At 52.0% G+C, this 70,132-nt stretch overlaps 1 protein-coding gene across 1 annotated transcript; it reads right to left on the bottom strand.

The window, feature by feature from the left end:
• Positions 1 to 24,402: 24,402 nt before the first annotated feature.
• On the bottom strand, positions 24,403 to 54,497 carry RND3 (Rho family GTPase 3). Its single transcript, XM_068158674.1, has 5 exons — positions 54,113 to 54,497; positions 53,909 to 53,996; positions 38,329 to 38,438; positions 34,551 to 34,685; positions 24,403 to 27,842 (listed from the first exon to the last, which is right to left on the bottom strand). Exons 1-5 carry the CDS (start codon positions 54,260 to 54,262, stop codon positions 27,591 to 27,593), a joined length of 735 nt encoding a protein of 244 aa, XP_068014775.1. The 5' UTR covers positions 54,263 to 54,497; the 3' UTR covers positions 24,403 to 27,590.
• Positions 54,498 to 70,132: the final 15,635 nt, after the last annotated feature.

Genomic DNA, 70,132 nt, shown 5'->3' with positions numbered 1-70,132 from the left:
TCAAGGTCTGAGTCACCCATGAGTCACAGATCAAACACTCCAGGTCGCTTTTGGGGTAAGCTGAGGGGATGAAGGCAGTCCGTGACACCTCAGAGCAGGCTGTCTGCCCAAAGAGTGAGGAACCCCTCCTGGCATGAAGCAAACTGCCTCCCACCAGCCCATTTCATGAGCTGCCAGAGGATCAGCCCCACTTTGCATCTGCTCATCCTCTGTGCTGATCCTCTGACCAAGTGCAAGGTCCTGCAGCTGGCTCAGGGCAATCCCAAGCACTGATACAGGCTGGGCAGGGACTGGCTTGAGAGCAGCCCTGAAGAAAAGGACTTGGGGGTGCTGGTGGATGAGAAGCTCAACAGGAGCCAGCAGTGAGCACTTGCAGCCCAGAAAGCCAACCAGAGCCTGGGCTGCAGCAAGAGAAGCAGAGCCAGCAGGGTGAGGGAGGTGATTCTGCCCCTCTGCTCCACTCTGCTGAGACCCCACCTGGAGTACTGTGGCAGGGTTGGAAGGGACCTCAAGGATCAGCCAGGTCCAACCCCACTGCCATGCCCAGGGACACCTCACACTACAGCAGGTTGCTCACAGTCACATCCAACCTGGCCTTAAAAACCACCAGGGATGAGGCTTCATCCCCTTGGGCAACCTGTGCCAGGCTCTCACCACCCTCATGGGGAAGAATTTCTTCCTAATCTCAATCTACCCATTTCTAGTTTTGTTCCATTCCCCCCACTCCTATCACTCCCTAAAAAGTCCCTCCCCAGCTTTCTTGTAGCTCCCTTCAGATTCTGGAAGGCCACAATTAGGTCTTCTTGGAGCCTTCTCTTCTCCAAACTGCACAGCCCCAACTCCCTCAGTCTGTCCTCACAGCAGAGCAGCTCCAGCCCTCTGCTCGTCCTCGTGGCCCTTCTCTTTCAAGAAGATCCTTGTCAAGCCATTGTGTGTCCTCAGGACCTTCTCCAGTAGGTCCATGTCATTTCACATCTCAATGTTTTGGGTTCTCCTCCCCACAAACACCCTCTAAGGGTTTCAATAACTTCATCTCCAGCACCCCAGAAGATTCCCTGCAGGTTCAAGACTGGTTTTGCTCCCTTGGTCCCAGCAAGGCACACCCTGGGCTGTCCCCAGGGTGGCCACAGAGACAGCCCAGTGGAAAGGAGGGGATTCAGCTGGGGTCAAGGCTGATTTTTTCCATGAAGACAGCCAAAGTCCCTGGTGAGTCACACACAGCTCCTGCCACCCTGTGCATGCAGAATCAGAGAATGGTTGGGGTTGGAAGGGACCTCAAGGATCATAGAATCAACCAGGTTGGAAAAGCACTTCAGAGATCATCAAGTCCAACCTATTACCTAATACCTTACACCTCATGACAACTAAACCATGGCTCCAAGTGCCACATCCAAGCCTTTCTTGAGCACCTCCAGTGATGGTGACTCCACCACCTCCCTGGGCAGCACATTCCAATGGCCAATCCTCTCTTGCTGGGAAGAGCTTCTTCCTAACATCCAGCCTTGGGCCTCCCCGGCATAGCTTGAGATTGTGTCTTCTTGTTCAGGTGCTGGTTGCCTGGGAGAAGAGACCAACCCCCACCTGGAATCTTGGATTGGGATGGCTCTGGATGCAAGATGGTCACATCCTTTGCTGGAAGGAGAGAGTTTAAAAAGAGGAGGAGAAAGGGAGGGGTTTTTCCCCCCTCCAAGGAGGGAGACTCGAGACCTAAGGGATCACCTGGGAGTCCTTAGCCCTGAGATAGTGCAGGATTCCCCCCTGTAATGTTTCCACCAATGTTTTTTGTCTAGTCTAGTTTGCAAAGTCTGAAGTGGGGAGGATTTTCTCAAGGTCTGGCATTGCTCACCTGCCTCTCTGGTTTATGTTGAAGCCTCCTTGCCAAGATGGCTTCAATCTCCATCTCTGTGAGGGGATTAGTAGAGTTAAGGCAGAAGGGAAATAAGGAATGAAGACAAATCATCCACAGCCAGGGTGGGGAGAAGACAAAACAGCTCTTGGCTCTCTTCTTGCTCAAAGTGAAACAGGTTTTGGTGGGACCCAGAGGTGATGTGAGCCACACTGGGGTTGTGCTTCCCTGGGATCCCACTGCTTGGAGGTTCTGCAGAACAGAATAGAAATAACCAGGTTGGAAAAGAGATCAAGTCCAACCTATCACCCAGCACCATCTCATCAACTAAACCATGGCACCAAGCAACCCATCCAGGCTCTTCCTAAACACCTCCAGGGATGGTGACTCCACCACCTCCCTGGGCAGCACATTCCAATGGCCAATCTCTCTTGCTGGGAAGAACTTCTTCCTAACATCCAGCCTAAACCTCCCCTGGCACAGCTTGAGACTGTGTCCTCTTGTTCTGGTGCTGCTTGCCTGGGAGAAGAGACCAACCCCCACCCGGCTACAGCCTCCCTTCAGGCAGTTGCAGACAGCAAGAAGGTCTCCCCTGAGCCTCCTCTTCTCCAGGCTAAGCAACCCCAGCTCCCTCAGCCTCTCCTCACAGGGCTGTGCTCCAGACCCCTCCCCAGCTTTGTTGCCCTTGGATTGATGAACACAAAGGTCTTTTCCAACCAAAAAAGACCCCAAGATTCTATGGCTCTAGTTTGTGCTGTGTGGTCCCTTGGGATGGGGTTTGTGCTGGATGTTAGGAAGAAGTTCTTCATAGAAAGAGAGATTGCCCATTGGAATGTGCTGCCCAGGGAGGTGGTGGAGTCCCCATCCCTGGAGGTGTTCAGGAGGAGACTTGATAGGGTGCTTGGCTGCATGGTTTAGTTGATTAGGTGGTGTTGGGTAATAGGTTGGACTTGATGATCTCAGAGGACTTTTCCTAGCTGGTTCATTCTGTATAATGGTGGAGGTGGGAAGGGTCTCTTCCTAAACACCTCCAGGGATGGTGACTCCACCACCTCCCTGGGCAGCACATTCCCATGGCCAGCCTCTCTTGCTGGGAAGAATTATGCACCATGATGTGTGTGCCCTCACTCATACAGGGAATAACTCTCACTCAAGAGCACCCAAAATATACACTCACCAAAGAAAGGCTGAGAACTCTCTCCTTCTGCAGAAGTATCCTGAGGCAGCCTTTTGAAAGGGAAAGGTCATTTGTTTCAAGAGTAGAGTAGACCAGACCTTACCTTCAAGATCATGGAGTCCATTTGTTGACTGATGAGAGCAGACTCCAGGAGCCTCCAGGTAAAAATAGTGTCAGCAGCATAACATCAAAAGACTAAACAGCTCCTGCTGCCTCTAGGCCACTTTTGCACCCATCCCAGAGCCAGGGGTGAGACTCTCAGCCAGCCAAGACACCACCCAGAGAGACTCAGCCCCAGCCAGCACCCATGGGTGAGAGTGGAGCAGCAATCAATATTGGAGCAGCAATCAATGTTGGCCCTAACAACCGGGGGGCCACCAGGCCCCCCGGCCTTTGCAGTCACCACCACCATCACCCAGTGTGCTCCATGGGCACTCACCAGTGAGGAGAGGAGGATCCTCAGCCCAGATGGGCTCAGCTTAGGGCTGCTGCCCTGCCTGGCTGGGATTAAATAGGGGAGTGGGAGGGGAGGGCAAAGTGGCCACAGGTGGGGTGGGAGGAGACTCCAAGAGAGCCCAGGTGCTCTGGGTTTGAGGGGAAAAAGGGATGGGTGAGGGACTTTGAAGTGTCAGATGGTGACAGGAGTGGGGGGAATGGAACAAAACTAGCAATGGGTAGATTGAGATTGGCTGTGAGGATGAAGTTCTTCCCCATGAGAGACTGGCACAGGTTGCCCAGGGAGGTGGTGGAAGCCTCATCCCTGGAGGTTTTGAAGGCCAGGCTGGATGTGGCTGTGAGCAACCTGCTGTAGTGTGAGGTGTCCCTGGCCATGGCAGGGGGGTTGGAACTGGCTGATCCTTGAGGTCCCTTCCAACCCTGACATTTCTATGGTTCTATTCTGTGGAACTTCTTCCTCACCTCCAGCCTAAACTTCCCCTGGCACAGCTTGAGACTGTGTCCTCTTCTTCTGGTGCTGCTTGCCTGGGAGAAGAGACCAACCCCCACCTGGCTACAACCTCCCTTCAGGGAGTTGGAGAGAGCAAGAAGGTCTCCCCTGAGCCTCCTCTTCTCCAGGCTAAGCAACCCCAGCTCCCTCAGCCTCTCCTCACAGGGCTGTGCTCCAGACCCCTCCCCAGCTTCATTGCCCTTCTCTGGTCACATTCCAGCATCTCAACATCTTCCTGTGTTGGGTAGAAGGTTGGGGAGGTTGCTCTTGGAGGTCTTTTCCAACCTTAAATGATTCTATGGCAAACACATCAGATGCCACCAACCCCCTCCACCATCCCAGGTGAGCATGAGCTGTTTGCTCCTTTGCTTGCACAATTCAATGGAATGAAGCCATCTGGGGGCAATAATTCCCAACTCTTCTCTTTGGAAAAGCTTCTCAAACATCTGACTGGGGGAGGGGGGGCAATGCCACTGAGGTCAGCTGGTGGCCAGTCACAAGGGGTGTGCCTCAGGGCTCAGTGTTGGGGCCACTTCTGTTTAACACCTTTTTTGGTGACCTTGATGAAGACACAGAGTGTGCCAGCAGTAGGTTTGCAGGTGACACCAAGCTGGGTGGCAGTATTGATCTTCATGAGGGTAGGGAGGCTCTACAGAGGACTTGGATAGATTGGATCCATGGCCAAGGTTAACAGGATGAGCTTCAACAAGGCCAAGGGCCAGGTCCTGCACTTGGGGCACAACAACCCCAAGCAGTGCTCCAGGCTTGGGGCAGTGTGGCTGGAAAGCTGATGGCTGAAAGGGACCTGGGGGCTCTAAGGGACAAGCAGCTGAACAGGAGCCAGCAGTGTGCCCAGGTGGCCAAGGAAGCCAAAGGCCTCCTGGCTGGGATCAGCAAGGCTGTGTCCAGCAGGAGCAGGGAGGGGATTGTCCCCTGGCACTCAGCTCTGGGCAGGCCACACCTGCAGTATTGTGTCCAGCTTTGGGCATCTCAGTGCAGGAGAGATGTGGAGGTGCTGCAGCCAGGGCAGAGGAGGGCAAGGAAGCTGGGAAGGGCCTGGAGAAGAAATCTGATGAAGAGTGACTGAAGGAGCTGGGGATGGTTAGTGTGGAAAGGAGGAGGCTGAGGGGAGACCTCCTGGCTGTCTACAACTACCTGAAAGGAGGTTGTGGAGAGGCTGCTGCTGGTCTCTTCTCACAGGTAGAACAAGATGGGATAGAACAAGAGGGAATGGCCTCAAGCTGCCACTGGGTAGGTTTAGACTGGACAGCAGGAAACATTTTCTCATGGCAAGAGTGGTCAGGGATTGGAAATGTGCTGCCCAGGGAGGTGGTGGAGTCCCCAAGCCTGGCTGTGTTTGAAGGTGTTTTGGCTGTGGTGCTTGGGGCTATGGTTTAGGGGTGAGCCTTGTAGAGCAGGGCTCTGAGTTGGACTTGGTGATCCTGAGGGGCTTTCCCAACCTGAGTGTTTCTGTGGCTCTGTGATCTGATGGAAGGCAAAGCCTTCTTGCCTTTGCCTCTGCCCTTGCTGGGTGATTTCTGCTTCATTAGCACAATATTAATGAGGCTGGGTGTTAGAGCAGGTGTTAAAGGCAATCAGAGCAGCTTTATTAGGCTACAAATTGTCTGGCTCTGACACAGGCAGGGGGATGATCCCACTCTCAGTTAACCTTTGCCTGCCTGCCTGACTTGGCTGATTAAACAGCCATTGATGACGACCTTCAGCCCAGGGAGCCTCCAAAGGTGATGCAGCACAGACTCTGCAGAATGTAAATCTTCGGGGGATGATCACCTTTGCAATTTAGGAAGCCATAAAGTCATTTGGCAATGATGCAATAGCCTGCAAGGGCCAGCAGCTAACTGTCTGGGGCTAAATTGGTGTTTACAGTGCAGGCTGGGAGAGGGAGGCTGGACATGATTGCATTTAAGGCGGTTGCAGTGTTAGATAATGGTTGGACTTGATGACCTGAGAGGTCTTTTCCAGCTGAAATGAATCTCTGGTTCTGTAATTCTGATTCCCTGATTCTAGAGCATAAACAAATGCTGAGAATGATGGGGGGCTGGAAGGGACCTCTGGAGATCACAGACTCCCAGCAGGGTAGGGGGTTGGAAAGGACCTCTGGAGATCATCCTTCTGCTAAAGCAGGGCACCCACAGCAGCTTGCCCAGCAGCACAATGATCAGGTGGCTTTGGAAGCTCTCCAGGGAAGGAGACTCCACAACCTCTCTGGGCAGCCTGCTCCAGGCCTCCAGCACCCTCACACCAAACAACTTCATCCTCATCTTTAGACAGAAGCTTCTGGGTTTCAGTTTGTGCCCAGTGCCCCTTGTCCTGTCACTGAGCAGAGTCTGGCCCCAGCCTCTTGCCCCCCACAGCTCCTTTAGCTCTTGCTGAGCACTGATCAGATCCCCTCTGGGGCTGCTCTTCTCCAGGCTCCACAGCCCCAGGGCTCTCAGCCTTTCCTCCTCACAGAGATGCTCCAGGACCCTCAGCATCCTTGCAGCATCTGCTGGACTCTCTCCAGCAGTTCTCTGTCTCACTTGAACTGAGGAGCCCAGAACCGGACCCAATATTCCAGCTGTGGCCTCACTGGGGTGGAGTAGAGGGGAAGGAGACTCTCCCCTGGGCTGGCTGGTTGGAGAAGGTTTCCAAGACCCCCCTTCCAAAGCTCCTCTGGCAGCACTGCCCCTCTGCTCTCCAGCCCATGCTTTATTGCTTCCTTCCAGAGCCATACATTTGCTGTGACTGTGTAATTCCTCACATGTCACACTGTCTGACAGGGCAGATTTATGTTTCCTGGTGGAGAAAGCCCCACCTAGGGCATCCCCCAAGCCTCAGCCCTTTCACAGACCAGCCACCCACCAACCCCACTCCAATAGGGCTGGGAGAGGCTGAAGCAACCCCACAACCTGCCCTTCAGCTGGGGAAATGTGGGACGTGTTTGTAGCACTTCATAAAGCCCAACCCCTCCTTGGCCTTGTGCAGGGTAGGGAGCGTGACTGAGGGGGCTGTGCAGCACCCCACACCTCTAGGTCACCAGTTCAGAGCTAGACAAGCTTCCAACATCCCCATCCAGTTGTATTTCATGTCTTTTGATGGCTTGCAGCAGGTCCTGGAGTCTGCTGCAGAGAGGGCTCAGGATAGGATAGAATAGAATGAACCAGGTTGGAAGATAACTCAGAAATCATTGAGTCCAACCTATCACCCAGCACCATCTCATCAACTAAACCATGGCACCAAGTGCTTCATCCAGGCTCTTCCTAAACACCTCCAGGGATGGGGACTCCACCACCTCCCTGGGCAGCACATCCCAATGGCCAGTCTCTCTTGATGGGAAGAACTTCTTCCTCACCTCCAGCCACCTCCCCTGGCACAGCTTGAGACTGTGTCCTCTTGTTCTGGTGCTGCTTGCCTGGGAGAAGAGACCAACCCCCACCTGGCTCCAACCTCCCTTCAGGGAGTTGTAGAGAGCAAGAAGGTCTCCCCTGAGCCTCCTCTTCTCCAGGCTAAGCAACCCCAGCTCCCTCAGCCTCTCCTCACAGGGCTGTGCTCCAGACCTCTCCCCAGCCTTGTTGCCCTTCTCTGGACACATTCAAGTGTCTCAAGTCTTTCCTAAACTGAAGAGCCCAGAACTGGACACAGGGCTCAAGGTGTGGCCTAACCAGTGCTGAGCACAGAGCAGAATGAGCTCCCTGCTCCTGCTGGCCACACTGCTCCTGATGCAGGGCAGGATGCCATTGGCCTTCTTGGCAACTTGGGCACACTGCTGGCTCCTGTTCAGCTGCTGTCAACCACTACCCCCAGGTCTGGGAATGTAAGGGGTGGGGAGAGTAAGGGGTGGGGAAAGTAAGGGGTGGGGAGAGTAAGGGATGGGGAGGGTAAGGGATGGGGAGAGCAGGGGATGGGGAGAGTAAGGGGTGGGGAGAGTAAGGGATGGGGAGAATAAGGTATGAGGAGAGTAAGGGGTGGGGAGAGTAAGGGGTAGGGAGAGTAAGGGGTGGGGAGAGTAAGGGATGGAGAGAGCAGGGGATGGGGAGAGTAAGGGGTGGGGAGAGTAAGGGATGGAGAGAGCAGGGGATGGGGAGAGTAAGGGGTGGGGAGAGTAAGGGATGGGAAGAGTAATGGGAGGGCTGCTGGGAGGTGCATGTGTTCCCTTCCCCGTGTCAGTGCTCTGCAGAGCACAGGCAGGGTGGGAATCTCCAAGATAAGGTCTGTTTCCAAAGAAAGGCTTTTAAAACATCCCAGTGGAATTTCCTGAGCCACTCAGACACATAAACATCGGTGCTGGCCCAGGGCAGGGCCTGTCCGTGCAGACGGAGCAGGCTTTCGGAGGGCGTCTGGTGGGGGTCGAGCCAGCCCTGGGACCTCCTCGTGACAGCTTTGTGCTGTCCAGGAATTGCCCAATTTCATACAGCCACAGATTCATAGAATGGGGTGAGTGGGAGGGGATCATTAAAAGTGATCCAGTCCAATCCCCCTGCTCTCAGCAGGGACATCTGCAACTGAAGCAGGTTGCTCAGAGCCCCAAACAACCTGACCTGCAGTGGTTCCGAGGATGGAGCAGCTCCCACCTCTCTGGGCAACCTGAACAGGCTCTCATCACCCTCAAGGGGAAAAATTCCTTCCTTTTCCCCAGTCTGAATCTGCCTCTTTCAGTTCAAACCATCACCCCTTGTCCTGTCACAACAGGTCCTGCTCAAAAGTCTGTCTCCTGGTTTATTCTCAGCCCCTTGAAGCACTGCAAGGCCACCAGAAGGTCTCCCTGCAGCCTTCTCTTCTCCAGGCTGAACAAGCCCAACTCTCTCAGCCTGGCCTCACAGCAGAGGGCTTCCAGCCCTGCCTGCATTGCTGTGGCCTCCTCTGGCCCTGCTCCAACAGCTCCCTGTCTGTGCTGAGGACTCCAGAGCTGGTCCCAGCCCTGCAGGTGGGGTCTCAGCAGAGCAGAGGGGCAGAATCCCCTCCCTTGATCTGCTGGCCACAGATAAACTGAGGATCCTTTGCAAAGGCAAAAGTCACACTGCCAGACAGAGAAGCATTGATCACTTGTTAAGTTCAGGTGTATCAGTGGTTCATTAGTTCCTTTATTACAGGCTCACAGGGTGTCAGGGGTTGGAAGGGACCTCTGGAGATCATCGAGTCCAACCCCCCTGCCAGAGCAGGAGCAGAGAATCCAGCACAGGTCACACAGGAACACATCCAGATGGGGCTGAAAGGGCTCCAGAGAAGGAGACTCCACAGTCTCTTAGGTCCTTTGTTAGTTCATTGGTTGCACCTGCTCACTCCTCACCACCATGTAGGTGTAAATGGATGTCCCTGCTAAGAGGCTGTGCTGCCCAGCTTAGCAAAGCTTGCTCCAGACTCATGTGGGCATCACCTCCTGCAGCAGTGAGGAGAATGCTGTTGCTCTGCTGTAGCACTCAGGTAAGTTCTTCAGAGAAAGAGAGACTGGGCCAGGGAGGTGGTGGAGTCCCCATCCCTGGAGGTGTTTAGGAAGAGCCTGGCTGAGGCACTTGGTGCCATGGTTTAGTTGATGAGATGGTGTTGGGTGATAGGTTGGACTTGATGATCTCAAAGGTCTCTTCCAACCTGGTTCATTCCATTCCATTCCATTCCATTCCATTCCATTCCATTCCATTCTATTCTATTCTATTCTATTCTATTCTATTCTATTCTATTCTATTCTATTCTATTCTGTTATGTTCTATTCTATTCTGTTATGTTCTATTTTGTTGCATCCTATCCTATCCTATCCTATCCTATCCTATCCTATCCTATCCTATCCTATCCTATCCTATCCTATCCTATTCCATTCCATTCCACAGAGGCCATTTTGCAGCCTCCAGAGCCAGCTGCATCCTGGCCATGGCCATGCACCAGCCCTTCCCCTGCCTGATATCTGCCTGTTCAAACTGGTGCAGTGATGCTGCCCTGCAGAGGTAATTATGCAGCTGAGTTCTCATTTAAACCTCTCGTTTAACAACTGACTTAGCAGCAGCAGCAGCAGCCAGGCAGTTTAAGCCACGTGGCTAATTTGTGAAGGCACACAACTCAAAAGAAAAAATCAACACCAAGCCCTCAGAGGCTCCTCTGTGATGTCAGATGGTTGAAGAAGAAAAGCCCTCAAAGCAAGGAGGCAGTGAGGAGATGCTGGTCCAGAGGTTCAGTCTACTTTAGGGCTGCTCTTCCCAGGGAAGACCTGTTCTGCTGGACAGCCACTGGGGAGTGAGGGGACATTGGTGCAGAGGGTAAGCTTGGCTTAGGGCTGCTCTTCCCAGCAAAGATCCATTTCACTGGAAGGGTTAAGTCTACCTCAGGGCTTCTTTTCCCAGCAAAGATCTGTTCTGATGGAAAGCCATTAGGGAGTGAGGGGACACTGGTCCAGAGGCTAAGCCTGGCTTAGGGCTGCTCTTCCCAGCAAAGATCTATTTCATTGGAAGGGTTAAGTTTACCTCAGGGCTTCTTTTCTCAGCAAAGATCTGTTCTGATGGAAAGAAATTAGGGAGTGAGGGGATACTGGTCCAGAGGCTAAGTCTGGCTTAGGGCTGCTCTTCCCACTAGAGATCCATTTCACTGGAAAGGTTAAGTCTACCTTAGTTGATTAGATGGTGTTGGGCTGGCAGGTTGGACTTGATGATCTCTGAGGTCTTTTCCAACCTGGTTCATTCTATTCTATTCTGCCTGGGCTGGTGGCAGCTTGGCTTCACATTTAAGCAAATCCTTTCTTCTCCTGTAGCCTCGGGCCAGCCAGACTTTGTGACCCATCCCTGGAGGTGTTCAAAAAGGGATTGGATGTGGCACTTGGAGACATGTTTTAGTTAGTCATGAGGTGTTGGGAGACAGGTTGGACTTGATCATAGAATCAACAAGGTTGGAAAAGACCTCAAAGATCATCAAGTCCAACCTGTCACCCAACACCTCATGACTACTAAACCATGGCACCAAGTGCCACATCCAATCTCCTTTTGAACACCTCCAGGGATGGTGACTCCACCACCTCCCTGGGCAGCACATTCCAATGGCTGACAACTCTCTCTGGGAAGAACTTTCTCCTCACCTCCAGCCTAAACTGTGTCCTCTTGTTCTGGTGCTGCTTGCCTGGGAGAAGAGACCAACCCCCACCTGGCTACAACCTCCCTTCAGGGAGTTGTAGAGAATGATAAGGTCTTCCCTGAGCCTCCTCTTCTCCAGGCTAAGCAACCCCAGCTCCCTCAGCCTCTCCTCACAGGGCTGTGCTCCAAACCCCTCCCCAGCCTTGTTGCCCTTCTCTGGACACGTTCAAGAGTCTCAGTGTCCTTCTTAAACTGAGGGGCTCAGTCCTGGACATAGGACTCAAGGTGTGGCCTAACCAGTGCTGAGCAATTCCCTGCTCCTGCTGGCCACACTGTTCCTGATGCAGGCCAGGATGCCACCGGCCTTCTTGGCCACTTGGGCACACTGTTGGCTCATGTTCAGCCTACTATCAACCAATACTCCCAGGTCTCTTGATAATCTTGAAGGTCTTTTCCAACCTGGTTCATTCTATTCTATTCTATTCTATTCTATTCTATTCTATTCTATTCTATTCTATTCTATTCTATTCTATTCTATTCTATTCTATTCTGGCTGGTGGCAGCTTGGCTTCACTTTTAAGCAAATCAAACAACAACAAATAAAGGCCAAATCTTTCTTCTGTAGCCTCAGGTCAGCCAGACTTTGTGACCCATCCCTGGAGGTGTTCAAGAAAGGATTGTATGTGGCACTTGAAGCCATGAGGATGAGCAGAGGGCTGGAGCACCTCTCCTATGAGGACAGACTGAAGGAGTTGGGGCTGTTCAGTCTGCAGAAGAGAAGGCTCTGAGGTGACCTCATTGTGGCCTTCCAGCATCTGAAGGGGGCTACAGGAAGGCTGGGGAGGGACTGCTCAGGATCTCAGGGAGTGATAGGACTAGGGGGAATGGAATGAAGCTGGAGGTGGGGAGATTCAGGCTGGAGGTGAGGAGGAAGTTCTTCCCCATGAGAGTGGTGAAGCCCTGGAATGGGTTGTCCAGGGAGGTGGTTGGGGCCCTGTCCCTGGAGGTGTTTAAGCCCAGGCTGGATGAGGCTCTGGGCAGCCTGATGTAGTGTGGGGTGTCCCTGCCCATGGCAGGGGGCTTGGAACTAGATGATCCTTGTGGTCCCTTCCAACCCTGACTGATACTATGATACTATGAGGTGTTGGGTGATAGGTTGGACTGGATGATCTCTGGAGGTCCCTTCCAACCTCTAATGCACTGTGATAAACCCAGAGAGGCTTCCCCTCCAGCCCCTGCTGCCCTGGGCATCCCTGCTACGAAGCAGCAGCAGCAGCAGCAGGCAGCCAGCCTCCTGCCTTTGGCTTCTCTCCGTCCCTGCAGGGGGACCGGCAGCAGCCCACCCGCGGCTGCTGGCGCTGCAGCCTCCCTCCCGTGCCGGCGGCTGGTGTTTAATCCTTGGGAGGATGACTCATGGGGAAATGCCAGCCTCATCCGCCAGGAATTTTAAACAGAGCCTTCTTTAAAACAAAGAAAAGGGAGAGAGAGAGGGGGGAGAGAAAAAAAAAGAGAGAGAAGGAATTGAAGAAAGCAACCATCTGTCTGCAGGGCGAACGTGCTGTTTGCTTCTCTTTCTGCCGGCGAAGGGACAGAGGGAGGCAGGCAGAGCCGTGCCAGGGGGCTGGGGCTTGCCCATCCAATCTGCTTCACCTCCTTTCGGCCACCAAAGCCACTCGGGCTCCGGCTGGCTGCGTGCTGATGGCACAGCTTGGCGTGACAATATCCCCTTAACAAAGCACGGCCGGGAATGGAGAGGGGATTAAAGCACCAGGAGAGCATGGAAGTGAGCCAAGAGCTGGAGCACCTCTCCTGTGAGGACAGGCTGAGGGAGTTGGGGCTGCTCAGTCTGGAGAAGAGAAGGCTCCCAGGAGACCTCATTGTGGCCTCCCAGGATCTGAAGGGGGCTCCAAGAAAGCTGGGGAGGGACTTTTGAGGGTGTCAGGGAGTGATAGGACTGGGGGGAATGGAACAAAACTAGAAATGGGTAGACTGAGATTGGATGTTAGGAAGAAGTTGTTCCCCATGAGGGTGGTGAGAGCCTGGCACAGGCTGCCCAGGGAGGTGGTGGAAGCCTCATGCCTGGAGGTGTTTGCAGCCAGGCTGGATGTGGCTGTGAGCAACCTGCTGTAGTGTGAGGTGTCCCTGGCCATGGCAGGGGGGTTGGAACTGGCTGAGCCTTGTGGTCCCTTCCAACCCTAACAATTCTATGGTTCTGTCTGCTGGGGGACTTGCTGGCACCTCTGTGAGGGTTCTCTTGCAACAGACCTTCGTGACAAGGATGATGTTTGGGGTTGTCCAAGGGGGAGTTTTGTGGCTTTCACACAGAATCACAGAAACACAGTTGGAAGGGGCCTCTGGAGATCATGCAGCCCAAGCCCACTGCTAAAGCAGGGGTAGCCACAGCAGCTTGTTCAGCATCACCATGGCCAGGTGGGGTTGGAAGCTCTCCAGGGAAGGAGACTCCACAACCTCTCTGGGCAGCCTGCTCCAGGCCTCCAGCACCCTCACACCAAACAACTTTCTCCTCACCTTCAGGTGGAACCTCCTGGCTTCCAGTTTGTGCCCATTGCCCCTTGTCCTGTCCCTGGGCACCACTGAGAAGAGTCTGGCCCCAGCCTCTTGCCCCCCACAGGTCCTTTACCTATTGACTCTTTCCAGTAATTTCCTGTCCCTCTTGAACTGGGGAGCCCAGAACTGGACCCAGTACTCCAGATGTGGCCTCATCAGGGCAGAGTAGATGGAGAGCAGACCCTCCCTTGACCTGCTGCCCACACTCTTCTTCAGGCACCCCAGGACACCTCTGGTCTTCTTGGCCACAAGGGCACATTGCTGGCTCCTGGGGAAGCTGTTGTCCACCAGCACTCCCAGATCCTTCTCCATGGAGCTGCTTTCCAGCAGGTCACCCCTCACCTGTACTGGTGCAGGGGGCTGTTCCTCCCCAGGGGCAGGGCCCTACACTTGCCCTTGTTGAACTTCCTGAGGTTGCCCTCCACGCAACTCTTCAGCCTGTCCAGGTTCCACTGAAGGGCAGCACTCCCTCCATCCCAGCTCTGCTCACCACTGGGTCAGGGTGAGGATTTGCCAAAGCAGGAGGAAGGCTGAAGCCACACTCCTGATGCTCACAAAGCTTCCTGGGCTAAAGCTGGGTGCAGCTTTCCCCTTTTTTTTTGTGCTCCTGCAGCAGAAATGTGAACTGGGGAGAGCTGCTGGGAACCTGCAGATGATTAATGGGGGAACTGCTGTTGCACAGCATCAGCTTTTATCTGGCTGCTTGAAATTAGGGTCTGAGGAAAAGGGCCACCTCAGCAGCTCCTGAAAACAAATTGTGGAGAGGAGGAGGCCTGGCTCTGGTTGAGCTCAGTGCTCACTCAAACCACAGAGTCATAGAAGTGTCGAGGTGGAGAGAGAGCTTGAAGGTCAGCAAGTCCAAGAGCTCAGCTGGAGCTCAGAATCCCACCAGGGCTGCTGAGCCACTACCTCTGAAACCACAGCCCTCAGCACCACCTCAGCTTTTCAATCTCTCCTGGCATGGGGACTCCAGCACCTCCCTGGCCAGCCTGGACCAGTGCCTGGTTACCTTCTCTGTGAAGAAATTGCTCTCCATATCCAACCTAAACCTCCCCTGGTGTAACTTGAGGCCATTTCCTCCTGTCCTGTCACTTGCTCCTTGGGAGAAGAGACCCCAACCTGACTCCAACCTCCTTTCAGGGAGTTGTGGAGAGCCAGAAGGTCTCCCCTCAGCCTCCTCTTCTCCAGGCTGAGCACCCTCAGTTCCCTCAGCTGCTCCTCACCAGCCCTGTGCTCCAGCCCCCTCCTCAGCTTTGTTGCCCTTCTCTAGACCTGCTCCAGACCCCTCAATGTCCTTCTTGGAGTGAGAGGCCCAAAACTCAATTCAGCATCCAAGGAGTGGCCTCACCAGTGCTGAGCAAGCACCACATGCTCCTGCTTTCTGTGCACAGGGAAGAGATTTTCAGGACACCTCACTTTCTGCTGGGGCTGGTCCCACTGCCTTGCACCCTTCCTCATCCATGAAGTGGCCATTGGATGGAGGAGGGCAGCCAAAGCCACTCAGCAGTGACACCAACCACGTTTGATCCACTCATCACAGCCACATGCCAAGCAGGAACTCTTCAGAGCAATTATTTCATCCTTCAAATAACAACATCTTTTGGGGGGCACAGGGGGGAAATGGCAATTAGTTTATCAGAAACATCAGGGAGGAGAGGTTGAGGCCATGTTTATGAAGGGATGCAGTAGCTGCCCCCAGTTTTGGTGAGATGGGATGTGCTGGCTGATCCTCTTGCACCAGAACAAGAGGACACAGTCTCAAGTTGCACCAGGGGAAGCTTAGGCTGGAGGTGAGGAGAAAGTTCTTCCCAGAGAGAGCTGTTAGCCATTGGAATGTGCTGCCCAGGGAGGTGGTGGAGTCACCATCCCTGGAGGTGTTCAAAAAGGGATTGGATGTGGCTCTTGGAGCCCTGGTTTAGTTGTCAGGAGGTGTTAGGTATTAGGTTGGACTTGATGATCTCTGAGATCTGTTCTAGCCTGGTTGATTCTATGAGCCCTCAGCAGCAGACTAAGTCATTCATGGGACCTCCTCAGGTGTATTCTGTGCACCACAGTCTGGGCAGCTGTTTTTCTCTTCTGCCTATCCAATGGGTCCAGAGGAGGCCACAAAGATGATCACAGGGCTGAGACAGCTGAGGTTGATCAGCCTGCAGAAGAGAAGGCTCCAGGGAGAGCTTAGAGCAGCCTTCCAGTATTTGAAGGGGACTACAGGAGAGCTGGAGAGAGACTTCTGACACAGGCTTGTAGTGATAGGCTGAGGGCAATGGCTTTGAGCTGGAAGTGGGAAGATTGAGACTGAAAATGAGGAAGAAAGTTCTTCCCAGGGAGAGCTGTTAGCCATTGGAATGTGCTGCCCAGGGAGGTGGTGGAGTCACCATCCCTGGAGGTGTTCAAAAAGGGATTGGATGTGGCACTTGGAGCCATGGTTTAGTCATGAGGTCTGTGGTGACAGGTTGGATTGGATGACCTTTGAGGTCTCTTCCAACCTTGGTGATTCTGTGATACTGTGATCCCTCTGAGCAAACTGCTCTGGGGAAGATCATAGAATCATAGAACTGTTAAGAGTTGGACAGGAACTCAAGGATCAGCCAGCTCCAACCCCCCTGCCATGGTTCCATGATTCTATGGAGGTGAGGGGAGGACCATGCTCGACCATCCCCTTCTGCCTCCATACAGGAGGTGCCTGCTGGAGAGCAGAAGAGATACCCCTAGGGCATCACTGGCTGGAGCTGAGCTGCTGCTGTGAATTCAGTGCCTCTGCTCCCAGGGAAAGGGGCTGGAAAAAGCATCCTGAGTTCAGTTGCTGAAGTTGATCTTTTTTTTTTGGGGGGGAGGGGGAGGAGGAGATTAATTCCTCTTTTCCTCTCCATTTCTCCCTAGAATCCCAGGATTTTCTGTGGCTTAATTCCTCCCACAGGCCTGAGTCACTGTCAGCTGCTGCTTTTGCCCCGTGGTCACTCAGCTGGTGGCTCCAGGGCCACTCAGCAGTCTGTGGGATCAAAATGAAACGGAGATGATGCTTAAAAGCATGAAAGGCTTCCAAAGCACCACGCAGCTCTTCCCATCTGTGCCAGAGCTGCGAGGGATGGCCTTCATTTCACTGCTTCTGAGGGTTTAGCACAATTACCTCACTCCCTGCCATCAAAAGTCTCTGCTCAAGTGCTCACCAGAGCTGCTGTGGGGCTGGTAGGATCATCAGGCGGCGGAGGGGCAACTCCTCAGCCCTCCTGGGTGGTCCACCTGGAAACTTCCCAGCACTCCATGGCTTGCCCATCCCACCACTTGGGGGAAAAAAAAGCAAAACACCCAAGGAGCTCTGAGGAATCATCATGGCTTTTTGACAGCCTTGAGCTTTATCCTACTTAAGCCTTCTTGGCCCCCACTTAGCTTCACAGGCTCACAGGATGCTGAGGGTTGGAAAGGACCTCCAGAGTTCATTGAGTCCAACACACCTGCCAGAGCAGAACACAGAACACAGAATTAACCAGGTTGGAAAAGACCAACCCCCACCTGGCTACAACCTCCCTTCAGGAAGTTGTAGAGAGCAAGAAGGTCTGCCCTGAGCCTCCTCTTCTCCAGGCTGGTTGGGGATGTCCCTGCTGAGTGCAGGGAAGTTGGACTGGATGGCATTTAAATCTCTCTTCCAACCCATACCAGGCTCTGATTCCATTAACCCAGAGTTGTGTGGGTTTAGGTGGCTTTATCCTTTTAATGCTCCAAAATGCCTAATGAACCACTAGGCAAATTTATGCTGAGTCCTTTCTCTCCCATTTCTGCTATTGAAAGCCCTTACAAGCCCTGTGAGGAGAGGCTGAGGGAGCTGGGGTTGCTTAGCCTGGAGAAGAGGAGGCTCTGGGGAGACCTTCTTGCTGTCTACAACTGCCTGAAGGGAGGTTGTAGCCAGGTGGGGGTTGGTCTCTTCTCCCAGGCAACCAGCACCAGAACAAGAGGACACAGACTCAAGCTGTGCCAGGGGAGGTTTAGGCTGGATGTTAGGAAGAAGTTCTTCCCAGCAAGAGAGATTGGCCATTGGAATGTGCTGCCCATGGAGGTGGTGGAGTCACCATCCCTGGAGGTGTTTAGGAAGAGCCTGGCTGAGGCACTTGGTGCCATGGTTTAGTTGATGAGATGGTGCTGGGTGAGAGGTTGGACTCGATGATCTCTGAGGTCTTTTCCAACCTGGTTCATTCTGTATTCTGTAAATACAGTTGGGGAAGGGGTGTGTGTGTGTGGGGGGGGGTGTGGAAATTTACTTTTAATATCCTCAAGTGCTGGGAATGTGAACATCTTGAAAATGCCTTGAAAAGGTTGGAAAGGATCCAGCCGGGGAGCAGAGAAATCTCACGCTCGGACCTGCACCAAGGGTTTCACGGAGCCACAGCTCAGAGCTGTAGCCATGGTGAGTGGTTTGATAAACCAAAATATATGGGAGGGAGGGAGGAAAAACACTCCAGAAAGTAGGGGGGAAAAAAAGTGGATTATGGGCAGCTCAGTGGGAATGGGGGGAGGCTGCTGTGGAAATCTGGCAGTGGGGACAAGTCACCAGCACGGAGGATGATGGAAAGACAGTGTGTGAGTGACCTGAGGAGCTGAAAGGGGAGGAAATGAATGATGTGGGAATGTGCTCTGTGTGGGGGTGAGGAAGGGAGGTCTGGGAGGAACTGGCCTCAAGTTGCAACCAGGGGTGGTTTAAGTTGGAGATGAGGAGCAGTTTCTTTGCTGCAGGAGTGGTCAGGCACCGGAACAGGCTGCCCAGGGAGGTGGTGGAGTCACCATGCCTGGAGGTGTTCAGGAAACCTGTGGTCATGTCACTTTGGGACATGGTTTGATGCCCATGGTTGGGTTGGCAGCTGGACTTGATGATCTTAGAGGTGTTTTCCAACCCAAACAATTCTGTAATTCTATGATATGTTCCTGGGGAGCACTGAGGGATGAGAGGGGGAAGGCAGCTGAGGGCCACTGCCCAAAACTTTCACACAATCCCAGCATGCTGGAGGTTGGAAGGGACCTCTGCACATCATCCACTCCAACCTCCCTGCTAAAGCAGGGGCACCCACAGCAGCTTGCCCAGCAGCACAATGGCCAGCGGGGGTTGGAAGCTCTCCAGAGAAGGAGATTCCACAACCTCTCTGGGCAGCCTGCTCCAGGCCTCCAGCACCCTCACACCAAACAACTTTCTCCTCACCTTCAGATGGAGCCTCCTGGCTTCCAGCTTGTGCTTATTGCTCCTTGTGCTGTCCCTGGGCACCACTGACAAGAGTCTGGCCCCAGCCTCTTGCCCCCCACAGCTCCTTTAGCTCTTGCTGAGCACTGATCAGATCCCCTCTGGGGCTGCTCTTCTCCAGGCTCCACAGCCCCAGGGCTCTCAGCCTTTCCTCCTCACAGGGATGCCACAAAGCTATTTTCCATGGCCAAGTGGTCCAGACAGTCAAGAATTCCAGTACCTGAAGTGGCACTCAGGAAAGCTGTGGAGGGACTGCTCATAAGGGCTTGAATGGTTTGAATCCAGAGCAGGGAAGGTTTAGATTGGATGTCAGGAAGAAGTTCTTTACTATGAGGGTGGTGAGACACCAAGAATGGGTTGCTCAGAGAAGTTATAGATGCTTCATTCCTGGAAGTGTTTAAGACCAGGCTGGATGAGGCTTTGAGCAACCTGGTCTAGGGGAAAGTGTCCCTCCCCTTGCAGGGGTTTAGAACTGGATGCTCTCTAAGATCCTTTCCAAGCCACAACATTCTCTGAAGAGGATTAAAAATACCCAGAGCTTGTCAGGGGTTGAAAACTGTGAATTAGAAGCTAGAGGGATTTTGGGGTTGGACCAGAAAAGGATGTCCTGAGGCTGCTGGCTGAGCATCATCCTTAGGTTGGCATGGAGAAGATGCTCATCAGCTTCTGCAGGTACCCTCTGCCAACAGTTAGCTCTTGCCTGGAAGGGAGAAACTTCTGTGTGGAAGGGAGAAATTCAGGTCTGGAAGGGAGAAATTCAGGTGTGGAAGGGAGAGATTTGTGGTGGAATGGAGAAATTTGGGTCTGGGAGGGAGAAATCTGGCTCTGGAAAGGAGAAATTTGGGGGTGGAAAGGAGAGATTTGGGTCTGGAAAGGAGAAATTTGGGTCTGGAAGGGTGAAAGTCGGGTGCAGAAGGGTGAAATTCAGGTGTGGAAGGGAGAAGTATGGGTCTGGAAGGGAGAAATTGGGGTGTGGAAGGGAGAAATTCAGTTATGGAAGGAAGAATTATGGGTCTGGGAGGGAGACATTCAGGTGTGGAAGGGAGAAATTTGGGTGTGGAAGGGAGACATTCATGGTGGAATGGTGGAATTTGGGTCAAGAAGGGAGAAATTCAGGTGTGGAAGGGAGAGATTTGGATCTGGAAGGGAGAAATTTGAGGGTGGAAAGGAGAGATTTGGGTCTGGAAGGGCAAAAGTCAGGTGCAGGAGGGTGCAATTCAGGTGTGGAATGGAGAAGTATGGGTCTGGAAGGGAGAAATTCAGGCATGGAAGGGAGAAATTCAGGCATGGAAGGGAGATATTTGTGGTGGAAGGGAGAAAATTTGGACTGGGAGGGAGAAATCTGGCTCTGGAAAGGAGAAATTCAGGTGTGGAAGTGAGAGATTTGGGTCTAGAAGGGAGACATTTGAGGGTGGAAAGGAGAGATTTGGTTCTGGAAGGGCAAAAGTCAGGTGCAGGAGGGTGCAATTCAGATGTGGAAGGGAGAAGTATGGGTCTGGAAGGGAGAAATTCAGGTATGGAAGGGAGACATTTGTGGTGGAATGGAGAAATTTGGGTCTGGGAGGGAGAAATCTGGCTCTGGAAAGGAGAAATTCGGGGGTGGAGAGATTTGGGTCTGGAAGGGAGACATTTGAGGGTGGAAAGGAGAGATTTGGGTCTGGAAGGGTGAAAGTCAGGTGCAGGAAGGTGCAATTCAGGTGTGGAGGGGAGGCATTTGGGTCTGGAAGGGCGATGCTGGGCACCACAGGGAGTGGCTGGTATTTTTCCCCTGCCTGTGCCATATGCAGGAAAAGGGGGGGAAAAAGGGGAGGGATAATGACCTTTAACACTCAGATTACAACACCACCACCACAAAAGGGAGGGGGAAGGGGGGAGGAGGAGAAGAAGAAGAAGAAGAAGGGGCGGGGGGGGGGGGGGGGGAAGAAGCCAAAGAAACCAACCCAAGCCATTACCATGATCATTGTAGCATGAAACACAAAACCTTCCTGCCGGAGCCACACAAAAAGCTGTGCCGAGCACACCAGAGTAATTAATGAAATGAAAGCCCCAGCTCCTTGCAGATGGAGATGTGGGGAATAAAGGAGCTCCACTGGGCTGAGCTGTCATGCATCACATGCTACATCTGTTATGGAAATCAGTGGGACTGGGGGCCTTTTGTTTGGGCTAAAGCCCTCCCAACAGGGATTTGGCTGCCGTAGATGGTTGTTGGTTGTGGGCTTGGGGTTTTCTTTTTTGCCTCCCTTGTTATTAAACATGATTTCGAGCTAGTTGAGAGCAGATGCTCCTCCTGCAGCATTTGGAACTAATAAACCCAAACCTTCCAGTCTGCAGCATCCCTGGATAAGGAGAAAAAAAAAAGGGAAGACTGGGATGGCCTTGCCAGAGCGATTCCAGCGCTGTCCTGGGTCCCTGCTTTGCACATGAATGCTGCTGACACCAGCTGAGCCTTCTGGCTTCCCCTCTGCCAGCTTCTCCATCACCCCCTCCCAGCCTTTTCATCACCAGGGAGCAGAGTGAGCTGCACACACACACACACACACACACACACACACACACACACACACACACACACACACACACACACACACACAGAGCCCAGTGCCCTCCTGCAGCCACACAATGCCCTCCTCGGCTTGGAAAGGCACCAAAGCCCCCCCTGCTCCCCCTTCCCCCAGTGCTGGGTTACTGGTTGGACCTGGTCACTGCTTAGCCTGGAGAAGAGGAGGCTCAGGGGAGAACTTCTTGCTCTCTACAGCTCCCTGAAGGGAGGTTGTAGCCAGGTGGGGGTTGGTCTCTTCTCCCAGGCAAGCAGCACCAGAAGAAGAGGACACAGTCTCAAGCTGTGCCAGGGGAGGTTTAGGCTCAAGGTGAGGGGAAAGTCCTTCCTAGAAAGAGAGATTAGCCATTGGAATGTGCTGCCCCAGGAGGTGGTGGAGTCACCATCCCTGGAGGTGTTCAGAAAGGGATTGGATGTGGCCCTTGCAGCCATGGTTTAGTTGTCAGGAGGTGTTAGGTATTAGGTTGGACTTGATGACCTCTGAGGTCTTTTCCAGCCTGGTTGATTCTATGAGCCCTCAGCAGCAGACTAAGTCATTCATGGGAGCTCCTCAGGTGTATTCTGTGCACCACAGTCTGGGCAGCTGTTTTTCTCTTCTGCCTATCCAATGGGTCCAGAGGAGGCCACAAAGATGATCACAGGACTGGAACACCTTCAGGCTGAGACAGCTGAGGTTGGTCAGCCTGCAGAAGAGAAGGCTCCAGGGAGAGCTTAGAGCAGCCTTCCATTATCTGAAGGGGACTACAGGAGAGCTGGGGAGGGACTTCTGACACAGGCTTGTAGTGATAGGCTGAGGGCAATGGCTTTGAGCTGGAAGTGGGAAGATTGAGACTGAAGATGAGGAAGAAACTCTTCCCAGTGAGGGTGGTGAGACTCTGGAACCGGTTGCCCAGGGAGGCTGTGGATGCTCTCTCCCTGGAGGTGTTCAAGGCCAGGCTGGATGAGGCCTTGAGCAATCTGGGCTTAGTGGGAGGTGTCCCTGGCTATGGCTGGGGGTGTTGGAACTGGATCATTTTGAAGGTCCCTTCCAACCCAAACCATTCTGTGATTCTCCCAGGTGCTATTCGCCATGCAACACTGCCCATCCACCTCACCCCCTGTCCCACAGCCCCCCACCATGAATCACCACTGAAGAGCAAGATGAAGGGCAGTAAAACACCTCCAAAGCAGACAAAAGCAAGGCAGCATAGTGCTGTGGTGGCAAGGAGAAGGTGAGATCACGGCACTGCTGTGGCTAAGGTCAATGCCTGGTGCTCTGCTTCCATCCAGCACCGGCCACAGGAGCCAACAGCCAAGGGAAGAGATTTCTCTTCCCACCAGACATGCTCTAGAAGAAATGACTCACTGTCTGCTTGGAGGAAAGCCTGGGATCTAATTTGCAGCTCTAACACTCAGGAGGAGGTTAATGGCTCTGCTCAGAGTAACTCAGAAGTAGCAAAGTCACCTACAACCAAAAGTCCACCCCTGACTTTGGAAGGTCCACTCAGGGGTGGGGGGGAAAAGGGGAGCAGAAGATAGCAGGCAGAGCCAGCAGGGCAAGGAGGTGATTCTCCCCCTCTGCTCTGCTCTGCTGAGACCCCACCTGGAGTACTGTGCCCAGTTCTGGAGCCCCTAGCACAGGAAGGATCTGGAGGGGCTGGAAGGTGTCCAGAGAAGGGCCACAAGGATGAGCAGAGGGCTGGAGCTGCTCTGCTGTGAGGACAGACTGAGAGAGTTGGGGCTGTTCAGTCTGGAGAAGAGAAGGCTCCAAGGAGACCTCATTGTGGCCTTCCAGTATCTGAAGGGGGCTCCAAGAAAGCTGGGGAGGGACTTTTGAAGGTGCCAGGGAGTGATAAGACTGGGGGGATGGAACAAAACTAGCAATGGGTAGATTGAGATTGGATGTGAGGAAGAAGTTCTTCCCCATGAGGGTGGTGAGAGATTGGCACAGGTTGCCCAGGGAGGTGGTGGAAGCCTCACCCCTGGAGGTGTTTGCAGCCAGGCTGGATGTGGCTGTGAGCAACCTGCTGTAGTGTGAGGTGTCCCTGGCCATGGCAGGGGGTTGGAACTGGCTGCTCATTGAGGTCCCTTCCAACCCTGACAATTCTGTGATTCTATGTCCTGCAGCCCCAGGAATTGCTTTTGTTCTCCTCTGACCACTGCACTTTGGTCACACCAACCCTATGCAGTGCTACAGTCTGGGGCAGAGTGGCTGGAGAGCAGCCAGGCAGAAGGGGACCTGGGAGTGCTGGTTGATGGTAGGCTGAACATGAGCCTGCAGTGTGCCCAGGTGGCCAAGAAGGCCAATGGCATCCTGGCCTGCATCAGGAACAGTGTGGCCAGCAGGAGCAGGGAGGTCATTCTGCCCCTGTACACTGCACTGGTTAGGCCACACCTTGAGTCCTGTGTCCAGTTCTGGGCTCTTCAGTTTAGGAAAGATGTTGAGCTGCTGGAAGGTGTCCAGAGAAGGGCAACAAAGCTGGGGAGGGGTCTGGAGCACAGCCCTGTGAGGAGAGGCTGAGGGAGCTGGGGTTGCTTAGCCTGGAGAAGAGGAGGCTCAGGGGAGACCTTCTTGCTCTCTACAACTACCTGAAGGGAGGTTGTAGCCAGGTGGGGGGTTGGTCTCTTCTCCCAGGCAAGCAGCACCAGAACAAGAGGACACAGTCTCAAACTGTGCCAAGGGAGGTTTAGGCTGGATGTTAGGAATAAGTTCTTCCTTGAAAGAGAGATTGGCCATTGGAATGTGCTGCCCAGGGGGGTGGTGGAGACCCCATCCCTGGGGGTGCTGATAAAAGGCTTGGATGTGGCCCTTGGAGCCATGGTTTAGTTGTCAGGAGGTGTTGGGTGACAGGTTGGACTTGGGATGATCTCTTGAGGCCTTTTCCAACCTGGTTGGCTCTATGATTCCCTGAACCCACCCCAGAGAAGCCATTTCCACCACACCTCTGCTGCCGCTCTGCTGCTGCTGCTGGTTTAGCTCCGAGTTTTTAACTCAAAGGGAAAGGGAAGGGGCAGAGGGGGGGGCAGAAAAACAAATGAAAATGAAATATAAAATATAAAATAAAATGGCATTTTTTAATAAATACTGCAGAAACATGACCCAAACATACAAAGTGACTTCAACAACTCAAAAAGAAACCCCAACCAACCCCAACCAACCGACTCAACCCAACCAAGGCAATGAGTGGGCCTGCTTGAGAACAGAGATAACTTACTTCTTCCCCAATACTTAAATACACAAAGCACTTCACCTGCTCCTTTATTTCCTTGTGGGTTGGGGTTTTTTTTTTTGTGTTGCTTTGTAATACTGCCCCGACAGCACTGCTTGCAGCAGTCAAACACAAAGCTCAGGTGTGGGTGGACAGAAACATGGCCAGAGGGATGTGTTTCAAGAGGGCTGGAGCGCCTCTCCTCTGAGGCCAGACTGAAGGAGTTGGGGCTGTTCAGTCTGGAGAAGAGAAGGCTCTGAGGTGACCTCATTGTGGCCTTCCAATATCTGAAGGGGGCCTACAGGAAGGCTGGGGAGGGACTGCTCAGGATCTCAGGTAGTGATAGGGCGAGGGGGGATGGAATGAAGGTGGAGGTGGGGAGATTCAGGCTGGAGGGGAGGAGGAAGTTCTTCCCCATGAGAGTGGAGAAGCCCTGGAATGGGTTGTCCAGGGAGGTGGTTGGGGCCCCATCCCCGGAGGTGTTTAAGCCCAGGCTGGATGAGGCTCTGGGCAGCCTGATCTAGTGTGGGGTCCCTGGCCATGGCAGGGGGGTTGGAACTAGATGACCCTTGTGGTCCCTTCCAACCCTGACTGATACTATGGTATCTTTTTTTTAATGTATTATGGTTATGGGAGTTGGGTTGAGGGCTCTTTAGACCCTTCTTTTACTCTCCAGCCAGGGAGGTCTTGGATACCCAGGCTGGATGAAGCCTTGAGCAGCCTGGGCTAAGAGGAATGTGTCCCCTGCCCCTGGGTCAGAACCTTCAAGGGTCCCTTCCAACCCCAACCATTCTCTGCATCCATGAACCAAAGGGTGGGGGGCAAACACACACAGAAACAAAAAATGAGTCTTCCTTGTGGCTTTTGGACAAGGGGTTGTGGTTGGACAGCCATCTTTCAAGACTTCCAAAAGGAAGCATCACCCTAGGGAAGGGAAACGCTCGTCCTCTGACAAGCGACACCACCATGCTGGTCAGAGAGGGACAACAGAGCTGGGGAGGGGTCTGGAGCACAGCCCTGGGAGGAGAGGCTGAGGGAGCTGGGGTTGCTTAGCCTGGAGAAGAGGAGGCTCAGGGGAGACCTTCTTGCTCTCTCCAACTCCCTGAAGGGATGTTGTAGCCAGGTGGGGGTTGGTCTCTTCTCCCAGGCAAGCAGCACCAGCACCAAAACAAGAGGACACAGTTTCAAGCTGTGCCAGGGGAGGTTCAGGCTGGATGTTAGGAAGAAGTTCTTCCTAGAAGGAGAGATTGGCCATTGGAATGTGCTGCCCAGGGAGGTGGTGGAGCCACCATCACTGGAGGTGTTTAAGAGGAGCCTGGCTGAGGCACTTGGTGCCATGGTTGAGTTGATGAGATGGTGCTGGGTGAGAGGTTGGACTCGATCTCAAAGGTCTTTTCCAACCTGGTTCATTCTATTCTACTCTATTCTATCCTTCTTTTGGTTTGTGTTTTGTGTTTTTGGAGAGGAGCTATCAAGTCAAGTTGCTCAGTGAGCAAGGTGGGAGGGCAGTTTGGAGGCTGGGTTTGTTGCAATGTTCACCATGGGACTTGAAAAGCAAGCAGGAAGGAATTTGACTCGACTGGTTCCCCGGCGTTGCTTGGTTGTGGTCTGGATCCCTATCTCTAGGCACTGAAAGGCAGTATCCAGTTTCTACTGGGGACCCCCTTAAGGTGTCAACAGTTCTCCAGACCCCATTTGTGACTCCCCATGAGCAAATGCAGGCTGCAACCACCCCTCTCCCCACCCTCCCCACCCCAAAGAGAAAACAAATGAGAGAATCACAAAAGATAAACCTGGCTCTGCTGGCTCATTTGCAGATTCTTGGCTTCTTTGTCAAGATCATTGCAGTGAAACCACATCACAAACTAACACTTCCCAGAGGGCTAAGGCCCTGGGATCCACCAGCTCCTCCAGAGGGAGTCTTGGGGGAGGTCCCCAGGCAGGCAGTAAGGCTTAATGAGTTATCCTGCTGGTCAACCTTCAGGATCATTTGTCATCACAGCTCTTTGCAGCACCTTTCACTTGAACCCACAGCGGCACACCCAGAACAGCACACCAGAACTGGAGATCATTTCCACTCTAATAACAAAGAATCATCACAACCACTAAGAGGAACACAGCAGAAAGTCAAAGAGTCCTCCAGCAAACAAGCAGCTTGGTTGCCCCTCCAAACCACACCCCCCCCCCCCCCCCAAAGTGGATCCATCCAATTTCCAACTTGGAACAGGGGGGAAGCCTCGAGGTGGTTGTGGCTCCACCACCACCACCATGGCCCAAAGGCAGGCTGCTCAAACCACTCCCAGACTTCTCATGGATGGTCCTCCTCTTGGTGACACACACACAGAGGGACAACTCCTCCGTTTGAACGCTGAGCTGCTGCCGACAACCAGCCCCCAACGAGATCACATCCTTTGGGAAGTGAAGCCCCAGCTCTTCAGGGAGTTCCTTGATGAGGAGGGCACATTAAGAAGAACACCTTCTGAACAGGAACAGAAAGCCAACCAAAGCCACAGGCAGCCAAAACCAACCCAAAAAAGGAAAGCATTGGAATGAAATCGAAGCGGCAGCATCCAGGAGAAGAGCGGGAAGCAAAGAAACCAAGCACTGTCCGTGGCATCTCTCTCCTTCTGCAGTGTTCTTTTCCCACTCACTCTCTTCTCTCCACACATTCAAACATTTTGTTGTCTGGTTGTTTTTTTTTTTCCTCTTCTTTTCCCTTTATTCCTTTCTCTCTCTCTCTCTGTGTCTTTGTTTTGGCATTTTCTTCACCATGGTCGTTTCCCCGGCGCCACCTCCTCGCTGGCTCAAGTTCCCTTTAAGCACAGTCTCACAACAAGGGGTGAAAGCCTCCAGGCCTTTCAAAGCACTCATTCAATACCATGTGGTGGCTGTGGGTGCTTCACTGAGCCTCCCAAAAAAAAAGGAAACAAATAGAACCAAAACCAAACCAACACCACCTTTCCCCCCCTCCCTCCCCCCAGGGAACGTTCTTCCTTCCACCCTTTCTGCTCCGCAGGCAAGCCCGAGGTCCTCGCTCACATCACCGTGCAGCTCTTTGCTTTGTCCTTTCTCAAGTCTGTGGCCACTGTGGACAGTTCTGGCCTGCCAGGCATGTGTGAAATTCTCTTTGTGGCCCTCTGGGATTTGTTCCTTTTGACGTTTTTGTTTGTTTTGTTCACACAGGCCAAGGTGGCGACGTGAAAAATGTCCCTGACGCTGTTCTCCGACTGCAGAGCCGAGCACTCGATGTAGGTCGCCGCGCCGATCTGCTTGGCCATGTTGGCACCCTGAGGGGAGCAAGCAAACCAGCAACCCAACACAGGATCAGTAACAGAACCACAGAAGCATTCAGGTTGGAAGAGACCCTCAGGATCACCAAGTCCAACCCAGAACCCTGCTCTACAAGGGTCACCCCACCTGGAGTACTGCATCCAGGTCTGGAGCCACTATTACAAGAGGGACATGCAGGACTGTGTCCAGAGAAGGGCCAGGAGGATGAGCAAAGGGCTGGAGCACCTCTCCTATGAGGACAGACTGAAAGAGTTGGGGATGTTCAGTCTGGAGAGGAGAAGGCTCTGAGGTGACCTCATTGTGGCCTTCCAGGATCTGAGGCTGGTGAGAGGCTTTGAGCACAAGCCCTATGAGGAGAGGCTGAGGGAGCTGGGATTGCTTAGCCTGGAGAAGAGGAGGCTCAGGGGAGACCTCATTGCTCTCTACAACTCCCTGAAGGGAGGTTGTAGCCAGGTGGGGGTTGGTCTCTTCTCCCAGGCAAGCAGCACCAGAACAAGAGGACACAGTCTCAAGCCGTGCCAGGGGAAGTTCAGGCTTGAGGTGAGGAGAAAGTTCTTCACTGAGAGAGTCATTCACCATTGGAATGTGCTGCCCAGGGAGGTGGTGGAGTCACCATCCCTGGAGGTGTTTAGGAAGAGCCTGGATGAGGCACTTGGTGCCATGGTTTAGTTGGTTAGATGGTGTTGGGCAATAGGTTGGACTTGATGATCTCTAAGGTCTTTTCCAACCTGGTCCCTTCTATTCTATTCCATTCTCTCTACAACCTCCTTTCAGGTAGTTGTAGACAGCAATGAGGTCTCCCCTCAGCCTCCTCTGTTTCACACTAACCATCCCCAGCTCCTTCAGTAGAGGTCTCCCCTCAGCTTCCTCTTCTCCAAACTAAACAGCCCCAGCTCCCTCAGTTCCCAAGAATCACAGCACTGTCAGGGCTGGAAGGGACCTCAAGGAGCAGCCAGTTCCAACCCCCCTGCCATGGCCAGGGACACCTCACACTACAGCAGGTTGCTCACAGCCACATCCAGCCTGGCTGCAAACACCTCCAGGCAGGAGGCTTCCACCACCTCCCTGGGCAACCTGTGCCAGGCTCTCACCACCCTCATGGGGAACAACTTCTTCCTCACATCCCATCTCAATCTACCCATAGCTAGTTTTGTTCCATTCCCCCCACTCCTATCACTCCCTGACACCCTCAAAAGTCCCTCCCCAGCTTTCTTGTAGCCCCCTTCAGATCCTGGAAGGCCACAATGAGGTCTCCTTGGAGCCTTCTCTTCTCCAGACTGAACAGCCCCAACTCCCTCAGTTTGAGAGCCAAAGCAAACCACACCATTCCATCTCCCTGCTCCTTCTCCAGGCACACACAACATTCTGGGACAAGCTCCAGGCTCTGCAGCCAGCAGAGCTAATTCTGCTAAATAAACACAGCCTGAGTTCCAAGATGCAACTCAAGTATCCTCCAAGTGTTACATCCTCTGCTGGAAAAGCCCAAGTGGAACAGAGGAGGTAAGGCCAGTGACCTGCAAACCACTGCAGAGATGCAGAAGAGCTTTACCTGGACTTATTACAGGGATTTCATCCTTACACCTTGACTTGTGCTGAGACAGGGAACCACTGGAGAGAGTCCAGCAGAGGCTGCAGAGATGCTGAGGGGCCTGGAGCATCTCTGGGAGGAGGAAAGGCTGAGAGCCCTGGGGCTGTGGAGCCTGGAGAAGAGCAGCCCCAGAGGGGATCTGAGCAATGCTCAGCAAGAGCTAAAGGACCTGGGGTGGGGCAAGAGGCTGGGGCCAGACTCTTGTCAGTGGTGCCCAGGGACAGGACAAGGGGCACAAACTGGAAGCCAGGAGGTTCCATGTGAAGATGAGGAGAAAGTTGTTTGGTGTGAGGGTGCTGGAGGCCTGGAGGAGGCTGCCCAGAGAGGTTGTGGAGTCTCCTTCTCTGGAGAGATTCCAAAGCCACCTGATCATTATGCTGCTGGGCAAGCTGCTGTGGGTGCCCCTGCTCTAGCAGGATGATCCCCAGAGGTCCCTTCCAATCCCCAGAGTCCTGGAATCCTGTGGGAAAGGTGCAGACCTGGCAGCTCCCAGATTCATGCCTCCTGTCACAGAATCATTTAGGTTGGAAGAAACCTTCAGGATCAAGTCCAACCATTCTCTACTTCTAGCCAGGCTGGCCCTAAAGCACATCCCTCAGCACCATGTCTCTGCCTCTGTTAAACACCTCCAGGGATGGTGACTCCTCCACCCCCCTGGGCAGCCTGTTCAGTGCCTGACCACTCCTGCAGCAATGAAATTGTTCCTCATCTCCAACCTAATCATCCCCTGGGGCCATTTCAGGCCATTTCTTCTACTCCTTATCTCCTGATACTTTGAGAGGAGACCAACCTCCACCTGGTTCCAACCTCCTTTCAGGGATTCATTGTAGAGGGCAATGAGGTCTCCCCTCAGCCTCCTCTTCTCCAGTTCCCTTATCTGCTTCTCCCCAGCCCTGCTCTCCAGACCCTGCATCAGCTTTGTTGCCCTTCTCTGGACACACTCCAGCCCCTCAATGTCCTTGGAGTGAGGAGCCCTTGGAGTGAAGGTGTGGCTTCAGCAGTGCTGAGTACAGGAGGACAATCCCTTCCCCATTCCTGCTGGCCACACTCTTGCTGATACACACACAGGCTGCTGTTGGCCTTCTTGGCCACCTGGTTGCTATCTCCACAGAGAAAATACCTTCAAGCTGCCTTAAGGGCTGGCTATCAGCATGTCCCTGAGCTGGAGCAGAGCCCACAGCTTCATAGAATGGATTTTGTTGCAAGGGACCTTAGTAGATCACCTAGTTCCACCCCTCTGCCATGGGCAGGGACACCATCCCCTAGATCAGCTTGCTCAAGGCCTCATCCAACCTGGCCCTGGAACACCTCCAGGGAGGGAGTGTGGCACTTGAAGCCATGGTTTAATTAGTCAGGAGGTCCTGGGTGCTAGGTTGGACTTGATGACCTCTGAGGTCTTTTCCAACCTGGCTGATTCTATGCTACCCCTTGAGGAATGGGAGAAACTTGAGAGGAAATGGGCTGTGGGTTTCTGGGTGAGGGATGGCTAGTTCAACCTGGGGCTTAAGGAAGGGGCAATGAAAACAAGAAGAAAAGGACACTGGTGGCTGGCTGAGTCCTCCTGCCTGGACATTTAGAAGTCAAAGCAGGGCTGGTTTGTTCCAGCAGCACAAGGCAAACACCACCATGGGACTCTGGCAGATGACAATGGCCCAGAGTCCTGTTGTGGATTTGGCTGCTGGAAGACAATAGAGCATTGTGTGAACAGATGGGAAGTCCTGCCCATGGAATTTGACTTCTGAGGGGTGTCCCTTTTTAGGGCATGGCAAAACTCCACCCAGGGCCTTGCTGTGCCACTCCTCACACATTCACAGGCCTGAGCCAGAGGCACAAGGCAGCCCAACCCTCCCTCTCTGCTGCAGTGCCAGGCTGATGGCACTAATCTATGCAGCCCTCTGTTGTCAGTGTGGACCTGTTTACACTGCAGTGATGCAGCCATCTTCTTATCAATCACAACTGGGAGTGGCTGATAAAGGAGCATTGCTTTGTGGGACCAGCCCTCCCCACAGTCAAACACCTCAGCTGCTACCAACCAGGCCTGGCCTACACTTTAAGAGCCGCAGAAATGTTTGCTCAGGTGTAGCTGACTGGAAACTGGCACCCTGCAGACAGGGTGTCACCATCAGCTGCTTTCATCCTCCCAGTGCTTCCTGCTGAGGTTAGGAGGACTGGGAAGACCCATGGCAGGAGGGAGGAGCTGCAACTGGATTGGATGTTAGGAAGAAGTTCCTCTCCATGAAGGTGGAGAGAGCCTGGCACAGGCTGCCCAGGGAGGTGGTGGAAGCCTCATCCCTGGAGGTTTTTGCAGCCAGGCTGGCTGTGGCTGTGAGCAAGCTGCTGTAGTGTGAGGTGTCCCTGGCCATGGCAGGGGGGTTGGAACAGGATGATGCTTGAAGCCCCTTCCAACCCAAACCATTCTCTGCCTCTATGAACCCCAAGAAGACTTAGCAGGCAAATGAATTTTAAACTCAACTAACTGTGGACCTTGACCCCAGAGGGCTCTAGAACTAGAGGGGCACAGCACTAGGTTGCTTTATGCCATCAGGGACTGGGCAACCAGCAGGAGCAGGGAGGTCATTCTGCCCTGGGCTCAGCACTGGTTAGGCCACACCTTGAGTCCTGTGTCCAGTTCTGGGCTCCTCAGTTTAGGAAAGATGTTGAGATGCTGGAAGGTGTCCAGAGAAGGGCAACAAAGCTGGGGAGGGGTCTGGAGCACAGCCCTGGGAGGAGAGGCTGAGGGAGCTGGGGTTGCTTAGCCTGGACAAGAGGAGGCTCAGGGGAGACCTTCTTGCTCTCTACAGCTAACTGAAGGGAGGTTGTAGCCAGGTGGGGGTTGGTCTCTTCTCCCAGGCAACCAGCACCAGAACAAGAGGACACAGTCTCAAGCTGTGCCAGGGGCAGTTCAGGCTGGATGTTAGGAAGAAGTTCTTCCCAGAAAGAGATTGGCCATTGGAATGTGCTGCTCAGGGAGGTGGTGGAGTCACCATCCCTGGAGGTGTTTAGGAAGAGCCTGGATGAGGCACTTGGTGCCATGGTTTAGTTATCATGAGGTGTTGGGTGATAGGTTGGACTTGATGATCTCAAAGGTCTTCTCCAGCCTGGTTAATTCTATTCAACCATGAGAGATACAACAAACTTCTGCTTGCAGAGGAAGTTCTGGGAGCTTGCTGAAGCATGGACTTCCCTGGAACAGGTACAGTGTTCCCTTTGGCTGCCAAGTAACAGCTTCTGGCCTAGCCCTTTGTCCTCAGCTGATTCCTTTTCCTAAGGAGCAGAGCTTAAGCAGTGACATCAGAGGAGATCATGAGATCATCCAGTACTCAGCACTGGTGAGGCCACACCTTGAGTTCTGCATTCAGTTTTGGGCTCCTCACTCCAAGAAGGACATGGAGGGGGTGGAGAGGGTCCTGAGAAGGGCAACAAAGCTGGGGAAGGGTCTGGAGGGGAAAAAAAAACCTTAATCTTGTGGCTGGAGTTGTTTAACCTGGAGAAAAGGAGGCTGAGGGGAGACTCCATTGCTCTCTACAGCTCCCCGGAAGGAGGCTGGAGTGAAGTAGGGGTTGCTCTCTTCTCCCAAGGAACCTGAGAGAGGACAAGAGGAAATGGCTTCAAGTTGCTCCAGGGGAGATTAAGGTTGGGCATTAGGAGAAAATTCTTCATTGGCAGTGCTCTCAAATGCTGGGACAGCTTGCCCAGGGGGTTGGGTGAATCCCCATCCCTGGAGGTGTTTCAAAGGGGCAGAGATGTGGTGCTGAGGGCCATGGTTCAGCAGCAGCCTCAGAAGACCTTAGAGAACAGCTGGACTCAAGGACCTTGGGAGGTCTTTTCCACCTAAACCCATTCTCTGTTTCTATGAATCTTCCAGCTCCAAGGGACTGATCCCTCTGGCTGTCTATTTTTTGATCACTGTCTAGAGAAAGGTGTGAAACTTGCTGAATTTGACTGAAGTACTATTAAAAACCCCAGAAAGCCTGTAACACATGAGCTGCTGCTGCAGGGAATTGTTGGCAGGCAGCATTTCCTTCTGGGTGCAATATTCAGAGGGGAGCAGCATGGAAAATTACAGCTCTGAGGTGGAACTCCATCAGCACATAACACAGGCACCAGGGCTGGGTGGCAGCTTGGCTGACATCTTTACTGATGATCTGGGTGAGGGGATTGAGTCAGTCATCAGTCAGTTTGCAGGTGACACCAAGCTGGGAGCAGGTATGGAGCTGTTAGAGGGTAGAAGGGCTCTGCAGAGGGACCCTGACAGGCTGGACAGATGGGCAGAGTCCAACAGGATGGCATTCAACAAGTCCAAGTGCTGGGTGCTGCACTTTGGCCACACTAACCCCAGGCAATGCTGCAAGCTGGGGTTGGAGTGGCTGGAGAGCAGCCAGGCAGAAAGGGACCTGGGGGTATTGGGTGACAGCAGCTAAAATAGAGCCAGCAGTGTGCCCAGGTGGCCAAGGAGGCCAATGGCATCCTGGCCTGCATCAGGAACAGTGTGGCAACCAGCAGGAGCAGAGAGGTCATTCTGCCCCTGTGCTCAGCACTGCTTAGGCCACACCTTGAGTCCTGTGTCCAGTTCTGGGCCCCTCAGTTTAGGAAAGATGTTGAGATGCTGGAAGGTGTCCAGAGAAGGGCAACAAAGCTGGGGAGGGGTCTGGAGCACAGCCCTGTGAGGAGAGGCTGAGGGAGCTGGGGTTGCTTAGCCTGCAGAAGAGGAGCCTCAGGGGAGACCTCATTGCTCTCTACAACTGCCTGAAGGGAGGTTGTAGCCAGGTGGGGGTTGGTCTCTTCTGCCAGGCAACCAGCACCAGAACAAGAGGACATAGTCTCAAGCTGTGCCAGGGGAGGTTTAGGCTGGAGGTGAGGAGAAAGTTCTTCCCAGCAAGAGAGACTGGCCATTGGAATGTGCTGCCCAGGGAGGTGGTGGAGTCACCATCCCTGGAGGTGTTTAAGCCCAGGCTGGCTGAGGCTCTGGGCAGGCTGATCTAGTAGTGTGGGGTGTCCCTGTCCATGGCAGGGGGGTTGGAGCTAGATGATCCTTGTGGTCCCTTCCAACCCTGACTGATACTATGAAACTATGATACCTTCCCCCCCAGAGGGCAGGGGAGGGGATGGCACATACCTGGTCATAGGACACGGGGGTCTGCCTGTGGTTGGAGAGCTCCACCAGGGTGCTGACATCCGTGCGCAGATCCGACTTGCAGCCCACCAAAAGCATTTTGGTGTTGGGGCAAAACTCCTGGATTTCACCTTTCCACTGTGGGAGGAAAAGGAGGGGGGTTGTCTGGTGAGCACAGAAATAGAGAGCTGAATGTTTTAAATCCCCCAGAAGCAAGAGGTACAAGCTGAAATGTAATGAGCCGTGACATCTCCCGAGGCAATCCTCTTGCGTAAGAGCCCCGGCTACCTGCAAGCTCATTGCTGAAGGCATCAGTAGTTCCAGCAGGATCTGGTCAAGGATGAAACCTTAGAGAGAGAGTCTCACACACTCATTAATTCCACTGCCTTGCTAATCAGGAGGGAATGCATTGAGATTGTTTATCCACATGAGTAAAGGTTTGCAGGGCTGGCGCTCCTCCCCCGGCCGGGGGAACACCCAGCTACAGGCGTCTGCAGGCAGGAGCTGATCCAGCCTGCTGGGGTCACCACCTTCAACAGGCCCTCAAGATGGAGCTACAGAGGCAGGCCTGCTGGGACCACAAAAGAAATGTTGCCGTGTTACTGGGCTCCTGGCTACATCCTCATGATGGGCAGAATCCAATGGGATGGCATTCAACAAGTCCAAGTGCCAGGGGCTGCTCTTTGGCTACGGCAATCCCATGCAGAGCTACAGGCTGGGGTCAGAGTGGCTGAGAGCTGCCAAACAGAGAGGGACCTGGGGGTGCTGATTGACAGCTGCCTGAACATGAGCCAGCAGTGTGCCCAGGTGGCCAAGAAGGCCAATGGCATCCTGGTCTGCATTAGAAATAGTGTGGCCAGCAGGAGCAGGGAAGTCATTGTGCCCCTGTACTCTGCACTGGTTAGGCTGCACCTTGAGTCCTGTGTCCAGTTCTGGGCTCCTCAGTATAAGAAGGACATCAAAACACTTGAAGGTGTCCAGAGAAGGGCAACAAAGGCTGGGGAGAGGCCTTGAGCACAGCCCTGTGAGGAGAGGCTGAGGGAGCTGGGATTGCTGAGCCTGGAGAAGAGGAGGCTCAGGGGAGACCTCATTGCCCTCTACAACTACCTGAAAGGTGGTTGTAGCCAGGTGGGGGTTGGTCTCTTCTCCCAGGCAACCAGCACCAGAACAAGAGGACACAGTCTCAAGCTGTGCCAGGGGAGGTTTAGACTTGAGGTGAGGAGAAAGTTCTTCACTGAGAGAGTCATTTGCCACTGGAATGTGCTGCCCAGGGTGGTGGTGGAGTCACCATCCCTGGAGGTGTTCAAGAGGGGATTGGATGTGGCACTTGGTGCCATGGTCTAGTCATGAGGTCTGTGGTGACAGGTTGGACTCGATGATCCTCGAGGTCATTTCCAACCTTACTTATACTGTGAGACTGTGACTAAAACTGCACAGAGCTGCAGAGGCTTCAGCTGTTGTGAAGCAGTAACAAGCTCCTCAAGCAGAGCTTTGGAGGTACTCCTTGGGTTGCTTCTCCCTCTAGGTGGTTATTTTGAGAAGAGAAGGAGGCTGCTGGAGGAAAAGGAGGCCAGCCAGAGGGACCTTGACAGCCTGGAGAGGTGGAGTCCTGCATTTGGGTCAGGGCAATCCCAAGCACTGATACAGGCTGGGCAGGGACTGGCTTGAGAGCAGCCCTGAAGAAAAGGACTTGGGGGTGCTGGGGGATGAGAAGCCCAACATGAACCAGCAGTGAGCACTTGCAGCCCAGAAAGCCAACCAGAGCCTGGGCTGCAGCAAGAGATGCAGAGCCAGCAGGGCAAGGAGGTGATTCTCCCCCTCTGCTCCACTCTGCTGAGACCACACCTGGAGCACTGTGTCCAGTTCTGGAGCCCCTAGCACAGGAAGGATCTGGAGGTGCTGGAAGGTGTCCAGAGAAGGGCCATGAGGATGAGCAGAGGGCTGGAGCTGCTCTGCTATGAGGACAGACTGAGGGAGTTGGGGTTGTGCAGTCTGGAGGAGAAGGCTCCCAGGAGACCTAATTGTGGCCTTCCAGGATGTGAAGGGGGCTCCAAGAAAGCTGGGGAGGGACTTTTGAGGGTGTCAGGGAGTGATAGGACTGGGGGGATGGAACAGAACTAGCAATGGGTAGATTGAGATTGGATGTGAGGAAGAAGTTGTTCCTCATGAGGGTGGTGAGAGCCTGGCACAGGTTGCCCAGGGAGGTGGTGGAAGCCTCATGACTGGAGGTTTTTAAGGCCAGGCTGGATGAGGCTCTGGCCAGCCTGCTGTGGTGTGAGGTGTCCCTGGCCATGGCAGGGGGGTTGGAACTGGCTGATCCTTGAGGTCCCTTCCAGCCCTAACAATTCTATGATTCACAGCATGACCTTGAACAGATCACACAGTCCCTAAAGGATCTCTTTCAAGACTTGATGTGACCCTTGGGCAGCCAGATCCAGTTGGAGGTATCCCTGCTGACTGCAAGGGGGGTGGACAAGATGACCTCAGAGGATCTCTTCCCAACCCAATGCAATCCATGAGTTTAAAAGCTTACTGAGAAACACTTCTGGCAGGATTAAGCAACCAACTTTATCAGGGATGGAGAAGAAAGGGAATTCTAGAGGTTGGAGGTGATTCAGTTGGAGAGGTCCCTGCTGACTGCAGGGGGCTTAGACAAGATGACTTCAGAGGGTTCTCTTCCAGCCCAATGCAATCTGTGAGTTTAAAGGCATAGTGAGAAGAATTTCTGGCAGGATTAAGCAACCAACTGTATCAGGGATGGAGAAGAAAGGGAATTCTAGAGGTTGGAGGTGTCCCTGCTGACTGCATGGGGTTGGACAAGATGACCTCAGAGGATCTCTTCCCAACCCAGTGCAATCCATGAGTTTAAAAGCATATTGAGAAACATTTCTGGCAGGATTAAGCAACCAACTGTATCAGGGATGGAGAAGAAAGGGAATTCCAGAGGCTTGCTGGCACAGTCAGTGGCTGAAGGATTCCTGCAGCCTCTTCAGAGTCACTTGACTCCCAGCGACACAAGGGTCACTGGCCCCAGCCACAGGAAGGAAGGGGAAAAGAAAGGAAGAACTTCAGGCCTTACAAGACAACCCTGCCAAGTTGAGTCATGCCCACTGACCAAGGAGATGACCAGGATGACCTCACCACCAGTGCTCTGACTTATCATAATCCAGTGTTTTAAACTCAGTTGGCAAGGCTGGCACCGAGCCTCAGCTCACTGCACTTCAGAACAGTCCTGAGGTTTGGTGCAGGACTGCAAGGCTCTGCCACTGCTAAGGGCTTCTGCTGGCTTCCAGAGAGTATTTGTCACTGCCTTCTTGGAACTTCAGGCTGAGAGATTATGCAAAGCCCCACATTCCTCCTCAGGCACGTTTGGAACCCTCTTTGCAAGGCAGCAAAGTTTCTCAATGCTGTTATGTGAACATCACCTGAGAGACTTTGGTGTGGCTTTTTTTCCCCCCACCTTTCTTGCTGCACCCAGCCCTGCACCTCACACCACCCTAAATAACTCACTGCTGTCTAAGGGCTGAGGAATGAGCATTTACCTCATCCCTGAGGTGCTCCATTGTTTGCTCTTCACACATTCAACCCTTTCAAACACCCAAGGATCTCCGAACTCTCCCGGGGCAGAGCAGGGTGCTGCCACCTCACCGAGCAGATGAAACACGTGGGAGCTTCCAGCACCACTCTTCAGATGATGGGTTGGTGGGGTTTTTTTTGGTGCAGACATGCTGCTCAAACAACTGTCTAACTCAAATGTTTCATCCCCCCCCTCAACACTTGCCTTTTTTAGCACGCTGTCAAGGGTTTCTGGCCGGCTGATGTCAAAGCAAATCAGGACAGCGTCGGAGTCTGGGTAGGAGAGGGGGCGGACGTTGTCATAATAAGGAGACCCTGCAGGGAGAAAGACACTCTTGTTAGTTCAGGTTTTTCAATGGAATCCCAGGAAGGGACCTCTGCACATCATCCAGTCCACTGCTAAAGCAGGGGCACTCACAGCAGCTTGCCCAGAAGCACAATCTCCAGCTGGGGTTGGAAGCTCTCCAGAGAAGGAGACTCCACAACCTCTCTGGGCAGCCTGCTCCAGGCCTCCAGCACCCTCACACCAAACAACTTTCTCCTCATCTTCAGATGGAACCTCCTGGCTTCCAGTTTGTGCCCATTGCCCCTTGTCCTGTCCCTGGGCACCACTGATAAGAGTCTGGCCCCAGCCTCTTGGCCCCCCAGAAGTCCTTTATCTCTTGCTGAGCATTGCTCAGATCCCCTCTGGGGCTGCTCTCCTCCAGGCTCCACAGCCCCAGGGCTCTCAGCCTTTCCTCCTCACAGAGATGCTTCAGGTCCCTCAGCATCTTTGGAGTCCCCACTGGACTCTCTCCAGCAGCTCCCAGTCTCTTGAACTGGACACCAATGGGGCAGGATCAGTGCTGCTGTGAAGCCTGTGGGCCACAAAACCAGTTCCCCCTTTGCCAGCTGGAGAAAAGCCTCCTTTTGCATAGGGCCATGTTAACACTGGATGAGATCTTCCTCTGCCTCAGGTGGCTTCTCATCCCTAATCCTCCACACTAATTCATGGAGGATAACACCAAACAACTTTCTCCTCCTCTTCAGATGGAACTTCCTGACTTCCAGTTTGTGCCCAGTGTCCTTGTCCTGTGCCTGGGCATCACTGACAAGACTCTGGCCCCAGCCTCTTGCCCCCCACAGCTCCTTTATCTCTTGCTGAGCACTGATCAGTTTCCCTCTGGGGCTGCTCTCCTCCAGGCTCCACCAGCCCCAGGGCTCTCAGCCTTTCTTTCCTCACAGAGATGCTCCAGGCCCCTCAGCATCCTTGAGCTCTGGACTTTCTGCAGCTCTTCAAGCTTACTCAGAAAGGTTTTCAGTGAAGCTCTTGGACAGTACCCAGCTGCCACATTCCCTTCAATTGCCCTGCATACCCCAAGCACTCCTTGCAGTTGCTCATTCCCCCACTTTGCTTTTGCTTCTCCCCTCCAGAAGCAGCAGCACCCTGATTGATACTATACACTATACTATACTAAGTGCAGAAAGCATCTTTAGCTGCCATGGATATTAGCAAATTCAAGCAGCTCTTGCTTGAAATTCAATTACTCCAGTAAGAAAGAATCCCAGGCCTGTAGGCAAGCAGGCAAGTTAACTGGCACAAAAAAAACCCCAACCCCAGCCTCACCAAGCTGGAACCAACATGCCCCTGCAATAAGTGTTTATGTTTAGCTCAGAAAACAAATGTTTATCAACAAGATCAAAGCTCATCAGTGAGCTGATGGAAGAGGAACAGGTCCAAGATTGCACTCTGTGCAGGTTTCACTTGCAGAGCTTTCTTTAACCATCACCACAGAGCTGCTTGGGTTGGAAAAGGCCTTTAGGATCATCAGGAAAAGGCCTTCAGGATCATGGAATTGTTAGGGTTGGAAGGGACCTCAAGGAGCAGCCAGTTCCAACCCCCCTGCCATGGCCAGGGACACCTCACACTACAGCAGGTTGCTCACAGCCACATCCAGCCTGGCTGCAAACACCTCCAGGCAGGAGGCTTCCACCACCTCCCTGGGCAACCTGTGCCAGGCTCTCACCACCCTCATGGGGAACAACTTCTTCCTCACATCCAATCTCAATCTACCCATTGCTAGTTTTCTTCCATTCCCCCCAGTCCTATCACTCCCTGACACCCTCCAAAGTCCCTCCCCAGCTTTCTTGTAGCCCCCTTCAGATCCTGGAAGGCTACAATTAGGTCTCCTCATCAAGTCCATCCATTTCCTAACTCTGCCAAGGCTGGGGCTAAACCCTGGCCCTCAGCACCACTTCTCTGCATCCTTTAAATACCTGCAAGGGTGGGGATTCAGCCACCCCCCTGAGCAGCCTCTTCCAATGTCTGATAATCCTTTCAGTGAAGGATTATCATGGGCCCCATCATCCAGTATCTGAAGGGGGATACAGGAAGGCTGGGGAGGGACTGCTCAGGATCTCAGGGAGTGATAGGACTAGGGGGGATGGAATGAAGCTGGAGGTGGGGAGATTCAGGCTGGAGGTGAGGAGGAAGTTCTTCCCCATGAGAGTGGTGAAGCCCTGGAATGGGTTGTCCAGGGAGGTAGTTGAGGCCCTGTCCCTGGAGGTGTTTAAGCCCAGGCTGGATGAGGCTCTGGCCAGCCTGATCTAGTGTGGGGTGTCCCTGCCCATGGCAGGGGGGGTTGGAACTAGATGATCCTTGTGGTCCCTTCCAACCCTGACTGATACTATGATACTATGAAGAAGTTTCTTCCAGTGCCCAACCTAAACTCCCCTGGTGCAACTTGAGGTCATTTCCTCTCATCCTAGGAAGAAGAGACCAACCCCCACCCGGCTTCAGCCTCCTTTCAGGGAGGTGTAGAGAGTCAGAAGGTCTCCCCCAAGCCTCCTTTTCTCCAGGCTGAACAATCTCAGCTCCCTCAGCTGCTCCTCATAATGAGCAGTATCTCCAGAGTCAGAAATCCATTTTTTTATCACCTCATGAATCTGATAGCAGGTTTGGAGACACAAATCTTCCTCTTTCAGAAGAAATTCCACTCAGCTACCCTTTGGTTTGGCCTTAACTCTACTGAAGCTTCACTGACTGGGCACACACAGGTTTAGCTCAGATATTAGAAGAGACTTTGTGAATTAAAGGGTCCTCAGGCACTGGAACAGGCTTCCTAGGGAAGGGGGTTGAACCTCCATGCCTGAAGGTCTTTCAGAGCTGCAGAGATGTGGTGCTGAGGGGTATGGCTTAGCACCAGACTTGGATGAGAATGGTTGGACTTAGTGATCTGCAAGGTCTTTTCCAACCACAGTGATTCTAATGGTTTAGCCCTAAACTTGCTAGAGAATGGTTGGACTGGATGATCTGAAAGCTCCTTCCCAACCAAAGTGATGCTATGGTTTAGCCCCATACTTGCTAAAGAATGGCTGGACTGAATGATCTGAAAGGCCCTTTCCAACCACAGTGATTCTAATGGTTTAGCCCCAAACTTGCTAGAGAATGGTTGGACTGGATGACCTGAAAGGTCCTTCCCAACCAAAGTGATTTTATGGCTTAGCCCCAAACTTGCTAGAGAATGGTTGGACTGGATGATCTGAAAGGTCCTTCCCAACTTAAACCCACTTTTTTCCCCCCACCCCTTCCTTAGTCCAAGAATCCTATTTCCCCATCTTTCTCTCAGGACCCTCCAAGGCAGGAGGGAAAACCTTTGCACCAAGCAGGCAGCTGGCAGGACCTGGGGAGGTTATCAGCTAATTCTATCAGCCTGGGGTTTGGGTTTTTTTTTACCTTCAGCTATCTAGAACTAATTGGTTGTAAAAGTTCTGAGGGGCTTGAGCAGGTTATTAAGTGGATTAGAGGAAATTCCTGGAGTTTTTCCACTGACAGACAGCTCCTGCTGGTGCGGAAAGCGGAGCAGGGGGGAAAGGGAGCGCAGAGGCCTTCAGCTGGCTGGCTCCTAGGGGAAGGGAAGGAGCCAGGAATGCCAGGAATGTTGTTTTTTGAAGATGAGGAGTACCACATGGGGGGGGAATGAAGCATTACCAAACTAGGTAGCAGAAGGTAATTGTGTTGAATGAAGGCTGCTCTGCTCAAACGCTCATCTCCCCAGACCCTGGCACGGCTAACGAAGAGGCAGCTGTCAAAGGCTGCTTGTCACAAAAGCCACCCAGCTGCCTTCCCTGGGAAATGACAGGCTGGAAGGGAAGCTGAGTGAGCTGAGCTGACCAGCAGTTAACTACTCCTCTGAGCAGTGACTCTCAATAGACATTTTCCACTAGCAATTATTCCCTTGCCATCTCACACACTGCCAAGTTATTTGTCCTGAAGTCCCAGGGGCAAATTATCCTGCAGCCCCAAGGCCACGTTATCCTGGAGCCCCAGGGTCAAGTTATCCATCCTGGAGCCCCACAGCCAAGTTATGCTGGAATCCCAAGGCCAAGTTATTTATCTTGGAGCCCCAGGGTTAAACTATCCTGGAGCCCAAAGGCCAAGTCAGCCAAGTTATCCTGGAGCCCCAGGGTCAAGTTATGATGGAATCCCACAGCCAAGTGTGCCATCCTGGAGTCCCAAGGCCAAGTTATGCTGGAATCCCAAGGCCTAGTTATCCCTCCTGGAGCTCCAAGGCTAGGTTATCCTGGAGACCTAAGGCCAGATTTGCAGACCCAGAACCCCTCAGCCAAGTTATTCATCCTGGAGCCCCAGGGTCAGGTTTGCCATCCCAGAGCCCCTTGGCCAAGTTATTTATCCTGAAATCCCTTGCCCAAGTTAACCTGGAGCCCCACAACCAAGTTTGCCATCCTGCAGCCCCAGGGCTGAGTTAACCTGGAGCCCCACAACCACCTTTGCCATCCTGGATCCCCAGGGTCACATTATCCATCCTTCACACCCTTCCCCAAGTTAACCTGGAGCCCCACAACCACCTTTGCCATCCTGGATCCCCAGGGTCACATTATCCATCCTTCACACCCTTCCCCAAGTTAACCTGCAGCCCCAGGGCTAAGTTAAACTGGAGCCCCACAGCCAGCTTTGCCATCCTGCAGCCCTCTATCCAAGTCAACCTGGAGCCCCACAGCCAGCTTTGCCATCCTGCAGCCCTCTGTCCAAATCAACCTGGAGCCCCACAGCCAGCTTTGACATCCTGCAGCCCCAGGACCAAGCTGCCCACCCTGGACAGACAAACTGCAGAGCACTGTGTTGTTAACTAGCTGCCACCCAGCCACCTGCACTGCTCTGCAGCATTAAACTGGCCAAAGCAGAGCCCAGTGAGAGTCACTACCCGGCTAGCACACCTCCCTGCCAAGCTCCAGCAAGTAAGGGCAGGCTTGAAGATCATTAATGCCTGGCCAAATGGTTGCTGGCTAGAAAGGAGTCTCAAAAAAAAGCCTCACCCAGAAACTAATTCCTTCAACACATACCTATCTCCTCACTCAGCAGTCTTCAGGGCTACAACACACCATATATGTCCATGAGCATGTATTGATGTATACATCCAGCCACCACCTCCAGCACAGAGACTCCTTTCTACTTGGGTCAGCTGTAGCAATGTTTGTTTTGAGGCTTTTTTTGTCATTATTTTTAATGTGAGTTCAGAAGGAAAACCTCAAGATGCTGAGCTAGAAGGAGGGAGCTCCAAGAAAGCTGGGGAGGGACTTCTGAGGGTGTCAGGGAGGGACAGGACTGGGGGGAATGGAACAAAACTAGAAATGGGTAGATTGAGATTGGATGTTAGGAAAGAAGTTGTTCCCCATGAGGGTGGTGAGAGACTGGCACAGGTTGCCCAGGGAGGTGGTGGAAGCCTCCTGCCTGGAGGTGTTTGCAGCCAGGCTGGATGTGGCTGCGAGCAACCTGCTGTAGTGTGAGGTGTCCCTGCCCATGGCAGGGGGGTTGGAACTGGCTGAGCCTTGGGGTCCCTTCCAACCCTGCCAATTCTATGACTCCAAGTGAATTTTTCACAGGCACAACCCTCCTCCTCAGGGGGGTGCTGAGGGTGTGTGTGAGGGAAATATCTGACACCTCCTGTTCTTTGGGGGGGGGGGGCAATGCAGGGCAGAACAAATGGGCACCATTGAAACTCCCGGGGCCGCAGCTTGGACAAAGGAAATTTCCTGCTCCCATTCAGCAGCCAAGAACTGAACCTTTCTGACTGTGCAAATACAAGAGGGGGCTCCCACAGCCCTCCCTGAGCGAGCCTATTCAAGCTGGCATTTCGTCCTTTTGCCCAGAGAAACCCTCAGAAGGCAGGAATCTCAGGAATGAAGCTCAAGTCTGAACAGACACAACTTGAGCACAGCCCAGCCAGGCAGCTCCGCTCCTTTTCAAGCAAGAGCCTGGAGATTTGAAGCTGTGCCAAGCCTAGAAAACAAAAGGGGAAGGCAAAGGCTGTGTGGTGTTTGGGGGAAAAGGGGGGGAGGCAAATCAAAATAATAATTGGGAAAAAAAAAAAAAAGAGAAAATAAAATTGGGAAAAAAAGGGAAAGGAGAAGGATAAAAGTGAGGAGAAAAACAGTGGAAAAAATGGGAAAAGGAAAGGATAAAAATGAGAAAATAAACAGGGAAAAATTGGAAAATAAATGGAAAAAATAAGAAAATAAAGAGGGGAAAAAAGGAAAAGAAATGGAAAAAATAAGAAAATAAAGAGGGGAAAAAAAGGAAAAGAAATGGAAAAAACAGGAAAATAAAGAGGGGAAAAAATGGAAAAGAAATAGAAAAAATAAGAAAATAAAGAGGGGAAAAATGGAAAAGAAATAGAAAAAATAAGAAAATAAAGAGGGGAAAAATGGAAAAGAAATGGAAAAAAATGAGAAAATAAAGAGGAAAAAATGGAAAATAAATGGAAAAAAAAGAAAATAAAGAGGAAAAAATGGAAAATAAATAGAAAAAAACAGGAAAATAAAGAGGGGAAAAATGGAAAATAAATGGAAAAAATAAGACAATAAAGAGGGGAAAAAGGGAAAAGAAAAACAGTGGAAAAGATGGGAACAGAAAAGGATAAAAATGAGAAAATAAACAGGGAAAAAAATGGAAAAGAAATGGAAAAAAATAAGAAAATAAAGAGAAAAAAATGGAAAAGAAATGGGAAAAAAATAAGAAAATAAAGAGGGAAAAAAGGGAAAATAAATAGAAAAAACAGGAAAATAAAGAGGGGAAAAATGGAAAAGAAATAGAAAAAATAAGAAAATAAAGAGGGGAAAAATGGAAAAGAAATGGAAAAAAATGAGAAAATAAAGAGGAAAAAATGGAAAATAAATGGAAAAAAAAGAAAATAAAGAGGAAAAAATGGAAAATAAATAGAAAAAACAGGAAAATAAAGAGGGGAAAAATGGAAAATAAATGGAAAAAATAAGACAATAAAGAGGGGAAAAAGGGAAAAGAAAAACAGTGGAAAAGATGGGAACAGAAAAGGATAAAAATGAGAAAATAAACAGGGAAAAAATGGAAAAGAAATGGAAAAAAATAAGAAAATAAAGAGGAAAAAAATGGAAAATAAATGGGAAAAAAATAAGAAAATAAAGAGGGAAAAAAGGGAAAATAAATAGAAAAAACAGGAAAATAAAGAGGGAAAAAATGGAAAAGAAAGAAAAAATAAGAAAAAGAGGGGAAAAAAGGGATAAGAAATAGAAAAAAAAATAAGAATATAAAGAGGGAAAAAATGGAAAAGAAATAAAAAAATAAGAAAATAAAGAGGGGAAAAATGGAAAAGAAATGGAAAAAATAAGAAAATAAAGAGGGGAAAAAATGGAAAAGAAAATGAAAAAAAGAAAATAAAGAGGGAAAAAAATGGAAAAGAATGGAAAAAAATTAAATGTAAAAAAATGAGAAAATAAACAGGAGGGAAAAGGGAAAAGAAAAGCAGTGAAAAAATGGAAAAGGATAAAAATGAGAAAATAAAGAGGGGGGAAATGGAAAAGAAAAGAAAAAAAGAAAATAAAGGGGGAAAAAATAGAAAATAAATAGAAAAAACAAGAAAATAAAGAGGGAAAAAAGGAAAATAAATGGAAAAAAATAAGAAAATAAAGAGGGGAAAAATGGAAAAAAATAATAAAATAAACAGTGGAAAAATGGGAAATAGAAAATAAAGTTAAAATAAAAAATGGAAATAAAACTGTATTAAAAATCAGCCTCTTTGTGTTTGTGACTCTGCTCCTTCAAACTCAGATGGTTGTTCTGAAGGACAGCAAGGCTGGTTTGTCTGGTTGATCAAGGAACTGCTGATAACACTCCAGTTCAGCTGAACTTGGGCTATGCTCCAGCTGCAAATCCCTCCTTTTTTTTGGGGGGGGGGAGGGGGTGTGTGTGTTTTAATCACTTTGACATCTTCAACCCACAGCTATTTGAATGCTAAGAATGCTTCTCCTTTCCAAACTTTAGGTTTCAAGCTGAAATAAAAATCCCCTCCTCCGCAACGTGCTTGGCTTTGGTTGGGCTCCAGAAGGTTCCTAGATTCACAGAGTGGCCTTCAAGGAACCTTGAAGATCACCAAACCCCAGCCTCCCCATGCCCAAACCCCAGCCCCCACTAGACCAGGTTTAGAATAGATTAGAATAAACCAGGTTGGAAGAGACCTTCAAGATCATCGTGTCCAACCTATCATCCAACACCACCTAATCAACTAACCCATGGCACCAAGCACCCCAGCAAGTCTCCTCCTGAACACCTCCAGGGATGGTGACTCCACCACCTCCCTGGGCAGCACATTCCAATGGCCAATCACTCTCTCTGTGCAAAACTTCCTCCTGACCTCCAGCCTAAACCTCCCCTGGTGCAGCCTGAGACTGTGTCCTCTTGTTCTGGTGCTGGCTGCCTGGGAGAAGAGACCAAACTCTGCCTGTCTACAACCTCCCTTCAGGTAGTTGTAGAGAGTGATAAGGTCTCCCCTGAGCCTCCTCTTCTCCAGGCTAAGCAACCCCAGCTCCCTCTCCTCACAGGGCTGTGTTCCAAGCCCCTCAACAACTTTGTTGCCCTTCTCTGGACACCTTCCAGCAACTCAACCTCCTTCCTAAACTGAGGGGCCCAGAACTGGACACAGGACTCAAGGTGTGGCCTAACCAGTGCAGGGTACAGGGGCAGAATGACCTCCCTGCTCCTGCTGGCCACACTGTTCCTGATGCAGGCCAGGATGCCATTGGCCCTCCTGGCTGCCCGGGCTTTTGCTCAAAGCCTCATCCAACCTACCCTTGACCAAAACTCCAGGGAGGAGGTTTTAGACTGAAATGTTGCTAAGCTTAATAAATACCATCATTAAAAGCTGTTAGAGTACTTCTTTTTGATCACAGACTGTTTTGGGGTGGAAGAACCTTTAAAGATCAGCTAGTTCCAACCCCCTTACAGCAAGCAGGGACATTTCAGCTAGTCCAGGTTGCTCCAAGCCCCATCCAACCTGGCTTGGAAGACTTCAAACCCTTTCAAGGGGGAGCTTCTAAAAAGCCATCTTCTAAGTTAAAACTTCCCAAGTTTTCCACTGGACCCAAAATACTCAGAAGTGTAGGTGGTGGGGAGGCTTCCAAGAGGAGCCTTGGGCCCACATGAAGCAGAGTTGAGCCCTGCTGGTTTCCAACGTGCTCTTCCCTCAGCAGCTTCCCCAAGGAAGAGCTAGATGGGGTGATTTGGGGGGGGTGTTCAAAAAAATGGGTGGCATCATCCACCAGTGGGGAGCAGAGTCCTTGTCTGCAGCCATCCAGGAGCCTTTCTTGAACAAGAGGACACAGTCTCAAGCTGTGCCAGGGGAGGCTTAGGCTGGATGTTAGGAAGAAATTCTTCCCAGCAAGAGAAATTGGCCATTGGAATGTGCTGCCCAGGGAGGTGGTGGAGTCACCATCACTGGAGGTGTTTAGGAAGAGCCTGGCTGAGGCACTTGGTGCCATGCTTTAGATGATTAGATGGTGCTGGGTGCTGGATTGGACTTGATGATCTCTGAGGTCTTTTCCAGCCTGGTTCATTCTATTCTTTAGCACTAAGTCTGACTATCTAGTGTGGCTAGCAGGAGTAGGGAAGGGATGGCACCCCTGCACTCAGCACTGGTGAGGTCACATGTCTGATCCTAGGTTCAGTTTTGGGCTCCCCACTCCAAGAAGAACACCGAGGGGCTGAAGCAGGTCCAGGGAAGGACATCCAAGCTGGGGAAGGGTCTGGAGAACAGGGCTGGTGAGGAGCAGATGAGGGAGCAGTTGTTTAGTCCAGGGAAAAGGAGGCTGAGAAGAGACCTCATTGCTCTCTGCAGTTCCCTGAAAGGAGGTTGGAGTGAGGTGGGAGTTGGCCTCTTCTCCCCAGTAACAAGCAATAGGATGAGAGGAAATGGCCTCAAATTGTGCCAGGGGAGGTTTAGGTTGGAGATGAGGAACAATTTCTTTGCTGCAAGAGTGGTCAGGCTCTGGAACAGGCTGCCCAGGGGAGTGGTGGAATCACCATCCCTGGAGGTGTTCAAGGAACCTGTGGCCGTGGCACTCTGGGACATGGTTTAGTGGCCATGGTGGTGCTGGGTTGATGTTTGGACCCAATGATCCTAAAGGTCATTTCCAACCAAACCCAAAGTTCTGATTCCATCCCATGAGCAGTCTCACAGCCTTTACTCTATGGCTAAGTCACAGACAGCTGAAGCTCTGTTTGCCTTTCAAGACCCAAAGCCACCACACCACATCCAACCTGTAGGTTCAGCTCTACATCCCACGCCTCCAGAACTGAGCCTGAGCAGAGCTCCTGCTCACCACATTGCTCAGCCCCTGCTTGCCCTCTGGCCTTAAGGGAAGTGGTGCTCAGTAACAGGCAAGACTTGACTATTCACACACCAGCAAGCAGCCATCAGGCATTAAGTCTTTGCAGCCTTTTGGACTCCAGTCAACTGAAAGCAACAACAGATGAACAGCAGCATTCTCACTCCTCAAACCCTTGGGCTCACTAATTGTCAGCTGCACCAAACAAAAAATCACATCAAATGCTGCAGGGCATGCTCCAAGTCCTTGATGGCTGTTTATTTTTCCTCCCCTCCTTCCAAATCCACTTTTGGGTGCAAATGGAAGGGATTTTGTACACTACCATTGAAATATCCTCTCCTAGCACACAAATATCCTGAGAGCCATAGCACTGAGGTTACCTTTCTGCAGCTCAAACAGGACTTTGGTAGGTCACCTGGCTTTCCCAGTTGTCAAGTGTTATTATTTCCCCTCTAAATGGGGGGGAAAAAAGCCCATGATAAAAAATCACATAGCTCAATGGAGCCAACTTGGAAGTGAATTTGAAGGCACAGAGGAAAATTTGACATTTCCTTCACAATGCTTCCTGCCAGAGAACTTGGGCAAAAAGTAACTTTAATTCCTGTGTATTTCATCTGCCTTTGGTAGGAATCCCTCAGGAGAAGGACTTGAGGGTGCTGCTGGGTGCAAAGCTGGACAGGAGCTGGCACCCAGTGCTGCCAGCACAGCCCCAGCTGTGTCCTGGGCTGAGCCCCAGCAGTGTGGGCAGCAGGGGCAGGGAGGGGATTCTGCCTCTCTGCTGTGCTCTGCTGAGACCCCACCTGCAGGGCTGGGGCCAGCTCTGGAGTCCTCAGCACAGACAGGGACAAGGAGCAAGGCCAGAGGAAGACACAGCAATGCTGGTAGGGCTGGAAGCCCTCTGCTGTGAGGCCAGGCTGAGAGAGTTGGGCTTGCTCAGCCTGGAGAAGGCTGCAGGGAGACCTTCTGGAGGCCTTGCAGTGCTTCAAGGGCTGATCAGAAAGCTGGGGACAGACTTCTGAGCAGGCCCTGCTGTGACAGGACAAGGGGTGATGGTTTAAACTGAAAGAAGATGATTCAGGCTGGAGAGAAGAAAGAAATCTTTAACACAGGGTGCTGAGAACCTATCCCAGGCTGCCCAGAGAGATGGGAGATGTCCCCTCCCTGGAAGCATTGTAGGTCAGGTTGTTTGGGGTTCTGAGCAACCTGATCCAGTTGCAGATGTCCCTGCTGAGTGCAGGGGGGTTGGACTGGATGACCTTGACAGGTCCCTTCCACCCCAAGCCACTCTGTGATTCTGTGCTTTCAGCACAAGACATCATAATTAATATCATAATTAATATCTTTATTACAGGCACTGCACACATTCAAGTCACAATCAAGCTCACTTGATTTAAAGCCTTAAGACCCTTCTGGATTCCATTCCATGCTAAGCCCCAGCAGCCTGCAAGCATTTCTGGCCCTCTTGAGAATTATTTTAGTGGGGTACCCAGGGTAGTTTTCACAGTCCAACCAACAAAAGTCCCCTAAAAAAGATGTTTTAGTGAGGCACAGCTATGCATCCCTAACTAACAGCATGGCACTTCTGTGCCACAGCTGCTCCTGTCCTAACATGAAACAGAAATCCAAACCACTGTTCATGGAAGGAGCCAAAACCTTGGTAGACAAAGGCCCCTAGTATCCAATTACTCTTTCCCAGTCTCCATGAAACTGCAACCTGAAGCTTTCACCTGAACAAGAACCAAAAAAGAAAAGAGAACTGAAACAAACAACTTCTACTACAGGAGCCCAGCAAAACAAGCAAGCAGCTCCCCAGCTGCTCCAGGCTGCCCTGTTACTACTAGGTTACCACAGAGTGGAATAATTTATGGTGTAGCTAGATTGCAACCAGACATTCCTGCTTGGAAAGAAGGGTTGGTAGTCCAAAGAGGGAAAAAAAAACCCCATTGAAATTCAAGCTGGCAAGTGCTTTCCCTTAATGCTGTGGCTCATTTAAATCTTTTCTAATGACTTGCAGAACTAGACTGCCCCAGCAAAGAGCTGAATAATGAATCTGCTCCTTCCACTCTTCCAGGCAAAGGGTGGGTTTTTGCCCCATCTTCCTAGGAGCAGATACAACAAAAAGCTCCTCAGTAAGTGCCCAGCTAGCTTGCAAATGTTCTGTCTTGTGTGACTCTTGTCCTGGGGTAAAAAGCACATTGTGGCTGTTATTGTTGTCACACAAAGGATTGGAAACTCAAAACCGTGACAGCAGGGCCTGTTTTCACCCTAACACAAGATTGCCTTAGAGCCCCATGCCTACAGCTTTCCTCCTCCTCCTCCCCTCAGCAGCACCTCCCAAAGAATTCAATGTGAAACCTAAAGGCTTTGAACTCCAGTTAGGGATTGGTTTCCAGGGCAGCCCTGCTGCATGCTCCCAGTTAGAAGAGAGTTGAAAGAGGGTTAAAGATGGCTACTAAACGAGAAGGGCAACGAAGTTGGTGAGGGGTTTGGAACACAGCCCTGTGAGGAGAGACTGAGGGAGCTGGGGTTGCTTAGCCTGGAGAGGAGCAGACTCAGGGGTGACCTTATTGCTCTCTACAACTCCCTGAAGGGAGGTTGTAGCCAGGCAGATGTTGGTCTCTTCTCCCAGGCACCCAGCACCAGAAGAGGACACAGTCTCAGGCTGCACCAGGGGAGGTTTAGGCTGGATGTTAGGAAGAAGTTCTATACAGAGAGAGTGATTGCCCATTGGAATGGGCTGCCTGGGGAGGTGGTGGAGTCACCATCATTGGAGGTGTTCAGAAGGAGACTTGATGGGGTGCTTGGTGCCATGGTTTAGCTGTTTAGGTGGGTTGGACATGATGATCTTGAAGGTCTCTTCCAGCCTGGTTTATTATTCTATTCCTAACACTGATAAAAGTCGTCTTGAAAGTATCAAACTCAGCTGAACAATGTCCTTTTCTCCTCTCCTCCAAGAGACAATGAGGTACCTCAAAGGACTCATTACCTCCTCCCCGTTGCAATGGACATTATCTTCCTTGGGAGGAAGTTAACTCCATCCCCTCCTGCTTCAAAGATGCCATTAAGACATTTGTTCTAATTCCACAGAGGCCCAAGGGACAAAGCCTTGTGAAAAATACATTAGCAGGAATTTAAGATAATGCTAAAGCCTTATCTTATCTTCTGATGTCTGTTATCGGGCGATCTCACATCGGGCGAACGCCTTTGGGTTGCGTTTTCCCCTGCCGCCGGTGAGCAGGGCTGCGCAGGGAGGGCCAATTCTTCCTCCAGAGTCCCACACAAGCGGTGCTCGGGAACACTTTTAAGCCTGAATCACTCAAACGCTTCCTCTTCGGTTTCAGATTGCAGACAAAGTAACCTACTTGATCTTAAGCTTCCGACTCAAGTCAAAGCTTCTATTAGTTCCAGGCCGGGTCTGAGGAGCTGACCCCGCTGAAGGCTGGCAGGTTGTTTCTTCCACCGCTTTTTTGTGTCGGCCTTTTGAAGTGCTACAGAATACTTCATTAACGCGGGGGTGCCTGCAGTCTTTTGACGTGCAGATTCCAAACCTTCCCCAAACCTCGGCTCGAAGATAAACATGTTGGGTTTGGGTGTTGGGTTTTTTTTTCCTCCAAAAGAACTATTAATTTTTAATAAACCCTTGCTCCACTGAGTCTATTCCAGCCAGCTTAGTAATCAGGATGAAAGCTCAAACCAGACACACTCTGGAAGTCTGCGAGTCTCACTTGGCATGAGATGAAGAAAGCGGGGGGGGGGGGGGGACACCCAACAGCAAGAAAATCAGTTCAGAGCTAGGCTGATACCGGTTGTGGGCACAGACACTGCCTTTTCCCAGTAATCGTGTTGCAAGAATTTGGAATGACTTCCTCAACAGTAAGAGGAAAGCCAAGTCGCCTCCTAAACTCCTTTTTTTAACCGAGGGATTAACATTTTCGCTCCTGGTAAAAGCAGGGCCGCTGTCATATTTAGAAGGAGCTGCCGGCTCCGAATTCAACACCAACAAGCTATCTAAGATAGCCTGGAGAAGAAAGGGATGGAATATTCTGTCAAGCTTCTCCCCCCAGCCCCCACTCAGCGCTTTTTTTTTGTTTGTTTCTCCAATCAGTTCTGCAGAACGATGTTGCTCCACACATCAGTGTCAGTGGTTCATGGTGTCATTCACCCCTGACCACCACCCCCTCCCGAGCAGCAGAGGCTCACTGGACGTCCACATTCCTCTCCAGCACCGAGGTGGCAAGTTCAGAGGTGCAGCCTCACCACCCTGGCTGTTAAGCTCAGCCTAATTATTAATGACAGCAGGACCTGGAGGAGTTCCTAAGCTTAATACGGAGATCTGAGACACCAAGAAGCTCAACCTTTGAGGCATGGGAACCAGCGTTTCTGACATGGCCACTGAAGGGACAACTGGAAGAACAAGGAGGACCTTAAGCACTCATCTTAGTAGGTAAGGAAAGACGGTTCCCCCTGCATCCCATATCTACCTCTCCAATCTTTCCTGGATTTTAATAGGGGCAAAAAAGAAAACTACTGGCTTTTGTGGAAAACCACCAAACAGGCATTGAAGAGGCTTCACGGAACTCAAAGCTGAGCTGATGTAATTCACCATTAGCATATATAAACACCTCTCCAGATCTCCTCCTGCTAGGTAAAGCCAGGTTTCCCAGCAGCAGAGGAGCAAAGGTACCCCCTAAAGCTTCCCAGATAAGCTCTTCCCAACCAGGCAGGTGAGAACACATCCCCCCATGCCCTGCTTGCCTTCCCCTGCAATGCTGACAAATCGCTTTACGGAGGCTTGTCCACACCCTTCTTCCTCCTCCCCCCCCCACCCCCCAAAAATCAAGAACATCTACCAAATACCTCTAATTAAAGCAAAAATCCACAAAACACTCCAGAAGCAACCGCTCGGCTCCCGAAACCGGCATCCCCCTCCCTGCCGCCGCCGCCACGACGCGACGGCGAAGGGCTGCGGAGAGCAGCGGGGTATGCGAGGGGGTCCCCAGCTCCTCTCGGCTCCGTCAAACCGCTCTGGGCTGCTGCTTCTCACCGACTTACACCGCAACCTCCCCCTACCCCAGACCTCCACACCGATTTACACCCCAACCACCACCCCCCGCGCCCCCAGAGCTCCTTAGCCCGGGGGGATCGCTCACCCGAGGTGTCCCAGAGGCTGAGCTCGATGCGCTGCGTGTCGATCTCGAAGCTGGCCGTGTAGTTCTCGAAGACGGTGGGGACGTAGCTCTGCCGGGAGACAGCGCAGGGGGTCAGCCACCGCGTCTACAGCCCCGGTGTCCCAAGCCCCGGTCCCCGCTCCCAGCCTTCCCCCGGTGCCCGCTCCCAGCCCCATCGCAGCCCACCTCGGGGAAGCAGTCCTTGGCGAAAACGTGGAGCAGCGCGGTTTTCCCGCACTGGCTGTCCCCCACCACCACGATCTTGCACTTGACGTTCTGGTTGGGATCCATCACCGCCTTGCTCGATAACTTCTGGCTGGCTCTTCTTTCCTTCATTTGATCTCGGCTTTAGTTCCTTCGGGCGGCCACGACGAAAGGAGAAGGGGAGGGGGGGTGGGGGGAAAAAAAAAAAAAAAAAAAGAAAAACACCCCCCCAAAAAAAAAAAAAAATTCTCCTCCACGAAAATTATAAGTCCAAAAGCATTAAAAAAAAAATACAATCAAAAACACACAAAGGTGGAAGCGGCCGAGCCCCGCGACTCGCCGCCGGCCCCGCTCCGCTCCTCCCGTCCCGCGCAGACTGCTTTGTCCCCCCGCCGCCCTCCTTCATTTATAGCCTCGCATCCGCCAATCACCGCCCGCCGCCGCTGCGGGGGCCCGGCCCCCTTTTCCTCGCGCTGGCTGCGCCCGCCCACCCGCCGGAGCAGAGCGCCCCCTATGGGAGCCGCGCGGCAGCGCTGCGCTGAGGAGGCTGCGGGGGGGATTTGGGGAAGGGAGGTTGGGAAGCGGGGGGTGGGACGCTCGGTGATCGCCCCGGGGGTCGGTGACGGAGTGGTGCCAACCTATCAGGGAGGGAGAGAGGCCCGGTGTGAGGCCAGCGCCCACAGGATCAACGTGTCTGGGGGACTGATGAGTTTTTTGGGGGTACTTTTGCACCTGTTCTGTAAATCTCAGTGCTACAAAAGGGAGCCTGTGGGGCTTGGTGACCTCCAGAGGGGCAAGGATGTGGCTGATGGCAGCCAGGATTCCTCAGGCAGGATCCTTCAGGGAGATGCTCTCCTGCCAGGGCCACCCATTGAGCATCCCTCAAGGATACTTCAGAGAGGTGCCCCCCTCCAGGGCCACCCATTGAGCATCCCTCAAGGATACTTCAGAGAGGTGCCCCCCTCCAGGGCCACCAGTTGAGCATCCCTCAAGGAAGGTACTTCAGAGAGGTGCCCCCCTCCAGGGCCACCAGTTGAGCATCCCTCAAGGAAGGTACCTCAGAGAGGTGCCCCCCTCCAGGGCCACCAGTTGAGTATCCCTCAAGGAAGGTACCTCAGAGAGGTGGCCCCCTCCAGGGCCACCAGTTGAGCATCCCTCAAGGAAAGTACCTCAGAGAGGTGCCCCCCTCCAGGGCCACCAGTTGAGTATCCCTTAAGGAATACCCCCTCAGGGAGGTGCCCCCTTCCAGGCCACCAGTTGGGCATCCCTCAACAAAGATCCCTCAACAAAGACCCCTCAGAGAGTGTCCCTCAGAGAGATGGCCCCTTCCAGGGCATAGCCCTCAAGGAAGATCTCAGAGAGGTGCCCCCCTCCAGGGCCATCAGTTGGGCATCCCTCGAGGAAGATACCTCAGGGAGGTGCCCCCCCTCCAGGGACACCAGTCAGATGTCCCTCAGGGAGGGTATCTCAGGGAGGTGCGCCCCCTCCATGGACACTGGTTGGATGTCCCTCAAGGAGATGTCCCCCTCCAGGGCCACCAACAAGGCTGGGGACAGGCAGCTCAGCTTCACCCTTGAGTGTGCTGCAGGTCTGGCTCAGCTGGGCGGTGGTAACAATGGTGTGCAGAGGGTTTTTTCCCCTCACAACATCGTCACAAGGAGCATGTTGGGAGCTCAGAAAAGCATCCCCACCACTAGCATGATCCTTTGGTTTCTTTTAGCTTCCTGGACACCAAACCAAGAGGAGGTGGGAAATGATCACCGGAGGGCTGAACGCTGCCCTGAGGGAAACAGGGACTCTGCAGCAAGCACAGGGTGCATCAGCACTGCAGTGACAGAACAAGGGATGGTTTGTGAACACTTTGCTCCCTCAAGTGCTCCTCTCCACTCCCGCATGGCTTGGCATGGCAGGCAGACAGACACCCTCAGAAAAGGGGCTGCCAGCAGGCAGGAGGGCTGGAGCTGAGCCATTCCCTCTCTGCCTTGCTCAGACCTCACTGCCAGTTTCACCCAGGGCAGCCAAAGAGGAGGCTGCCTTCGTGCAGGTGGGGTCTTGTGCTCGCTTCAAGTGAGTCATGCGGGTCATGAACTAGCTCCGTGTCAGCCCTGGGCTGAAATGTGAGCAACTGATAAACATCCTGCAACAACAAACCCCTTCTATCTTGAGCATGTTTGACCACAGGGAGATACTCCAGTGACACAGGGAAGAGAATCCCAAACATGACATTGCAAAAGCCTTCCTTTTGTCTTGAAGTGTCAACATTTTTTAGTGGGTCAGATTGCTCAGCTCTAACGAATTTTCCAGAGGGTTTGAAACCTTGAGTTCTGCTGGGAAGTCACGAGCAGAGCACTCAAATCTGCAGCCCACATGTGCATTGTTTGTAAGCTTTTGTGGAACACTTGGAGCAGCCAGCTTTCCATCTCTCTTTTTGGTGACCTAAAAGCTGATCTCAGGTGATTTCCTTCTCACAGATGCACAGAGTAATGTGCATTGGAAGGGTCTGTCAAGATCATCCAGTTCCAACCCCCCTGCCACGGGCAGGGACACCTTCTACTAGCCCAGGTTGCTCAAGGCCTCATCCAACCTGGCTTTGAACACCTCCAGAGAGGGAGCATCCACAGTCTCTCTGGACAACCTGTTCCAGTGTCTCACCATCTTTATGTATCCATGCATGCAGACATACACACATATATCCATCCATCCATCCATCCACCCATCCATCTATCCATCCACATATCCACCCATCTATCCATCCACCCACCCATCCTTCTATCCATCCACATATCCATCCATCCACTCATCTACCCATCCATCCACCCATCTATCCATCCACCCATCCATCCATCTATCCATCCACCCATCCATCCATCTATCCATCCACATATCCATCCATCCACTCATCTACCCATCCATCCACCCATCTATCCATCCACCCATCCATCCATCTATCCATCCACCCATCCATCCATCTATCCATCCACATATCCACCCATCCATCCACTCATCTACCCATCCATCCACCTCTCCATCCACCCATCCATCCATCCATCCATCCATCCATCCATCCATCCACCCATCTATCCATCCATCCATCCATCCATCCATCCATCCATCCACCCATCTATCCATCCATCCATCCATCCATCCATCCATCCACCCATCCATCCATCTATCCATCCACATATCCACCCATCCATCCACTCATCTACCCATCCATCCACCTCTCCATCCACCTCTCCATCCACCCATCCATCCATCCATCCATCCATCCATCCATCCACCCATCTATCCATTCATCCATCCATCCATCCATCCATCCATCCATCCATCCATCCATCCATCCATCCATCCATCCACTCATCTACCCATCCATCCACCTCTCCATCCACCCATCTATCCATTCATCCATCCACCCATCTATCCATCCATCCATCCATCCATCCATCCATCCATCCATCCATCCATCCATCCACCTACCCACCCACCCACCCATCCATCCATCCACCCATCCATCCAACCATCCACATATCCATCCATCTATCCATCCACATATCCACCCATCCATCTATCCACCCATCTATCCATTCATCCATCCACCCACCCATCCATCCATCCACTCATCCACCAACCCACCCATCCATCCACCTACCCATCCATCCATCCATCCACCCACTCATCCATCCATCCATCCACCCAACCCTCCCTCCCTGCTGTCCACCAAAATGGCTTCAACACTTTGGACATGGCAGAAGAGGAAGCAGCGAGGAAACCTCACAGCAAATTGGGTTTCTCTCTTTTGATTTATATCTATTTGAAGAGGAGATAAGCCTGGGGAAAACCAACCCAACCCAACCCAACAGTGGTGCAAATGCTCTTTGTGTCTTCTCCAGAGTGCAGAAATCCTGTTCCTTCATCCCCACTCCACGCTGAACCATGTGGCAGCCTCATGGGTGGATGCAGATGGGATCAGGCTCTGGAGCTTCAGCTTTCTGAGTCCAATGTGCCACCTGAGACATAGCTGCCTAATAGAAGAGGAGGAGAAGATAGGGCTGAAAGAGCTCTTTGTTAACCCTGAATGGGAGCTGGCTATGAACATCTGCTCCCCATCAGCTCATCCTTCACCTCCATACAGATGGAGGCAAGATGCACCAAAGTGCATCCTTGGTGGTTGCTTGGCTTGGGCAGGAGTGAGGGTGCTCTGAGGAGGAATTGGTCCTCCTGGGTGGAACTGGAGCTGGGAATTGGTCCTCCTGGGTGTAAGTGGGGCTGGGAATTGGTCCTTCCTGGGTGTAAGTGGGGCTGGGAGTTGGTCCTCTGGGGCAGCTGGGGCTGGGGGAGATGACTCCCTAGCAGAGCTCACATGGGAACTAAGCTTCCATCCAGCTATGTCAGGAATGTGGAAGCTTGAACACACACACACACACACACACACACACACACACACACACACACAGAGAACACTTGCTCATCATGACCACAGAGCTTCCACCACCATGTTTCCCAGTCACACCACGTTTACCTCCCCTTGTTGGCTCTCCCAGCCAGATAACCCTCGGGGCTTTCGGGGTGCCCTGCAGTGCTTTGGGCTCCCGTGACGATCGCTAAGCTACAAGACAGCCCTGCCTCGCTTCCAACACCCTCCTGCTTGTTCTCATTCCTTGGGGAAGCTGTTTCCAGATCTGTTAATCCCTGTAAAACCATTATTCATGTCATACTCTTCAGCTGAGTGCCTTTTCCCACATCTTGATAAGGAGGGGGGATAACACCGTGGGGGTTAACATTCCCAGTGGTATTTTTCACACGCAGTCTGGGGTTTGATTTACAGGGCAGAGATTCTTGCTTTGCTTACTTCAAATTCCCCATTTGCCAAGCCCAGGGAGAAGGGAGGAGTGGAGTTAGATCCAGTTGGTACTTGGTCACCAGGGGTGTTCCCCAGGGCTCAGTGCTGGAGATAGTTTTCTTTAATGTCATTATCAGTGATCTGGATGAGGGGATTGGGGCTCTCTCAATGTGCAGATGACACCAAGCTGGGCAGCAGTGTTGATTTGCTGGGGGATAGGAAGGGTCTACAGAGGGGCCTGGATATGCTGAATCAATGGGCCAAGGCAATGGGAGGAGGTCCAACAAGGCCATGTGCTGGGCAGTGCACTTGGCTCACAACACCCCCATGAATGCTCCAGGCTTGGGGCAGAGTGTCTGGAAACTGCCTGGTGGAAAAGGACCTGGGGGTGCTGGTTGACAGTGGCTGAAGATGAGCCAGGGTGCACCCAGGCGGCCAAGAAGGCCACCAGCATCCTGGCTTGGATCAGCAATGGAGTGGCCAGCAGGAGCAGGACAGGGATTGTGCCCCTGTACCGGGCACTGATGAGGCTACACCTTGAATCCTGGGTTCAGTTTTGGGCCCCTCATTTCAAGAAGGATGTCGAGGGGCTGGAGAAGGTCCAGAGAAGGGCAACGAAGCTGGGGAAGGGTCTGGAGAACAAGTCCCCACCCCACCGTGCTGGCATTCCCTGATCACAAGACATTTCCCCCCTCTCTCAGCAGTTATCTGCCTGAACACTTCGTGTAATCACAGAGCCCAGCAGCGGTGTTTTCAGTCTCAGAATCACCACTTGATTATCCACACCGACAACTGCCATTGGAATCTCGCTCCCAAGTGCCCCAGCAGCTGTGGGAAGCGTTCAACCAGATCCATAAAACATGAAGCTCTCACATCCCATCCCCTCCTCCCTCCTGCAGCTCGCTGGAGCTCAGTGGGACTTGCATTCATAGAACATTATCAAGGTGGAAGGTCAGAGAGCTGTGTATGAGGAAATGCCTTGTTTCCTGCGTGCCGGAAGCGTGGGCTCCCTCATGAGCAGGAGGTGAGATTCATTCACTTCTCATCATCACATCTGAGTTTCCCCCCACTCCCCTCTAGAATCTATTCAGAGTGATCTGTTCACCTTCACAAGGAGCTAGGCAGAAACATCTGTACTTCTCACAGGCCAGCAGGTAATCCATGCCTCATGTAGGGCCACCATTCAAAACTAGAATAGAATAGAGTAGAGTAGAGTAAAAGAACAGAACAGAACAGAACAGAACAGAACAGAACAGAACAGAACAGAATAGAATAGAATAGAATAGAATAGAATAGAATAGAATAGAATAGAATAGAATAGAATAGAATGAACCAGGTTGGAAAAGACCTCAGAGATCATCAAGTCCAATCTATCACCCAGCACCATCTAATCGACTAAACCATGGCACCAAGTGCCTCAGCCAGGCTCTTCCTAAACACCTCCAGGGGTGGTGACTCCAATACCTCCCTGGGCACCACATCCCAATGGCCAATTCCTCTTGCTGGGAAGAACTTCTTCCTAACATCCAGCCTGAACTGCCCCTGGCACAGCTGGAGACTGTGTCCTCTTGTTCTGGTGCCGCTTGCCTGGCAGAAGAGACCAATCCCCACCTGGCTACAACCTCCCTTCAGGGAGTTGGAGACAGCAAGAAGGTCTCCCCTGAGGCTCCTCTTCTCCAGGCTAAGCAACCCCAGCTCCCTCAGCCTCTCCTCCCAGGGCTGTGCTCCAGACCCCTCCCCAGCTTTGTTGCCCTTCTCTGGACACCTTCCAGCAAGTCAACATCTTTCCTAACCTGAGGAGCCCAGAACTGGACACAGGACTCAGGCTGTGGCAGTGCCCTTGGTGTGCAGAGGAGCAAGTCTCAGGCAGAGCCTTTCTGCAGGCAGCCCTTGGCAGGAACTCTCCCATCAGCTTCTGCCTGCTAGAAGCAGCCCCTGGCTGTGCCACCCTGCCCTGGACTTCATCAAGTGCCTTACTGAGCAGAGCCTGAGCTGGGAAGTCCCAGCCCTGACCAGAATCAACTCTGCTCTAGCTCTGCCAAGAGCTTTGGCTGCCAAACCCCAACCTGAACTTTCTTCTGTTCCAAAGAGGATTTTAAAAGCGATGACGTCGGATGGGAACGAGCATCTCCTGTTTCATGATGTTGCTCTAGCAGCAACACAGGAACCTGGGCAATTGTGGAAATAACCCTTAATGACCTTCAAACAGGAAACAAAATGAAGCTTCACACTTCCAGTCTCTATTTTGGCACTCAGAAGTCTGGCTGTAGCTGCAGCAGCGAGGAGGAATTATGCAAAGTCCTAAAATCAGTCCAAGACATCAGGTCCTCTCCCTCCCTTCCTTCCTCCCTCCCTCCCCTGACTGACAGCTCATTGAGGACCAGGACTTGGCTGGGAGGTACAGCCCAGCCACTCCACCTCCCAGGAGCTGAGGGCAAAGCTTTAAGCAAGCTATAAGCACTCTAACACCGCTTTTAAATCCCTCCCTAATTTCAGGAGGATTTGAAGACAGAGGGTGAGATATTTTCAGCTGCTGACTGCACTGCAGTTACAGAATCAGAGAATTGTTTGGGTTGGAAGAGGCCTCTAAGATCACCAAGCCCAACACCACCCTGGCCATTAAACTGTGTCCCAAAGTGCCATCTCCACATGTTTCTTGCACACCTCTGAGGACATGCAGGAGGTCATCAGCCTTTACTTCCATCTGCCCTCTCTGCAGCACACCAGCCAGCTAAGGAAGCTCTGGAAAGTCACGGGCATTATGTGGATTATTCACACAGATGTCTTAATTCTGCCTCTGGCAGAGCTGTTGACAATCCCAGAATCACACAGCATGGTGGGAGTTGGAAGGGACCTCTGGAGATCACCCAGTTCAACCCCCCTGCTAAAGCAGGGGCACCCACAGCAGCTTGCCCAGCAGCACAATGGCATGGGGGGTTTGGAAGCCGTCCAGAGAAGGAGACTCCATAACCTCTCTGGGCAGCCTGCTCCAGGCCTCCAGCACCCTCACAATGAAATTTCTCCTCCTGTTCAGATAGAACCTCCTCAGGTCCAGTTTATGCCCATTGCCCCTTGTGCTGTCACTAGACACCACTGACAAGACAATGGCCTCATCTTCTCGCCCCCCCCCCCAACCCCCCACCCCCCCCTTTAGCTCTTGCTCTTGAGTATTTAGAACATCTTCAGGAAAGTTGGAAGTGGGATTTATCAGGTTCTAGGGAAATGTTTTCTGGAGCCCCTTCTTTCAAGGTGAAGAGGTTGGGGGTCAGATACAATCCTGCTGTGGCTTACAGCCACTCAACCTTCTTACCCCACCAGCTGGGGACTTGCCTCAGACCAGAAGCTGTGCCAGGGGGTTGTAGCCAGGTGGGGGTTGGTCTCTTCTCCCAGGCAAGCAGCACCAGAACAAGAGGACACAGTTTTAAGCTGTGCCAGGGGAGGTTTAGGCTGGATGTTAGAAAGAAATTTCTTCCCAGCAAGAGAGATTGGCCATTGGGATGTGCTGCCCAGGGAGGTGGTGGAGTCACCATCCCTGGAGCTGTTCTAAAAGGGATTGGATGAGGCACTTGGTGCCATGGTTTAGTTGATTAGATGGTGTTGGGTGATAGGTTGGACTTGATGATCTCTGAGGTCTTTTCCAACCTGGTTGATTCTATGATTATTCCTTTTTGGTAAATCCCTCTAGAGCAGGACAAGTCCTGGACAAATGCAGCGAAAGCTCCTTGAGGAAACCCGGCCTCGGCTGCTTCGCCACTCCACTGGGGAGGATTTGTTAGTGCTCACAGGAAGAGCAAATTGCACCTTGGGGGGGTTCTGCCATCACTGGAGGTGTTCTGGAGGAGACCTGATGGGGTGCTTGGTGCCATGGGTTAGTTGTTTAGGTGGGTTGGATTGGTTGGTGGGTTGGACACGATGATCTTGAAGGTCTCTTCCGACCTGGTTTGTTCTAAACTTAATTTCAAACTTAATATTTTAATAAATACTGAAAAATACTTAATGCTTTCATGACTACACCCCAATACATAGATATATCCCTAAAATATTGCCCTATATATATATATATCCCTAAAGATATATCCCTAAAAATACATCCCAAATGTTCTTTTCAATAGATTTTCTGGGAATAAAGAAGAAAGGGTTAAATTTGCACATTTGGAGCTTAGCCAAAGGACAGATTTCAGTTCAGAGGGAATTTGGAACTCCTTTCCCTTTAATCCCCTTTCTAGGGTGGATAAAAAGCACCCTGACAAAGAGAAGGTGCTGAAGGGGGTTCCCTGCCAATCTTAGGGGGCTTGGAACTAGAGGAGCTTCAAGGTCCCTTCCAACCCAAACCATTCCAGGAGTCTCTATCCCAAAATCAGTTTTGAATCTGTTTCTGGGAATCTGATTCAAATCTGAGCATTTTGAATTTAGTTAAATGAGAGATTTCAGTTCAGAGGGAATTTTGAACTCCTTTCTCTTTAATCCCCTTTCTAGGGTGGATAAAAAGCCCCCTGACAAATAGAGGGTCCCAGGGGGGGTTCCCTGCCAATCTTAGGGGGCTTGGAACTAGAGGAGCTTCAAGGTCCCTTCCAACCCAAACCATTCCAGAAGTCTCTATCCCAAAATCAGTTTTGAATCTGTTTCTGGGAATCTGAGCCAAATCTGAGCATTTTGAATTTAGTTAAATGAGAGATTTCAGTTCAGAGGGAATTTTGAACTCCTTTCTCTTTAATCCCCTTTCTAGGGTGGATAAAAAGCCCCCTGACAAATAGAGGGTCCCAGGGGGGTGGTTCCCTGCCTATTTTAGGGGGCTTGGAACTAGATGATCTTCGAGGTCCCTTCCAACACAAACCATTCCAGAAGTCTCTATCCCCAAATCAGTTTGAAATCTGTTTCCTGGGAATCTGGTGTGAATCTGAGCCAAATCTGAGCATTTTGAGTTTAGTTAAATGAGAGATTTCAGTTAAGAGGGAATTTTGAACTCCTTTCCCTTTAATCCCCTTTCTAGGGTGGATAAAAAACACTCTGACAAATAGGGGGTGGCAGAGGGGGTTCCCTGCCTATCTTAGGGGGCTTGGAACTAGAGGAGCTTCAAGGTCCCTTCCAACCCAAACCATTCCAGAAGTCTCTATCCCAAAATCAGTTTGAAATCTGTTTCTGGGAATCTGATCCAAATCTGAGCATTTTGAGTTCAGTTAAATGAGACACTTCAGTTCAGAGGGAATTTTGAACTCCTTTCCCTTTAATTCCCTTTCTAGAGTGGAGAAAAAGCACCCTGACAAATAGAGGGTCCCAGGGGGGTGGTTCTCTGCCAATCTTAGGGGGCTTGGAACTAGAGGAGCTTCAAGGTCCCTTCCAACCCATACAATTCTAGGAGTCTCTATCCCAAAATCAGCTTTAAATCTGTTTCGGGGAATCTGATCTAGATCTGAACATTTTGGCTTTAGCCAAAGGACAGATTTCAGTTCAGAGGGAATTTTGAACTCCTTTCCCTTTAATCCCTGTTCTAGGGTGGATATAAAGCACCCTGACAAATAGAGGGTCCTGGGGGGGTTCCCTGCCAATCTTAGGGGGCTTAGAACTAGGTGATCTTCGAGGTCCCTTCCAACCCAACCCATTCCAGGAGTCTCTATCCCCAAATCAGTTTGAAATCTGTTTCCTGGGAATCTGGTGTGAATCTGATCTAGATTTGAACATTTTGAGCTTTAGCCAAAGGACAGATTTCAGTTCAGAGGGAATTTGAAACTCCTTTCCCTTTAATCCCTGTTCTAGGGTGGATAAAAAGCACCCTGACAAAGAGGGGGTGGCAGAGGGGGTTCCCTGCCTATCTTAGGGGGCTTGGAACTAGATGATCTTCGAGGTCCCTTCCAACCCAAACCATTCTAGGAGTCTCTATCCCCAAATCAGTTTTACACCTGCTTCCTGGGAATCTAATGTGAATCTGATCTAGATTTGAACATTTTGACTTTAGCCAAAGGACAGATTTCAGTTCAGAGGGAATTTTGCAATCCTTTCCCTTTACTCTCTGGCCCCTCCTGCCCTCCCTTTTTTTTTATTTAGGGTGAGAAAAAAACGAAAGAAAAAGCAACTGAAACAGTGTAATCCTCAATTCTCACCCAGCTGTGGCCTCTGCCCGACGGGGTGCTTGGGAGGGGGAACGGGGAGGGGGGGCACACACAAAGGCAAAGAGGCTGGGAACAGCTTCCCGGGCAGGGTGAAGCAGATGAGGTCAGCACTGCCTGTCCTTACCCATTCCTGTGAACTTCACAGAGCTTCCCCGAAGGCAGAGGGAGGCTTTAAATTACTGCTGAAGAGCAGAAAAAGAGCTCAGCAAGAACTCAGCAGCACATCAGAAGTGCTTTGGGTTCGGGTTGGGTTTGGGTTGGGTTTGGAGGGGGGTTTTATTTTGGGGCTGGTTTATTTTTGGCTGCAGTCTCACCGAGGAGGTTGGATTGTCCCGAGGAAGTTTAAATTGCTTCATGTCTCCTGGAAGTGCTGCAGGCTGGAGCTGTTCTCCCCACCCCTTCATACCACACCAAGCCTCAAATATTCAGTCAACCAAAACTTTCCTGGCTGCATGCACATATTTGTCATTCCTGCCCATGTGAATGAGTAACAGCAGTGGCCAGGGCAGCAGCTTGGAAGCATAGCAAGCATTTTTCTTTTTTGGAGCCATTTGGAAACCCTTAACACGCTCCAGCCTTGGTTGGTTTTGCTGTTCCTTTCTGTCCCACTGCCTCAGCCTTTCCCACCAGGGAGTGGTGGAGCTGAATACGGTGCTGAATGGCATAGAGCCGTAGAGTTGCCTGGCTGGGAAAGACCTTAAGATCACACCTTGAGTCCTGGGTCCAGTTCTGGGCCACTCAGTTTAAGAAGGACATTGAGACACTTGAATGTGTCCAGAGAAGGGCAACAAAGCTGGGGAGGGGTCTGGAGCACAGCCCTGTGAGGAGAGGCTGAGGGAGCTGGGGTTGCTTAGCCTGGAGAAGAGGAGGCTCAGGGGAGACCTTCTTGCTCTCTCCAACTCCCTGAAGGGAGGTTGTAGCCAGGTGGGGGTTGGTCTCTTCTCCCAGGCAACCAGCACCAGGACAAGAGGACACAGTCTCAAGCTGTGCCAGGGGAGGTTCAGGCTGGATGTGAGGAAGAAGTTCTTCCCAGCAAGAGAGATTGGCCATTGGAATGTGCTGCCCAGGGAGGTGGTGGAGTCACCATCCCTGGAGGTGTTTAGGAAGAGCCTGGCTGAGGCACTTGGTGCCATGGTTTAGTTGATGAGATGGTGTTGAGTGAGAGGTTGGACTTGATGATCTCTTTTCCAACCTGTTTCATTCTCCTCCTCTCCTCTCCTCTCCTCTCCTCTCCTCTCCTCTCCTCTCCTCTCCTCTCCTCTCCTCTCCTCTCCTCTCCTCTCCTCTCCTCTCCTCTCCTCTCCTCTCCTCTCCTCTCCTCTCCTCTCCTCTCCTCTCCTCTCCTCTCCTCTCCTCTCCTCCAACCTAAACCTGCCCTGGCACAATTTCAGGCCATTTCCTCTTGTCCCATCACTTGTTCCTAGGGAGAAGAGACCAACCCCCACCTCACTGCAGCCTCCTTTCAGGGAGCTGTAGAGAGCAATGAGGTCTCCCCTCAGCCTCCTTCTCTCCAGGCTGAACACCCCCAGCTCCCTCAGCTGCTCCTCACCCACCCTGTTCTCCAGACCCTTCACCAGTTCATTGCCCTTCTCTGGACACGCTCCAGCCCCTCAATGTCCACCTTGGAGTGAGGAGCCCACTTATTAGGCTTGGGAAGCTGGTAGATTTAACCTCATGGGTGACTAGTGCCAGGCTGTGATTAATCTGTCTCCAATCTGCAGGGGAAACCTCAGGAATTTCAAGGGGGAGTGGGGGGAGGCTCAGCAGAATGGCCACAGGCACCATGTGGGTAAACCACCCACTTGGCTTGCCTCAAGCTGTGAGGTTTGCACCTACAGAGCTTCCAGGAAGCATGCAGCAAGGAGGACAAATCCTCTGTGAGAAGCAACAGTGAGCAGCAGGGCTTTGCAGTGCCACTTGGGGTGGATTCAGGAGATGAAATGGGCCTCAGAGGGAAGGGGGCATCAAAAGCCTCTGCCCAAAATAGGAATAGTGAAGGCTCAATCTCTTTAAACTTCCTCCTAGGCACTCAGTGGGGAACTGGGGAGGCAAGTCCTTGCCCCTACATTTCTATTGAACTACAGGTTGTGGGGCAGCTCCTACATGGTTGCAGCTGTTGATACCAAGGGATTGCTGCTTCAGGAGGATTTGCCATTCTGGGGTGGGTTAGAAGGGCTGTGGTCAGTAGGTCGAGAGAGGTTCTCTCTCCCCCTTTAACTCTGCCCTGGTGAGTCCACATCTGGAATATTGTGTCCAGGTCTGGGCTCCTCAATTCAGGAAGGACCTCAGGGAACTGCTTGAGAGAGTTCATGAAAATGATTCAGGGAGTGGAACATCTTCCTTACGAGGAGAGCCTGGGGGAGCTGAGGGCTCTGAAGCTGGGAGAGGAGGAGCCTGAGTCATGCACAGGGTGAGTGCCCAGAGGCTGGAGCCAGGCTCTGCTGGGTGATGCCCAATGGCAGCTCAAGGGGCAGCGGTGGAAGCTGAGGCAGAGGAAGTTCCATGGAAACAGAAGGAAGAATTATTTCCCTGTGAGGGTGACAGAACACTGGAACAGGCTGCCCAGGGGGGTTGTGGAGTCTCCCTCTCTGGAGATATTCAAAACCCACCTGGATGCATTGTTGTGTAACCTGCTCTAGGTGATCCTGCTCTGGGGAACTGAATGAGCTTTTGAGGTCCCTCCCAGCCCCTAACATTCTGTGACTCTGTGATTCTGTGCTCTCCAGGGCTGTTTGAGTGAGGCTGTGGGCTGGAGCTGCAAGGCAGAAGTGAGATTGAAAACAAGCCCTTGGGCCAGACAGGGTATTTCTGGGGCATGCTGACCCTAGCCTTGATTTTCCCCCAGACTGCCTGCAGCCAGGAAGATAAAATGCAGAGTTTTGCTCCATTTCTGCCACAAAATCACAGAGTTGTTTGGGGCAGGAAAAGACCTTTCAGATCACCGAGTCCAAACATTATGTAACTCTCCCAAGGCTGCTGCTAAACCATGGCCCTCAGCTCCACATCTCTGGGGCTTTGAAACACCTCCAGGGCTGGGGGTTCAACCACCTCCCTGGGGAACCTGTTCCAGTCTTTGAGAACCCTTACAGTGAAGAAGTTTCTTCTAATGCCCAACCTAAACCTCCCCTGGTGCAACTTGAGGCTGCTTCCTCTTGTCCTATCACTTGTTCCTTGGGAGAAGAGACCAACCCCCCACCTTGCTGCAGGAGGAGACCAATGAGGTCTCCCCTCAGCCTCCTGTTCCCCAGACTGAACAACCCCAGTTCCCTCAGCCATTCCTCACCAGACCTCTTCTCCAGACCCTTCAGCCAGCTTTGTTACTCTTCTCTGGACCTGCTCCAGCTCCTCAATGTCCTTCTTGGAGTAAACAGAACTCAAGCTGTGGCCTCACCAGTGCTGAGGACAGAGGGACAACCTCTGCTCCTTTCTCTGTGGTGCTTGGAGGGATTTGCTGTTCCCAGTCCCAACATCTGTGCTCTTTCTGCTGCATTTCATAGAATCATAGAATCCATAAGATTGGAAAAGACCTCAGAGATCATCAAATCCAACCTATCACCTAATACCTAACACCTCCTGACCACTAAACCATGGCACCAAGTGCCACATCCAAGCCTTTTTGGAACACCTCCAGGGATGGGGACTCCACCACCTCCCCAGGCAGCACATTCCAATGGCCAATCTCTCTTGCTGGGAAGAACTTTCTCCTCATCTCCAGCCTAAGCTTCCCCTGGCACAGCTTGAGACTGTGTCCTCTTGTTCTGGTCCTGCTTGCCTGGGAGAAGAGACCAACCCCCACCTGGCTACAACCTCCCTTCAGGGAGTTGTAGAGAGCAATGAGGTCTCCCCTGAGTCTCCTCTTCTCCAGGCTAAGCAACCCCAGCTCCCTCAGCCTCTCCTCACAGGGCTGTGCTCCAGACCCCTCCCCAGCCTCGTTGCCCTTCTCTGGACACCTTCCAGCATCTCAATGTCCTTCTTAAACTGAGTAGCCCAGAACATGGAGCTCAGAAAGCAGCAGCATTGGTGAATGAGTGGTGATGGGCAGTGAGCTGGGAATGCCACAGCTGTCACTGCCATCAGGCCAGAGCCTGTCCCACCCCAGGAGCTCCTAAAGCAGATCAGGCTGAAGAAGGTTGAACACCTGTGGCTTGACTCCCTTCAGAGAGAGGCAAACACAGAGCTCACTGAGCAAGGCTTGGATGCAGCAGGTTTCACACACTTGCCACCCTGAGATTTCCAGAGGCATGGAAAGTGAGTTGTGCTAATTAAGTGACTCAGAAAAGCCCAACTGGTCTTCTAACACCTTTTGGGGTTTGCTATTTGGATGAATGATTCAAAGGTTTTCATCTCTCCTTCCTACGCTGCTGTTTGCTAAATAAGAGCTTCCTAGCAAGCTCCCAGAAAGCAGCAGCTGCTGGGGAGGCTTTGATTTACTGTGCTGTGGAGCTGTGTGTCCTAAAACAAGGGTTGGAAGGAACCTACAGGACATCACTGCTCCATCCCTTCACCTCCTTCACCTCCAAACCTAACCTGCTCCATCCCTTCACCTCCAGACCCTAACCTGCTCCATCTTTCACCTCCAGACCCTAACCTGCTCCATCCCTTCATCTCCAGACCCTAACCTGCTCCATCCCTTCACCTCCAAAACCTAACCTGCTCCATCCCTTCACCTCCAGACCCTAACCTGTTCCATCCCTTCACCTCCAGACCCTAACCTGCTCCATCTTTCACCTCCAGACCCTAACCTGCTCCATCCCTTCATCTCCAGACCCTAACCTGCTCCATCCCTTCACCTCCAAAACCTAACCTGCTCCATCCCTTCACCTCCAGACCCTAACCTGTTCCATCCCTTCATCTCCAGACCCTAACCTGCTCCATCCCTTCACCTCCAGACCCTAACCTGCTCCATCCCTTCACCTCCAGACCCTAACCTGCTCCATCCCTTCACCTCCAGACCCGAACCTGCTCCATCCCTTCACCTCCAGACCCTAACCTGTTCCATCCCTTCATCTCCAGACCCTAACCTGCTCCATCCCTTCATCTCCAGACCCTAACCTG

This window comes from Melanerpes formicivorus, unplaced genomic scaffold, assembly GCF_026170545.1.
Source record: "Melanerpes formicivorus ecotype bairdi unplaced genomic scaffold, bMelFor1.0.p_v2 SCAF_41, whole genome shotgun sequence".
Taxonomy (NCBI): domain Eukaryota; kingdom Metazoa; phylum Chordata; class Aves; order Piciformes; family Picidae; genus Melanerpes; species Melanerpes formicivorus.
This window is presented reverse-complemented; position numbering and strand designations above follow the sequence as displayed.

Bases quoted from the DNA above. Each gene is read 5' to 3' on its own strand.
- RND3 (XM_068158674.1), bottom strand. From the start codon at position 54,262: ATGAAGGAAAGAAGAGCCAGCCAGAAGTTATCGAGCAAGGCGGTGATG. The intron at 38,439-53,908 runs GTGAGCGATCCC...TTCTCCCTGCAG, and splicing joins CAGCCTCTGGGACACCTCGG to GGTCTCCTTATTATGACAAC. The intron at 34,686-38,328 runs GCAAGTGTTGAG...TTCCTCCCACAG, and splicing joins TTGACAGCGTGCTAAAAAAG to TGGAAAGGTGAAATCCAGGA.